Source organism: Spermophilus citellus (assembly GCF_964194105.1).
Source record: "Spermophilus citellus genome assembly, chromosome: 10".
In the NCBI taxonomy this organism is placed as follows: Eukaryota; Metazoa; Chordata; class Mammalia; order Rodentia; family Sciuridae; genus Spermophilus; species Spermophilus citellus.
The window spans coordinates 23,667,884-23,739,972 of NC_138197.1; the positions used below are offsets into that span (position 1 = coordinate 23,667,884).

General features: G+C 38.2%; 2 protein-coding genes and 1 pseudogene across 5 annotated transcripts in view; 1 reads left to right on the forward strand and 2 right to left on the reverse strand.

The window, feature by feature from the left end:
* Positions 1-17,307: 17,307 nt before the first annotated feature.
* USP18 (ubiquitin specific peptidase 18) lies at positions 17,308-46,456 on the reverse strand. Of its 3 annotated transcripts, none has more exons than XM_081311477.1 (11): positions 46,069-46,456; positions 37,252-37,508; positions 36,187-36,283; positions 35,185-35,330; positions 29,960-30,039; positions 29,534-29,680; positions 29,040-29,102; positions 28,335-28,502; positions 19,676-19,807; positions 19,087-19,136; positions 17,308-17,756 (listed from the first exon to the last, which is right to left on the reverse strand). In XM_081311477.1, exons 2-11 carry the CDS (start codon positions 37,400-37,402, stop codon positions 17,711-17,713), a joined length of 1,080 nt encoding a protein of 359 aa, XP_081167603.1. In that variant the 5' UTR covers positions 37,403-37,508; positions 46,069-46,456; the 3' UTR covers positions 17,308-17,710. The 3 variants fall into 3 exon arrangements, with proteins under 3 accessions (XP_081167603.1, XP_081167602.1, XP_081167601.1); XM_081311476.1 differs by having other exon boundaries at positions 29,040-29,129; positions 37,252-37,525; positions 46,069-46,446; XM_081311475.1 differs by having other exon boundaries at positions 29,040-29,129; positions 46,069-46,445.
* On the forward strand, positions 24,151-25,665 carry LOC308658661 (deubiquitinase OTUD6B-like; annotated as a pseudogene). The gene has a single exon. The product of its transcript is annotated as a deubiquitinase OTUD6B-like (transcript).
* Positions 46,457-58,341: 11,885 nt separating the features above from the next.
* The window catches only part of TUBA8 (tubulin alpha 8), a 17,733-nt gene continuing 3,985 nt past the window's right edge, over positions 58,342-72,089 (reverse strand). The window contains 4 exon segments of the mRNA XM_081310943.1: positions 58,342-58,653; positions 61,268-61,948; positions 63,786-63,934; positions 64,950-65,172. Coding sequence (XP_081167069.1) covers positions 58,360-58,653; positions 61,268-61,948; positions 63,786-63,934; positions 64,950-65,172 — 1,347 coding nt within the window. The 3' untranslated portion in view covers positions 58,342-58,359.

Below are 72,089 nucleotides of genomic sequence, written 5' to 3' on the forward strand. Positions count from 1 at the left end.
TTAACCAGCTGCTCCTTAGGTATTTCCAGCTACCTGCTATTTTGGAGGACACCTGTCCCTTATGTGAAGGCCTCACCAATGGCTGACGGAACTTCACCATCACAGATATGGAGCTACAAAATGGAAACACGACTGCAAGAACTTCACTAGCCTGTCACCCAGGGTTTCTAGGCCCATTTGCTTTTGTGTGCCTCCTCCCGGCTTCTGGTCTTGTCTCAGCCAGTTCCTCTCACTGGACCTCCCACCAGAAGCTAATGTGGTGTCTCCTCTCCCCTCTTCTTCTCCTTGCCTTTGGGTACCTTTGGTGTTCTTAGGTTCACCATGTGGCACACCTGGTTCATGGAGTTCATGGAGGCCCTCTGACAGGACACCTGGCTGACTCCCCCCATTTGCAGGGACAAGGATTGGATTGAGACTATGGCTTTGAGGAACTTTCATTGATTTCATCCCCAAGGAAATTCACATCTTTAGCACCCTGGTCTTTACAGCTATGCTTCTCTTGTCCCCACACCCTGACCATTCCTCCCTTCCTTCACTCTTCATCCCTCTCCAGCAGGAAGAAGCCATAGAGTTTTTTTGCCCTACGCTCAACACAAAAACAAAAAGGGAGGAATGTTGGGTGTGTGGGAGACTCCCCCTTCTGAGAGAACATCATGGAATCCCTTACGCCTCCCCCTCCTCTCCAAAGGGCACCAAGCTGAAGAAGAGAGCCAAATTCAAAGCTTTTCTCAACCAATCCCCACAGGACACGCAGGACACAGTGTCTGCTCACTGGTCCTGAGTCACCCTGCCAACCAGCACCAGCCATGTCCCCTATGCAACCCTTCTAAAGCCAAAACTTGTAAGCACATGCTCTCTCTCTGCCCTCCTCTTCTTCTCTTCTCTCCTCTCTCTGCTCTCTTCCTCTCTTTTTCTCTGCCCTCTTCTCTCTGCTCTCTGCCTCTCCTTCAGGCAGTCCCCCAATCAAATCTCTAGGTTGAATCTCTGTCTCAGGTGAGTCACTCACCTTTCACCCTGGACAGTAGAGCAACAACAGCAGCTGCAGATATTTGCTGAAACACTTGAAAAGAAGCTATTTTAAATCAGACCTATGTGACTGGGATCCATGTCTCTTCAATGAATAAAAAATTCCTAATGGATATTTTTATTTGACTAAAGCCTTAATGAATACCTTCTAGACACTGAGTACCTTACCCAGGATTGGGCAGAGGACTGGCTTCCTTAAACCTATAGTCTTAAACAAATCTCTAGACAACAGCCACTCTTCAGTATCATTCTCTTGGAACCCCTCCCTCTGCTTTCTTTCTATTACTATAATAAATCTGTTACTTTGCTCTCATCTAGTCCATTCAACCCCATGCTTCATGCTACAATTTCATAGGCCAGGTGTTATCTCTTTTTGACTTTATAAGGGAACATTTATAAGGTTATCAGTCAGCCAATAATAATTAAATAAATAAACCCCCAAATTATGACCAGGCAAAAATGTCTGTTATACCTCCATTTGTGGCTAGTAAATCTTTATTCCATTAGGCCAACATTAGAACTGTTCTGGATTTTGAGAGAGATATCCCACCACCCCTATTCTTTTTTCACTCTTTAGAGATCTTGCACGTGAGGGTTGCTTGGTACTTTGTTCTAGCCACCTCCACTTAACAGTAAGAGTAGCTTAAAGTAAACCCATCTTGCCATGCATTTCACTGCTCTTTGCTAACTACAACCTAACAGACTAAGACCTCTGAAACCATTAGCCTCAGACTAAAATCTTTTCTTCTCTACATTGTTCTTGTCAGATCTTTTGATAACTAAAATATACCCCAAATTCAAGAGTCCTACAAAAAATAATTTTTTAACCAAGTTTTAAAAATATTTCTCTCTTGAGCCAAAAGGAATTTATGGCAAAAGGGTACATGATGAACTTTAAAAGTACATTTTAAAGACAGAGCAAAAACAAAACAAACTGAAGTGCTCTGTCCCTTTTTTAAATGCAGAAAACAGGGAGAGGAAAGATGCACACACTGTGGTATCATACTGGCCAGAATTTATTTAGAAAATGTAATTAGCTTTTAAAATTTTTTGTTGTGTGACAGTTACAGTAAGTAAATGCAAAGAAAAAAATTGCAAGTCAGGCTGTATCAAAATCAAAAACAAAATGGAAAAAGAGAATTGAGCAGAGGCCAACTGTCACAAACCTGGTATGTCAGCATAAATCGACATGAGAAAGGGCATTGTATGACAGAAGCAAAAGGCTGATTTCTCTTAGATGCAAACATTGTGATACCAATGATCCAATGTTCACTCTCAGACTAAGAAAGCCAAACACCTTTGTTTGGGGGGGCAGTTAAGGATGATGTTTGTGCAAAAGATGCCTCCCATCACCCTCAAAAATGTGAGAGGCCTGCACTCACATCTACTAACCTATAACACCAGGCAGGTGACCTTGGAACAGTTGTGTTCCTAGCACTAACCACTCAACAAAGCCCTTTATGGACTGAAGCCTGTTGTTAAGACAAACTCTCCTGTGAACTTGGCATGATTGGACACAAAGAGTCATGTTTAATATCCTGCCTGCTTTAATAGCCTATCCTTGAGTTCCCAGCATTTGGCAGGCTACCTAACACAAACCAATAACTGGGCCTCCTGGATGGCAAAGGTCAGAGAGGATATCCTCCTTGATCAGAAGATCAAATCCTCAGGCCATAAAAGAACACTAGAGGGATTTTTTTTTTTTTTTTTTTTTTGTACTAGGGATTGAACTCAGGGGCACTCGGCCACTGAGTCACATCTCCAGCCCTATTTTGTATTTTATTTAGAGACAGGGTTGCTTAGTGCCTTACTTTTGCTGATGATGGCTTTGAACTTGTTATCCTCCTGCCTCAGCCTCTCAAGCTGCTGGGATTACAGATGTGCACCACAGCACCTGGTGATTAGAGACAATATTTATCTGGTGTTTGTTTGTTTGTTTTTCAAGACACATGGCAAAGTTTTGTGTAAATAGATACTAGTCTGGTGGGAACACACCAAGTCTTCAAGGCTGACTCAAACAACAGGCTTATAAGAACCTGTGCCATTTGTTCTTTCCCTATATTTCCACTCCTTATGAAACAACAGAAAGAAAAGACAAAGAAAATCAGACTAGCTTTAGATGCAAAACACCAAATACAAATATAGAGCACTCACAAAACACTAACAGTTACTTCTACCAAAAAAAAAAACTAGTTCACAAAATATCTTCTAGTGTCAATCTAAGTTTTTTTGAGAAAGAAAGAAACAAAAAGTCCTACCACTCTCACCATGACTAGTGTCCACAGCAGAGATTCCAGAGGCTGACTGGAAATAGATATTGCCCTTGTTGGTCTTTTGCCATAGGTCTAGCAGTGGCAGCAGCACCAGAACAAGATCTACTCTAGCCAGGGAAGGGAGGGCTCTGTGCTGGGTGCCAACTTCTGTAGGGGAGGAATAAATTCCACTAGCTACACTTTGTTCTTATGTAGGCTCTTTGGCTAAATCTAGGAACTAAATTTAACACTGTAATGCCAGATTTATGGGACCCCAATAGACCTCCAGGAGCCAAATCCAACGCAAGCACACAAGAGTCTTTATTGCAAGCTCAAGACTGGACTCACAACCATTTCTGATGCAGTGGTCCCAAGGAGTGAGTCCCGGTCCTTTGTTCAGTAAGATTTCATAGGTTTTTTGAGGATACTCTATATGTCACAACGACACAAGCAAATCATTTCACACCACAGGAAAATCAAATAACAACTCTTAACAATGATTAGCACTTTCACTGGCGGGAGCAAGTTGGGTAAGGGTGATTGGTTAGTACAAAAGGGGGATTCCTTTGAACTGATTGGTTTAAGCCACAAGGGGTGTACGTGCTAAACTACATGGTTTCCCAACATGTTATCTACCACCATAAACTACTGGGGGGTCACCTGGCATCCCAGGTATTTTCCCTGTCTCATGCTGATTGGTGGTTGCTAGGGTATTGCTATGGGTCCTCACTTAGCCTAACTGAGTCAGTGACACATGGCACCAGAGATTTCTCCTGTTATTTGCAGACAAACAACTCAGCAGGATGGGTATGTGCCTAGAAAGGCTCTGTGGGTTTTTCCAAGGACAAGGGTCACACCCCCTTCCTTGGACAGGCTTTACTCTGAGGTAGAGGCTGGTTTCTCAAAAATGGAGTCACATCAGTTTCTCAACACAAGGATGATTAACAAGAGAAAAGCATAGGAGTTTGTTTAATTTTACATGTACATGAGGATATTCACAAGAAATGACCAAAGCAAGATGATTTTGTACTTTTTAGAAAAAAATACAACAAATTTGTGTGAAGTAATGACAGCACAATGGATCTCTGGCTTGGGAAGTGTGAGGATGGCCTTAGGCCTGAGCCTAAGCAACTCCATTTTAAAAACTACAGTTTGAAACCTGCAGTCTCACCAGGCATGCCTAACAGAAGCCCTCCTGTATGGCCCTCAGGCACAAACAATTCACTTCTCCCCACCAGGATAAATTTAGAATGAAGTCTCTGGCAGGTTCTCCTCTCCTGATAAGAGGGAAATGCAAAAACATCAGGGTGGGGACCACCAGATCAGGTGTTTTAACCCCAGGGTAAATGACATCACTGAGAGACCTGTTGGCAGCTGATAAGGATTAAAAAGAGGTGGGGGCAAAAGCCCCAAAACTTGGTATAAATAATGTGATAGACCCAACCTGATCTTGTATTAAAATTGGGAGCCATCTTGCCACAAAGCCATGAAAAGCTAATTTCTGCTTTACTATAAATTACTGCAAATTCTGAACACGCTTGGAATGCCTGCCCGTGCCTTGAACTCACCCATGCCTGGCTCTCTGACCAGATAGCAGCCCTCTCTGAAACTTAGTGACACCTCATAAATATTGGCCTTCCCTGGCCAGACAACGACCCTCTCCATTAGGTCCTCATAAATTCTGATGTTGGGGGGCTGGGGATGTGGCTCAAGCGGTAGCGCGCTCCCCTGGCATGCGTGAGGCCCGGGTTCGATCCTCAGCACCACATACAAAGATGTTGTGTCCGCCAATAACTAAAAAATAAATATTAAAAATTCTCTCTCTCTCACTCTCTCTCCTCTCTCACTCTCTAAAAAAAAATAAAATAAAATAAAATAAATAAATTCTGATGTTGGGGCCAGCAAAAAAAAAATGTAAACTACCATTAGTGTGATGCTTGTCAGAGTTCTGTTATCTGTAACCCCCCTTTGTGTAACTTTTTGGGCTATAAAACTGGGCCACAAAGAAGCCTTGGGGCTGTCTTGTTCCCGCCGTTTTGGGAGGGAGAGGCAGCCCGGCTGGTCGAAATAATAAGCTTGCTTTAATTTAATTTTAATTGGAGTCAGTGGTCTTTTCTTGCGTCCTGGTCTAACATTTTGGAGTTCCCCAGCCAGATGACCCTGCCCGACCAGACCACAAGACCAGACTGCTGGAAATTCTGAAGCCGGCCTTCGCTCCAGGGCTCCGGGCTGGAGAGCCACTCTAGGGGGTGCGCAACTTGAGACGTTCCAAGGCCTCGGAGTGAGGGAGTGAGCCTTCGGTCCCCGGAGCACTGCAGTGAACTGCTGCACTAAAACTATCAGCAAGCACCTGGTGGAGGAGGCCTCCATAGGTAAGTGGCGCCTTTATAACACCTGGTATCCGGTTAAGGGAGATCTCTTCTGATGACAGAGAGGTGGCCTGGCGAGGCTCACATATACTCCTGTCCGGGACAGTAACGAGAAATCGTTCTGTCCTCTGTACTGTTCTGTAGGGAATTCCTCTGGAAGGGTAGAGAGGTGCCGACGGGCACGCACGCGCTCCTACCCCGGAGCTTTAGCAAGACGTTGCACTGCTCCTCTGTTTTTCTGTTTTGGCGCCGGGTTTCTGTTTTCTTGTGTTTTGTTCTGTGTTCTATATGTTTTTTGTTTGTTTGTTTTTGTGCGTTTTGTTGTGTGATTTCTGTGGTAAAACTTAAGGATATTGGACGTGAAAATGGGTAATAAAGCAAGTCAGCCTGACACCCCTTTGGACTGTGTTTTAAGGAACTGCGATGAACTTTACCCCCCTTTGTTAAGCAGGAGGAGAGAAGCCCCTGGCTGGCTGCTGGAGCACACCCACTGCAGAGGGCAATGCCTGCTGGGGATCTAAGAACCAAGTATCTCCCAGGTTAACAAGTGAGACTCCTTTAAAACCCCTTGCCCCTCCAGATCAAGAGAGTCCCCTGTGTTTCTCCTTTGTTAGCAAAGCAATAAACCTCCCCTTTTCTTTTTCTCAAAACCCTATCCTCATTATTAAATTGGCATTAATTGGCTTCAAAGTCAGGAACTGAACTTTCAGTTACAAATTTTGATACCACCCCCGCCCCCCAGAACTTTATGGGAACTGACTACTGAAATGTTAGGAGATGGAATGTGCCTGGGGTGGAACCAAACCAGAGCAGCTAATCCTGTAAGTAAAAGGAGGGACTGAGGGACTCCCAGCAGCTGCCGAAGCCCTGTTGCTTTGGGGAATTCCTTCCTTCCTTCCCTGCACTGTAAGGATTATGCCACCTCTGTCTTCTTAAAAAAAAAAAGAGAGAGAGAAAAAAAGAAAAAGGGGACACTAAATGCAGTAAAGTCACCATTGAGACCCTTGATTTTACATTTCAGGTTGCCCCTCTGTGAAAACATCTGGTCCCCTTGTGGGGACATCTACGGTACCACTGGTGTAGGAGATTTTTTCTCTTATCTGCTCTGTTTTAAAGGTTTCTGTCTGTCAGCCATAGTCTGGAGCTCCTTTCTGTCTGTCTGTCTTGTGTCTTTGTTTCTGGCCCTTTAAGACATGTGCAATAGTGTGTTGATATTATAAATTGTTTCTTGGGAATGATCTTGGCTAAATGTGTGTCTAAAAGATGATGTTTTATTGTAACAAACTGGTATCTGAATGGGTTTTTGAAGCATTGCACAATCTTGCAGTTAAAAGTTGGGTTTAGGTAATTGTTTAGTTTATGATTTCAGATAATTCATGCCAGAGAACTTAAATACTTAGGATGGAAAACTAAAGAACTCTACTTCCAAGTTGCCAAGTAACTTCCCAATCATTCAGTCTTTTTTCACCAATTTTGAATTGGGTAGCCTGGGAAAATGTCACTGTGTGTACCAGTGCATTAATTTGGACAAGGATAGTAAATCATAGTATGGTATTTGTTGACAAAACAAGATGTAAAGATATAAAATTTTGTGAATTGTATCTTAAACTTGTATCGTAATTTTCAACATTCGAACCTGAAAATTATGACTTATGGTTAAAATGCCTTAGGCCTGAGGTGTCTGCTCAGAATAGCAGTTCTTCCCTGCTCCTTCATACCTCAGCCAGGACTTATGTTAAAATGCAAATGAAAGAAGCCTGCAAGCTCAGTAGGAGACTGATCTGAGGCCTAAAAAAAAAAAAAAGAAAAAAAGTAAATTGTATGGTATTTACTAATTACTGGCCAGTCATTTTTTCTAGGACTCTTGTTTTTTCCTTAGATTCTGTATTTTTTTGAGCTTGTGATTTTGATCCTACAGACCTAGGTTAATGTTTTTCTGATCAGTTCTATCTTTGACCAACTGTGGAGTTTTTGAAACATTGCAATGGAGATTTCACCTGCGAAAAGCTACAAGGCCTTTACTATTGTTATGTGTGCACACTTGTGTTATGTGTTGTATGTCTATATATACATGTGTCCGTATATCATATATATGATATACAAATTAACATATATAAGGAGCGCTCATAAAAACAAATTTTAAAAAAATGGACCCAAAGATCTTTAATTCATGTGATTTAAATGGTTCAATTTAAATTGGATAAACAGATAAAAATAAATGTCTTTAAATTTAAGCTTACAAGTTTTCCTAGGTGTTAAAAAAACTCATAAAATATTAATGTTTATACAATGTCTAAAATGCCTTGGTTCTAGGACTTCAACAACAACAACAAAAAATGGCTAGCACTGTTCAATACACTTGTCTAATATTTTGATAAAATAAGTAAAGTAAATTTGATATGGGATTACTCATTCATGAGTACTTTTGTTAGAATCTGATTGATTTACTAAGGTCTGTATAAGTTTGTACTAAAGTCTGTATAAAATTGTAAAAATCAGTCATGTGTTAAAGAGACAAAAATTTCTTAAAACATAAGTTTACCCATAACATTGTGTTTATTAAGTTTTATTTCTTTCTAGAGCAAGCAACCATAAAAATTAAACAACTGGTTAAATAAGAACTGTTATTTTAGAGCACTGTACTGCCATTTCTTTAAAAGTTAAACTTGGTTAATGTAGAAACATCAATGTAATTGTGATGCTATTAATGTGCTCATATCTTCCAGGTGTACAAGTCTGTAAGGTAGAAACTTTGAAAGAGCATTATATCAAGCTGGTGTTCGGAAGTTGTATCGTAAAAAATATATTGGGGATTTATTTACCTGTTATCAACAAGATATGTAAAGTTTTAAGTTACTTTTTACATTGGGGAACAATTTAAATGTATTTTTAAGTTAATGAGAACCTAATCTATGTAAAGGTTAAAAACTTTCAGCCTTTCTTTAATTCATGTTTTAAATGTGATATCATATGGTGTTAGCTAATGTTCATGTGACCTCAAACAATTTATGTAAACTTTGTAAAATGATATTTAAAAGACAAAGATCAGCTTTAGAACTAGAACACTTAAGATTTATGAAGAGCCCTGCTTACCTGAGATGAGGCTCTATGTCCCATCTTACTACATGTGAGAATGACTATGAAAGCAGTAGGCCAGATTTTAGTTCATTTAAAGTTATGTTCAAAAGGTTTTTTTTTTCTGTCAAGATTACTAGGATCTTAAACAGGGGATATAATGTATAACTCAGCCAAAAATTCAGGGTAGCTATTACACGAATTAAGTGTTTTTACTCTTGTTAATTTTATTTTGTAATTTCCTTATAAGTGATCTAAAGATTCCCTGTTAGTGTTTTACAGAAGTGTTTCTTTAAGAACACAACATGGGTTAATTTAAGATAATAAGCCATCACCTACAAGACAGATAGGATAATACAGATCCCAATTAATAAAAAGATAAATAATTATAAAGTTATAGACATTAAAGCCAAGTACTCTTAATATAAGGCTGTTAAAATTTATTTGCTGTTTGTTTAAGATTAAGTTTTAAAATTAAAGTTAAATTAAAAGGGCCAGAAAAACCAATATTTGGCTCTTGCCCTCTGAGTCAGTCTGAATCCAGGGAACAGGGGACTTCTCTAAAGAGCTTTGCAACTCTGGGCCACATAACCTCCCGATCAGGGAGACTAATGAGACCACTGGAGAACAGAAAGCCAATCAGTGCATTTGCTATGAAGAGGAGAGTCATCAGAGAAGGGAGACATCCCTGGTGCTTCCGAGGGAAGCCACATGGTCAAGCAAGACCTAGACCCATCCTAGCGCAAATGGCACTAGCAGAACTGAGAAGTTTCCCCAGGAATGACTCCCATAAAAGCTCAGCTGACTGTTAACAATAGATAGAAACAAAAGTCAGTTTGACTGCTTCATCTTAAACACTTAGCAAAGACAGTTAAAACCAAAATACAGCCATTCCTGGGCATTTTAAATAATAATAATGATGATGATAATAATAATAATTATTATTATTTAAGGTATACACTTTATGTTAGCCTCCCAAAATAAGTAAGACTGGAGGCTACAAAGAAGGATTCTCAGACAGAAACGCCTGATAACTATAAAAAGAGACTATCAAGAGGAGCTGCCAGAGACAGAAGTTTTTAGTTTAAGGCCTACAGATATTCCTAACCTACACAGGTAGGCTTCGTGTTTGCTAGTATGATTATCCAGCCCTGAGTAACAGAATTAAAGGTTTCTCTATTAGACACAGAGCTCATACTAGTAAAAATTTTTGCAAGATCAGATGACATTAAATTATTAAACTGTATCTTATGGGGAAGGACATCTGTAACACTAAAAGTTAAATGATATGCTTACAGTCCTGATAACTGGAGATGTTAAAGCCTGGTGAGGGAACTTCTATACAGTGACACGTTCCAGCTGCTGCAACATTACTCAGTACTCAGTACTCATGTTTTTTGTTTCTCTCATAGAAGCACCCATCCCCAGATGACTTTACAACCTGTTCTTCCCCAACCAGACTTCAAACCGAACTGACTTCTAAAAGGCAACTCATGTCCCTCAACTGACTTCTAAAAGGCAACTCATGTCCCTCACGCCATGCCCCCTCATGTCACCCTCTCTCAGCTCAGTAGAAGCCAAAATGAGTGACGCCTCTCTTCTTACAACAATGGAGCCAAAAATAAAAAGACTATCAATATAAGTAATTAATTAAGTCAGGTAAAATCAGGGAGACTGGTTTTGGGTGAGTTCTAAAAATTTAGAGACTGTTACCTGAGGGATTAAAGTTCCCTCAGTGCTCTTCCCCTACCCTATCAAAGATTTGAAAGGGACACATAAGGAAAGGGGGAAATGATAGACCCAACCTGATCTTTTATTAAAATTGAGAGCCATCTTGCCACAAAGCCATGAAAAGCTAATTTCTGCTTTACTACAAATTACTGCAAATTCTGAACCTGCTTGGAATGCCTGCCCGTGCCTTGAACTCACCCATGCCTGGCTCTCTGACCAGATAGCAGCCCTCTCTGAAACTTAGTGACACCTCATAAATATTGGCCTTCCCTGGCCAGACAACGACCCTCTCTGAGGCTCTAATGGTCCTCATAAATTCTGATGTTGGGGCCAGCAAAAAAAAATGTAAACTACCATTAGTGTGATGCTTGTCAGAGTTCTGTTATCTGTAACCCCCCTTTGTGTAACTTTTTGGGCTATAAAACTGGGCCACAAAGAAGCCTCGGGGCTGTCTTGTTCCCGCCGTTTTGGGAGGGAGAGGCAGCCCGGCTGGTCAAAATAATAAGCTTGCTTTAATTTGATTTTAATTGGAGTCAGTGGTCTTTTCTTGCATCCTGGTCTAACAAATGGAGCAAATGAACAGACATTCAGCCAGCCAACAATGATACCCTTATGCTGAGAGCCTGATGAGGACCTGGACTGACATCCCAATACTTTTCATCATTTGCCTAATCCTCTGCATTTTCCTCATCACTCTCAGACTCTACAGCCACATCTTAACCCTGGTGAGAGCTACAACTTCTCCCAATGACCCTCTCCTCAACTGGCTGGCTGTCAGCTCCACCCCAGAAGAAGCCTGTCTTGGTTCCTGACCTGATCACCACAGTCTAAGTGTGCATCTGCTGGACTTAAAGCCTAAGGCTTGAGACTTTTGATCTGACACTTGAATTTAGCATGCAAAGGGAATGTCTTTCATGAGCCTATCATGATTAAGTGTGTTTGCAGTGCTTAGAATTAATCTAGAATTGTTTGCTGTGAATTGATTATGTCTATGGCAGTGCCTAACATTAAGGATTGTTGTTTTCTTGATTAAGAACCTATAAAGTTAAATTGTATTGAGTGATTTAAGTGAATAAAGCATTGACAAAGGCAAAAGTGCATGGACATTCTCACGTCAACTGCATAAGTCGCACCTTTTGCCCATCACAACAGGCAGTAAATTCTAATGATGTCACTAAGAGATTAGTGGGGGACTGTAAAGGATAGTGGAAGATAAAGTTTACTCCAATGAGTTTACTTGTTCAGGTTCAGTACATTTCTAATTACATTTCTCTGTTGATTCAGGATAATATCTTGCCTTGAGAGGATACCACTCCAAAAAGCATCTTTAGGGCTTGCTACACATGGGAATAAACAGGTTGAATGGCCCTTTCTGCAATTACAATTTCTCAGGTGATTTCATCATAAAATAATCAATATACCAATTCCTCATATTTTGAGATGGCACATCTAAACTTCTTCACCAGTCTGGAATCACCATCTAAACTAGTTGCTGACTTATGCTGGGTTCACAAATCTGATTATTGCAATAACTTAAGAAAACAGCAAAGAAAGCACGCAAACACAGAAAAGTACCTTTCAAAAGCCGGGGATGGTTCTGTGACCTTAGAGGTCCATGGAAAAGAGAGAGCCACTGGAATTCTTTATTCTCATATAGGGGACAAACAAGGGGAGATTCCACAGAACATTCTATCCCAAAAATGGCAAAGGGGTAGGATTACAATGGAACAGGTGAGTGCAACTCAACCCCACTGGGTGACACCTACTCCTGGAGCCATGCCTCATTATGCAAGCATAGGTAAAGTCCAAATTACTGGGGGGTGCAATAATTTTTTAGTATCTCTTGCTCAGGACTTAAGGGCATGAAATCCAGAGCAGCTCCCAACAGTTTGGGTTGCTTCACCATACAGTGTAAAAGAAACACACAAGGGGATGGGACTGTGGCTCAGCGGTAGAGCATTCCTCTAGCACAAGCGGGACCTGGGTTCGATTCTCAGCACCACATAAAAAAATAAATTAATAAAGGTATTGTGTTGTGTCCATCTACAAAAAAGATATTCTCTCTCTCTCTCTCTCTCTCTCTCTCTCTCTCTCTCTCTCTCTCTCTGTCTCTCTCAAAAAAAAAAGAAAAATACTTACATATCTTATATTTGTATATATGTATGTTTATACACAAACATATATACATATATACACACACATATATACACACACAAACACAAATAAAAAATGTATTTATAATGAAATATAAATGGCATATAAATATATATATATATAAATAAGCATAAAAATTCATAAATGTATAATACATATAAACATAACTAAGGGAACCACAATCTCACACATACTTGAACTTATATTTGTACCAGTTGCCAATGAGTCCTATCATCTACTAATGACAACAATGGAAACTGAAATCTCCAAGATGACCTTTGGCTAATAGCAAGCATCAGGGCTGTGGGGTGCAGGGGTCTTGTTTTTTGTTTTGTTTGTTTGTTTTTGGTATCAGGGATTGAACTCAGGAGCACTCACCCACTGAGCCACATCCCCAGCCCTATTTTATATTTTAGAGATACCATCTCACTGAATTGCTAAGTGCCTTGTTTTTGCTGAGGTTGGCTTTGAACTCTGGATCCTCCTGCCTCAACCTCCCAAGCAGCTGGGACTATAGGGATGCACCACTGCACCCAGCTAAGGGCTGTACTTTTTAACCAGGCCAAAACCAAGTGCCATACTATCAAGGGGGGACTTGGTCTCTTTTACCAAAATTGTCCATCAGGCCAAAAGCTCTTCTTTTTTATGTTTTGTTTTGTTTTTAATTCCTTGTAGTGCTGGGGATCAAACCCAGAGCCTCAGTAGGACTCTAATCAATGGAGAAATGCAAATTAAAACCATAAAATATCACCTCGACTAAGTTAGAATAGCTTTTATTTAAAAATATGAACAAAATCAAGTGTTGGCAAGGAGGTAGACAATGGAACTCTTGTATGTTGTTAATGAGGATGTAAAATACTATAGTTATGGCAGAAAATGGTATGGAGGATCCTCATATCATCCATCAATCCCACTACTCAGTATATAAAAGAAACTAAAACCATATGTCAAAGAGATATATGACCTAGGTATCCATCAAAGGATAAATGGTTAAAAAAAAATGGAGTGTATATACACATGGAAAACTATACAGCACTAAAATGGGGAGGAGGAAGACCTGTAATTTTTGACAACATGGATGATTCTGGAGAACATTATACTAAGGGAAATAAGCCAGGCACAAAAAGACAAATACCACCTTATCTCACATGATGAATATAAAGTTGAACTTAAAGAAGTAAAGCATATGGTGGTCACCAGGGACTGGGGAAGGGAATAGAGAAAGAGAAAATGGAGAGTTGTTTATTGCAGGGTACAAAACTTCCAATACATAAGAAGAATTGATTTTCAGGTCTATTCTGGGTAACTATAGTAAATATATTGTATATTTCAAAATAAAGGAGAAAATTTCAACTGTCTCACCATTAAAAATGAAAGGTAGGGGTTGTGGCTCAGTGGTAGAGTGCTTGCCTAGCATGTGTGAGGCCTTGGGTTCAACTCTCAGCCACACATGTAAATAAATAAAGGTCAATCAACAACTAAAACATATTTTTAAAAAAACTTTAAAAAACTGAAAGGTAATCAATGGGATAGTTAATTATGTTGATTTAATCATTCCACATTGTATGCATACACACACACACACACCATTATACCCCACAGATATACACAATTATGATTTGTCAATCAAAAACAGTAATAAAACCCATTACTATACATAACCACAAGGCTCTAATAAAAAAAATTAAAAAATAAAACAGTATTAACAATAAAAAGATTATAAAAGTTATTGGTGTTGATTGGGATTAGTTTAGCAGTAATAATCACAATTTATAGATATCCATGCCTTTTGGCCTAGTAATTTCACTTTTAGCACCTTCAGAAGGGTTTACAAGTGAAGGTCTGGGAACATAGCTGTGACAGAGCACTTTCCTAGCACAAACAAGGCCCTGGGTTTGTAAAAAAAAAAAAGTATTATTATTATTTATTAATGAATTAAAAAGGAATATTTATAAACATGCACAAAAATGTATCTACATTTTTAAGTATTAGAAAAAATGAAAACGCCCTACTTACCAACATGAAAATGGAAAAACAAATCACAGGTTATCTATCCATGGACTCAAATGCAACATTTTAAAAGGATACTCTCAATCTATATAAGGACTTAGAAAATTTTCTCCAAGACATTGTTAGGTGAAAAAAGCAATGAGTAGAATTACACAATATAATTTCTGTCTTTATTTTGTAATTTTTTGTTTTCGAGGATTGAATGCAGGGCTTCACACAAGCACTCTACCACTGAGCTACATCTCCTTTTTTGTTTGTTTCTTGAGGCAAGCTCTCACTGAGTTGCTGAGGCTAATCTTGAACTTGTGATCCTCCTGCCTCTGAAGTAACTGGGATTACAGCATGTGCTACCACACTCCACTTGCAAAAAACATTTATATCTGCTGAGCATGGTAGTAGCACCTGTAATTCCAGATACTCAAGGCTAAAGCAGGAGGATCACATGTTCAAGGCCAACCTGGGCAATTTAATAAGATCCTGTCTCAAAATAACAAACAAAAGATGTGGCTAGGGAAGAAACTCAGTAGTAAAGCACATCTGGGGTCAATTCCCAGTACCAAATATATACATATCATATATATATTCCATATGTATGTATACATATGTGTGCACACACATATACGCAAATGCATAGAGAAAGACAGATTACACACCTTGTACTAGAATAGTGTCCCCAAGAAATCCAGGCCCACTTGTAGCCTCAGAACGTGAACTTGTTTGGAAAGAGGGTCTATGCAGATGTAATTAAGTCAAAATGAGGCCCTAGTAGATTAGGTGGGTCCTCATTTCAATGACTGGCATCTTTATAAGAAAGCCATGTCAAGATGAAGGCAGCAACTGAAGTAAAACAGCTACAAACCAATAAATGGCAAGAATTACTGGCAACCACCAGAAACTATGGAGGAGGCATAGAACAGGTTCTCCTTCTAAGCCTCAAGGGGTCAATCTTGTGGACACCTTGATTTGAGATTCTAACCTCCTGAACTATGAGACAATAAATTTCCATTGTTTCAAGCAATTCAGTTTATGCTAATTTGCTAGGACCACCATAAGAAACTAATATACACCTGATTAATAATGGTTAGTTCTGAAGAGGGGATTCATTGAAGATTTTACAATGAATACTTATGCTTGCATGGCTAATCTTTTTAAGGAAAAAAAATAAAAATGATTTTAAAAGTTACCCATGTTTGGGCTAGGATTGTGGCTCAGTGGTAGAGCCTAGCATGTATAAGGCACTGCGTTTGATTCTCAACACTACATACAAATTAATAAATATATAAAATAAAGGTCCATCAACAACTAAAATATATATATTTTTTATAAATCACCCAGGGGGTGGGGATGTGGCTCAAGCGGTAAGCTCGCCTGGCATGCTTGCGGCCCGAGTTCGATCCTCAGCACCACATACAAACAAAGATGTTGTGTCCGCCGAAAACTAAAAAATAAACATTAAAAAATTCTCTCTCTCTCTCTAAAAAAAAAAATAAGTCTGTACTTTCTCAAATATTGTGATAAATACACATTAAGTATAGAAAACATTACTGAATATTTCTAGAGGGAATGTAAGAAAGAAACACCATGTTTTTAAAAAAATTAAAAAAATTAAAATCATCCATATTTTATGTTTAAGTTTCAAATCTGCCACTTATCATGTATGAAATCTTAAACAAGTCATTAGGCATGTGAACATCTCAATTGATTCATCATTAAAATCAGTATGTTAACACCCACCCTGCTCACCTTACTGGTTGGTATTGGACTCTCTGGATTTCTCCTATCACCCACATCCATTTTCCTCCAAAATGGCTCCAGGGACTCTGAATGTCTTTCCATTTCCACTATCATACCTTTATCTAATCCACATCACCAGCCACTCTAAAGATTAATTAACAGAACACAACTAATGATTATTCTTTTTTAGCCACCTCAATTCATTTCCTTTCAAATTTGAAACAAATTTCTTAGCTAGTTTGAGCCTCCCACATTCTGAGCTTCACCTCCCTTCCCATAACCACTTTTTCCTTTGTGTAGGGAATCCAGGTGTGGATTTTTTCAAACCTTTCAAGCCACTGAGTATGTTTTCCCTACAAATGGATTGTTCTTCAACCCAACCTCTTTCCAGTCTGAAGTCTTCTCTGAAGGCCTCACAATAGAAGTGATTAACTATCCTTTGAATTCCTAGAGCACAAACCTTCAGTATCCTATGGGTTTTAATTATCCCTGATTAAGCTGCAAACTCCTTTTGATGGAAAGAATGTTATTGTGTCTGGTACATTATCTGATGGAGAACAGGTGATCAATACATATTTTCCAATTAAATGAGTAACAAATTATAAATGGAACTGATATTCAGTCAGTACAAACAAGTATGGTCCCAATAGTTGTAAAATATTGAAATATTGACTCCCCTACCACTGTCCCTTGCTATCCAAATACCTTCCACTACCAGTGTTTTCTTCCATGGGAATTACTTGGACTCCCTCAACTAAATACAATCCTCCAACTAGAGGGTTAATGTCTTTCAAAGTAAGTAACACTGATAACCCTTATCTAGCCATGTGGCCAGGATCTACAGATAAAAGTACACATTTTGTTTCTGACCTGTGCAGTATCATTGTTAACTAGTATGATAATTGGGCTAGTATGTTTTCTGTTGCTATAATAAAATACATGAGGCTGAGTACTTTGTAAAGACATTTATTTGGCTCACATTCTGGTGACTGGAAGGTCTTATCAGCATGATGCCAACAAGCTGGCAATCAGAATATGGTTGAGAAGTGAAAGGAAATCATCATCATGAAGAAGGGGAAAAACAATGAACATACTTACCTCCCACCAGGCCCCACCCCCTTAAAAAGTTTCCACCACCTCAACACTGCCATGTTTGGCCAAGTCTCCAGCACATGAACCTTTGAAAGACAAACCAGATCCAAAACATAATCCCCACCTGATTATAAATAACATGTAACTATACAGTTGGAAAGTGATGCTTTTTTCCATTGTAAAATCTCATACAAGAGTCAATAGATCCAAGAATAGGAAAGGAAAATGATAGTCTGTCAATCTCTGAAGATATAGAATAAATATCCATTAGGACTCAGTCTTCATGTAAACCAGAAGATATGCTGTTTCCTGCCTAGAAAGATGAGAAAATTCATCAGCATAGCAAAATGAACCACTGATAGTGAAACAATATTATTATTTCATGATAGGACAAGCATTATCAAACTTCCAGGCTGTTGAATCAAATCTTCATCTATCCATCATCTACTCAGCCTCATCTACTCAGCCTCATGTATTTTGTTATAGCAACAGAAAACAACTCTTCAGAGAGAAACAAAATAGTAACTTGGTGGGAAATAACCACTAATATGCTACTAGTTAATATCTAAATCATATGTTGACAAATTATGGGACCATGAGCCTTAACTAACCCTGTTTTTTGCAAATAAATGTAAGTGGAGAATAGCCAATTAAATTAATTCCTTCATGTACTGCCTGTGTCCTCTTTTATGCTAAAATGACAGAGTTGGGTACTTGAAACAGAGACTGTGGTCTGTAAAACCTAAAATATTTTCTCTCTGGTCCTTTGCAGAGTTAAGTCTGACAATCCCTAATCTAAATCATGGATCAATCAATAACTACAACAAAGACTGGTCATGTAAGAAAGATAGCTTAGAAGAAATAGAAGAGAAATATGAAAAAGTAGAAGTCTGAGAAAGGCTTCAAACACAAATTACACCTAATTTGTTACTTTCAAATAATAAAACCTATCTCTGCAACTGAAAATCATCTTTAATATCATCTTTGGCATACACTGTCACTCCTAATCCAGAAACTCAGCCAGAAAAACTTACAGTCTCTCTATTTTAACTTATAAAGTTAAAGCTTTTTTCCCTGCCATAGTTACCAATTTAAAAAGTATTATTTGATATTTATTAAATGCAAGCCACTATACCAAAGAAATATGAAAAAAATGATCTTCCCCCCCCCAAAGAGTACAAAGGACTAATGTGAAAGAAAGGATGTATCAAAACAACTTAAAAACAGCGTGATTCCTGCTATGATGGAGTTATGCTCAAGATGCAATGAAAGCACACAAGAAGCCCCTATAAATATGATCAGGTCAATCAATAAGACTTTGAAGATCAGAGAAAGACATGAGTACTGAAATGTGAGGGGGATTTTGCACAAAAGTTAAATCAGGAGAGGGCAATGCAGAAACTCCTTATGTGTAGTTAGAAGGGGAAGATGGCAGACATGGTCACTTATACTTGAGGATTACTGGAGTCTAAATTGTTAGAACACCATGGTGTAGAGGGATGGGTGCTGACAAATGAGGCTGAATGGTTAGTCCCCGGAAAGCCAACAGAATATAAGCAGTGGCTATGTCCATGAGAGTTCCATACAGCTCCAAAAATCAGCTTAAATTCATCAGGTTTCCATCACCCAAATACTTCTCTTACCAGCGATAATTAGGATTTCCATAGGTACACTGGATGTCTTCCCAGGACACCTAGAAGTACATAAACAGAAGTTAGCACCTGGCTGACCATTTACTAAATATCCACAGAATATAGGATGCTGCAATTTGCCCTCTTTCACTCCTCTAGACAAACCCACCGTAGTAACTCCCAAGAGCTGGAGCATCTAATTATAGTATGTCACGCATAATAGTCTTTTTTAATAGCCTCATTCCTCCGCTTGAACTTGGTCATGCTTTCCCCAGAGTTATATACATATGTATGTATATATCTTACATATCTCTAACCCTTCTTGCTTTACAGAAGTTTCCCACAGAGCAAGGAGCCACAGAGCAAGGAGTCCACAGCACCAGAAACCTGGACATTGAGGTAATGGCCTCTTATAGAGATTTACAAAGCTATAAACCAGATAGGGACTTCATGCAGAATAGGGATTTGAAGTCATAACCCACCTCACACACAAAGAACAATACCATACTGTGTCTTGGTCTTGAGGATCCAGGTAGATCCTCAGAACTTATTACAGGTGGCTAATTCAGGGTAAGAGGCAATTTGGGGTGTTGTTTCTCACCCAAGAAACATGGGAGTCGTTGAAGCAAAACCATCTTCCATCCACAGAATTCCGGATATAGGCACAGTAATGACCCAAGTCAGCAATCCCCACATGGGCAATCACAGCAAAGAGTTCAAACTGTCTTTCAGACTGAAAGAAGACAAAGCATAAAATGATTCACCCCCTCTTTTTCTAAACTCAGACTTGAAAAAGGAAATATTAAGTCATCACACATTTATTCACTACCTGCTCTTTGTCAGGCACTGGTACTTCAAAGATAATAGGAAAAAGTCCTTGACCTCAAAAATCTCATGGCTAATGGAAGAACAAGTATATAAACCAAAACTATAATGGCATGTTTTATTTTTTAAAAAAGTATATTTACAGGTAATTTTGGAAGAATCAATTTTTGCCCCCAAAAAAGAAGAAGGAATGAACACCTAAGGAAGGGCTAAGGGGCTAGGGAAAGCTTACCAGTGCAGAACTGTTTTAACTGACCTTCAAGGATAGATAAGATCAGCAGGCAAGTTATAGGAAGGCAGTATTTTTAATGCAAACCCAGAAACTGCAAAGATTCAGCAGCTTAACAGAGCAAAGAATATTAAGAAAATGGATAATCTTCACAGACCACGTTGGGAATTAGAACTTTAGCCTCTCATCCCAGGTACTCAATCTCAAATTCAAGGCCACCCTGGAAAATTAGTGAGACCCTGTCTCAAAATTTAAAAAAGAAAAGAATTAGAACTTTATCCCATGAATGAGGGAAAACATTCAAACAATTTTAAGGAAAGAAACAACATCATCAGATTTATTTTTGAGAAAAACCACTGAAACAATGTACTTTTAAAAAATAAATGGAAAGTTCAAGTGTGATAGGAAGTCAATGAGATAAATTAAAATACTACAAGGAAGAAATGGTATAACCTGAATGATTACTATCAGTGTTGGTCATTAAAGTGATAATAATCATTATTATTAGCTAACTTTTGGCATTTAATATGCAGTTGGTTTTTATATAAATTATTTCATTTAATAAACAACACTCTGAGGTGGGTATTAGTAATGCTGTATCTAACAGAGGTACAATCTGAGCTCTAGAAAAAAAGATAATTTAACCAAGGCCAAAACAAATGAAAGAGGTAGGCTGAAACCCAGTTCATACTCTGAAGAACGTAAGAGTAAAGGTAGAAATGAAGGGACAGATTTGTACAAAATTAGGCAGAAATATTTAAAGGTGCTTTGTAACTGATTGAATTAGGTAGGGGCTTGGGGGGCATCACATGGATGAATCCCAGATTTCTGGCTTGGTAATTCGGTAGATGTTGATACTATAAAGTCAACATAAAACAGTACTGTTTGAAATTAAGGACAATGAATTTAGATGTGAGAATATTAAATTGGAAGGTAAAAACTCTGGTGTGGAGACCAAGAAAAAAACTCAACAGAAGATATGGACTCAGAAACCTTCAGTTTGAGACAATTATTGAATCCATTAGAATTTCTGAAAATTTCAAAAAATTGAGAGAAGAAGGAATAGAACTAAACCTAAGTTTCAGCTAAACTGATCTGCAGAAAATGATCTAGCAATGGAAAAAGAAACCCTATGCGAGAAACTTAGGGTAAATTGATGTTTTTAAGTATCAATAACATGGAATATCACAGAAATATTTAGGGGAAAAGCCCAAAAGCATTCATTAGACATTGCAGTAAATCATTCTACTCCCTCAAAATCTTAGAAAATCAAAAAAGAGATAATTCTCTTTGAAAAAGGAATACTGATAAGAGAGAGTTTTGATTGATTATAAGCAAGATCTCCACGTTAGTCAACGTGTCAACAATTCTTCTCTCTAAAAAAGTCAAACTCAACAGAAACAGAGAGCAGAATAGTAGTTACCAGGGGCTAGAGTAGAGGGGAATGGTAAGAGGTTGGCCAAGAAATACTAAGTTTCCATTATGGGGCAGAAGTTCTGGAAATCTCTGTACAGTACAGTAACTATAATAACTATAATTAACAGTAACATATTAGAAACAGCAATTTTACTTTAAAAAATAGATTTTAGGCTGGGTATGGTAGCACACACCTATAATCCCAGCTACTTGAGAGGCTAAGACAGGAAGATCACAGGTTCAAGGCCAGCCTGGGCAACTTATCAAGACCCTGACTGAAAAATAACATAAAAAGGCCTGGGGATGCAGCTCAGAAGTAGAATGCTTCTGGGTTAAATCCCCAGTACCACACAAAAATTTAAAAATAGATTATAAATATTTTTACTACAAAAAATATGTATACATATGGTAATGAAGATGCTAATTAGTTTAACCCAATCATTCATTCCACAATGTATACGTATATAAAAAGCATCATGTTGTACACCATAAGCATACATTTTTGTTGTTTTAGATCAATTAACCAATTCAAATATTTCTAAAATTTTACCAACAATGAGTGTAGTTGATGCACTTGTTCTATGTAATACTGAATTTATTTTATTAAAATTAAAATAGCATGTAAAAAGTAAAAATCAATTACTAATTTAGATTTTTTTAAAATAAATAAAATTGCATTTTCTGTAAAGTACTTTTTAAAAAAGGAACACTTCATTCTAGTTTCTCCACATTCATACAAACACCCCTAACCTGAGACTTTGGAAATGGAATGGAAGAAGGGGATAGGGTGTGAGGCAGAGCAAGTGAAGTTAATTCACTCAAAATGGAGGGCCCCACTTACTCTATACTTCTTTTACTTAAGGACTCTATATTGAACTTTTTTTGAAATGCAGAACAATACCTGGATTTGATGATCAGTTTATAAGAAATAGTAGAGTTTAGAGGAATATGTTAAATGACACCAACCAGCCAATTATGGAATATAAAAAATTCAACAAAATAAATTACAAGGAAAAAAATGGCAAGCAAAACCTAAAATAAATTTAGCAGGAAGGAAGGGAAGGAGGAGGGAAAGGGAAGCCAAATGCAAACATGGACCTCGTTTGGATCTAGATTCAAACAAACCACACAGATTAAAGAAGAAATCTGAACACTGGCTAGATATTTGAAAATGTTAAGGAATTATAAGTTACAGTTATAGCTATATTTAGAAAAAGAGTGTTTATTCTTTAGAGAGAAATAATGAAATATTCATAAAATTCAGCACATGATGTCTGGGATTTGCTTTAAAATATTGTTTAAAAAATAAGTGTGTCTTGAATCTAGTTAAGGGTGGGATAAAAGAAGAGTATGAAGGTGGAGATAGATCAAGATTGACCATTAGTTTCGGAAACTGTTAAGCTCTTTGATGGATACATGTGAATTCATTGTGCTTTGGTATGTATCTGAAATTTTTAATAACAAAGTCTTTTTTAAGCAGAAAAAATTTTAAATATAATTCATCAGGCAAGACTAGGTAGGGAGAAATAAGAAAAACTGGAAAGAGAGAAAAGAAGAATCCTATGAGGTCCTGATAAACTGAATATTGTTGTAACATATCATTAGTCCTTAATTTATTTTTCATTACTGGGAACTGAACCCAAGGGCCCTTTTGAGACAATATCTCAGTAAGTCGCCCAGTCTGGCCTCAAACTTGGGTTGCTCCTGCCTCAACCTTCTGAGTAGCTGAATTATGGGTATGGGCCACAGCACCTGACTTAAGGTTTTACTTAACTTTTTAAATAGCATGGTTCTGAGCATAAATAGACAAACAGAAAATGTAAAAGAAACAATGTTCTAAAAACTGACCCATATATATGGAAATGCAAAATTTGTTAAATGTAGTATTTCAAACCTATGAACAAAGGATATTTATGTCATTTTTTCCTCAGCATCTCCCAATAAATTAATATAATATCCATAAATGAATATAATGTCATATCATGACAACTAAATGAAACTTTCCTTTGATTAAATCTGGCCCAATCAACTTACTACTTTCTTATTACCTTCAAAGTAGGCCTTGGCTATTTTAATAATAAAGTTGCACTTATCCATTTATACCTATTCCATGTGTTATTTTTTTCAAAATAACATCATTTTTGCCAAATAATGCAAATTTTATAAGAGAATATGACAAATAAAAACTAGAAAGCAAGCACCATTCAAGCATACACAAATGTCTACAGAGCCATAAATGAAATCAAGTTTTTTTAAAAGTATGAAATCTGACCATTTGTGATGCAGGGGTCAGGATAGAACTGTGTGGCTCATCAATGCACGTTTTTTAAAATTAAAAGTGAAGAACTGAATTATGAGTTCCTTCCCTCAATCCTTCAAGCCCTTTAAGTACAGACCCAATGTTTAGAAATAAGAAAGTTTTTTGAATCTTAAGAGAAAATTAAAGTCATAATCAACAGCAAAGTCTGGTAGTAAGAGTGAGATGATAACATCTGCCATTGTTCCATAAGACCACATTTAAATATTGTTTAAAAAATAAGTGTGTCTGGTTGAGGGGTGGAAGGTGTCTGCTAGGCTCCTGCTGCAGGTTGTCTCCAACGCGTGTGCCCGGCGACCCAGTCGTCATGGAATCAGACTTGACCCAAGACCTTGATGAGTAGGAGCAGCTGATGAGAAGGCATCAAAAAGAGAAGAAGGAGTTGCAAGCCAAAATTCAGGGCATGAAGAATGCTGTTCCCAAGAATGACAAAAAAAGGAGGAAGCAACTCACTGAAGATGTTGCTAAGTTGGAAAAAGAAATGGAACAGAAACATAAAGAGGAACTGGAGCAATTGAGACTGACTTGCAAGGAGAATAAGATAGATTCTGTTGCTGTTAATATTTCAAACTTGGCACTCGGATATCGAAAGCACAGAAGAGACGGGAAAAGAAAGCTGCATTGGAAAAGGAGCGGGAGGAAAGGATAGCTGAAGCTGAAATTGAGAACTTATCTGGAGCTAGACATGTAGAAAGTGAAAAACTTGCTCAGATATTGGCAGCCAGAGAGTTGGAAATTAAACAGATTCCATCTGATGGCCACTGTATGTATAGAGCCATTGAGGATCAACTGAAAGAACAGGACGGTGCTGTGACTGTGGCTGCCTTAAGAAGTCAAACTGTTGAATATATGCAAAGCCATGTGGAGGACTTTTTGCCATTTTTAACGAATCCTAATTCAGGAAATATGTATACTCCAGAAGAATTTGAAAAGTACTGTGATGATATTGTAAACACAGCTGCATGGGGAGGCCAACTTGAGCTAAGAGCTCTGTCTCACATTTTACAAACACCAATAGAGATAATACAAGCAGATTCTCCTGCTATTGTAGTTGGTGAAGAATATTCCAAACAACCATTAATACTTGTATATATGAGACATGCATATGGATTAGGAGAACATTATAATTCTGTTGCACGGGTGGTGAACACAGCTACTGAAAATTGCAGCTAGTTTACAAAACGTTACACAGTTATGTTTTAGTACAGTGTGCCGATCTGAGTATTGCTACCAAGTGCTAAATTGTTCTAAATGCTACTGAAAACACAACTACCTTAAATCAATTTTAAAAATAAGCTTACTACCAGGCTTTTTAGAAATATGTCAGAGATAAACTTTAACCAGTATCCTCTTAGTGGTATTTTGAAACTTAAAAATTGATGTGGAGAATATCACTTATAGACCAAGGTCATACCCTGTTTACTGATACATTTTTATCATTTTTATTTATATAGCATCCTGGATATTTTGTTCTGTTTAAGGATACATTTTTAAATGTTTAAAAATTTCATCCCACTACTAAAATTTTCCAAAGAAAATTTCAGTGTAATTTTTCTAGAAATGAAATGACTCATTCTCTGTCATTATAATAAAGTGGTATTGTGATGGCAAATTTAATCAATGCTTATAAAATGAACTTGACTTCAGTAACCTTACTGTTGATGGGATTAGTGGGGTGAAGTTTTTATGTAGCCTGTCAGTGCAGCTAGGAAGCTTGCTTTAATAATTAAGAATTTCTAAATATTTATTCAGTTATTAAGTTTAAAGAAATGAGACAAAGTCAAAGGTAAATAGATATTCACTGTCAAATTCAAACCTCTAAAGATTAGAGATTTGCCTTTTATTTGTGTATAACTTTAACAAGACATGACAGAGCATTGTCTAATTCATTTATTATTCTTTGCTGTTCTTGAACTTCAGACTGGAGTTAGTGTCATCTCTTGATTCTCTTCTTAACTGCCTATTTTTATATTTTCTAGTGTGGTTTCTGTTCACTACTCAGCTGTTTTGCTTTCCCTGCATCCTTTTCCACTAACTGACATTTTGTGGCCTCTCATTCTTTTCCTTCTGTAAGTTGAGGATTTTGCAGTGCAAAAGGTGCCAAGGCCACATTTACTTCACGTTCTTTCTCTTTTCCAGTTTGTCTTACAAGATCTGTCCCCTTCTGCTCATTCTCTGGGATTAGATAAAAGCCCTTGACACTATTTTGTTATTAATGCCACTTTCTTCAACTCAATTATTTTGAGAATTCTTATGTTGTATAAAGGGTTGAGTTGAAAGCCACTGTTTGGGCACCAAGAATTTCATAGTAAAATAAGTTTGCAGTAGTTTTCTGTGTGAATTATTAATTTTAAATTTCAGATCAGTCACAATAGTGTTCTTTCTAAGAGATAATACCCACATATACAAATGTATCTGATAATTTATTATGTAAGGAAATATTATGAAAACGAGATCTATTTGGTTTGATCTGTTTTTCCCAAGTTAGAAATATAAGATATAAGGGGGTAAGATTTAGCATCAAGTTTATAACATTTGAATTTTTTTTCATGCACAAAGTATTTATTGATTGTTTATCATGTGCCAGGTAAATGACAGTGTATGAGAAAATCAAACAAGTATCTGGGAACTTATAATGTTATTATAACATTGGAATTTTTGCTCCATTATAATTTTTATGAGGAAATATTGTGTTTATAATATTAAAAATGGCTTCAGACTGGGCTTGGTGGCACATGCCTGTAATCCCAGCAGCTTGGGAGGCAGAGGCAGGGGGATTGCATGTTCAAGGCCAGCCACAGCAACTTAGTGAGACCCTGTCTCAAAATTAAAAAAAAATAAAAAGAGAACTGGGGATGTGGCTCAGTGGTTAAGTGCCCCTGGGTTCAATCTCCAATATCAAACAAAAAAAGGCTTCAGTCACACCTGGCCAGCAGTTAACACTGTAGGAAGCTGGTCAGGACTGTGGTCAACTAGAGCAAGTAAGTACATTTTGCCTCCAAGCAATATATTCTGAAGGCTACCTGTTTTGTTACCTTTAATCTGAATTTTTTGGGGCATCTGAAATTTATAAAAGAAGGAAACCAAGAATATTAAATGCTTTTGGTGTATTTTGAAGTAAATCTGTTACTTTAAAATATCAGCATTAAGAAATAATAAAATTTTATGAAACCTAGTTATTATAAATTCCACCATCATCAAAAGTATTCTAAAAATAACTCATTGGTGTTTTTCTTTTTTAAACAAGAAGAGTTAAAATATTCTTAATTATATGGTTTTCTTTCTTTCTTTCTTTCTTTCTTTCTTTTTAAGGTACTAGGGCCTAGAGTTGCTAAAGCAAGTGTTCTACTATTGAGCTGCATCCCCAGTTTATCTTATTTTCTGCTAACCTTTTTAATTTTTAAAAAAAATTTAAAGGGTCAGTACAGTTATGAACAAGATTTGTATGGTTAGCTGTTTTTTATAAAACTACAGATAAATATTTGTATAACTGAAAAAAAAAGCTCTTCCCCACCCCCACCCCCAAATGGCAGATATTAGTTTAAAAACAGCATATGATACTGGGATATGGCTCAGTGGTGGAGGGCTTGCTCAGCATGTGCAGGGCTCTGGGTTCAATCCTTAGCACTACAGAGGGGGGAAAAAAGCAGCATATATTAATTTGGTTTGCTGTATGATGATGGTCTAATGGAAATTACATAAGCTTTCTTTTGTCCTAATTTGGAAAATTATATGTCATTTCTGGAATATGTCTTTAGCCAAGAATTTTATCCACTTAAATATGTTTACAGCTTGTATAAAGCAAAAAAAAAGTATGTGTGTAACTATTGTGAGCAATGTAGTTTTGCTCATATTATCTGATGTTTACCAAAAGAATAAAAGATGAATGAATTAAATCAAAAAAAAGTGTGTCTTGAATCTATGAATGCTTCCATGAATCACACCAAGCTATGATTGGGTTTTCCTCCCTTTGAACATCCCAACATGGCAGCAGAGGACAAGATTTCTCAGATAGGGGATGGGGATGTGGCTCAAGCGGTAACGCGCTCGCCTGGCATGCACGGAGCACTGGGTTCAATCCTCAGCACCAGATAAAATAAAGATGTGTGTCCACCGAAAACTGAAAAATAAAATATTTTTTAAAATCTCTCTCTTTCTCTCTCTCTCTCTCTCTCTCTCTTCTCTCTCTTTAAAAAAAAAGATTTCTCAGATAAAAGAATGACACAGAGGAAGCAGACCTTACTAACTGAGCTGCTCCCATTCACCTTGCCAGTGTTTGCCCAGCATGATGCTGCTTGACTCCACCATCACAGTCTGGAACCTGACATCACTCTACCACACAGACTGCATCACTGATGTGGACTATAGAACTTCTGAGCAGGCGACTTCTAGCAGCTGAGGGGTCCAGGAAGGCAGAATCTTAAGGCTGTGGTGCCTGATAAGATTGATATATAATGGGAAAGAACATCTCACCTGTTCCTTGGCATCACCGAGGACTTGCTCATTTGAAAGAACCTGATTGAAATCTAAGCTCTGGGGGAAATACAGTGAGTGGCAGATCTTTTCTGTCCGTGAATTCTTGATGGAGAATCGCATGAGGTGGATGGTCAAGGTCTGGGGCAAATTGGTCAGCTTCAAGTCCTGAAAAAGCAAAATCACTTTGGAGTGAAGTCCTAAAGCACTTGAAATGGAAAGACAGAAAAATATCAGAGCTAGTAGAATGTTCTTCTCCAAAAGAGGAATTCAGCATGATCTAACATAGAGTTAAGGGCTCCATTTCCCTGAATCTGTTGGGTTCCTGCAAGAGTCATGTGACACTTGACGACCACACCATTGCACATCTTCCACAGAAGGCACCAGCAGCCCCAGGGTTCTGCAGAGGCTCCTGAAACTAGAGTAACCATGGAGTCTGCTCTAGAAAGCTAGTCTATCTCATAGGGGAAAACCTAAACACTTCTTTCGAATCTTCTCTATTCTTTAAAAGGCTCTGTTTCTCTCAGTGAGAGAGAAGCCACATCCACAGCTATGAAAATCAGAAGCCCTAAAACACCAGATACTAGCCTAATCCAAATTCCCTCCTCAACCAGCTTGAGGTACCCTTAGGGGTCTGGAAAGATGATATCAGGAAGTCCACTAGGGGCAAACCCAGACTAGTGAAGTAGCTGAATTAATAAGTACCTGTTTGCTATGTGTCCTCTTCCCACAGTTCTCACAGAAGCACTCGCTGGACAACACCCTGGGCTGGAAGAAACAGTGTAGGGCATCCTGCTGTCTCATCCAGAACAAGAAAAATGCAGTGTTGGTATTTACCATCTAGAGAACAATCCCCTATACCCCTATGGTAGGGATGCAAGGTTTATGTCCAGTTTTCTCCAAGCTCCCCTAAATGTCTGGCCCAGTGCAGTACATTAAGTAGAATCTCAAAAAGAATAAAGATTCCACTATTTGGAGAAATAAAATGGGAGGAGCACATTTAAGGAAACATTTTGAGTAAAGTGAAAGTAGAAGAGAAGTTTTTATTAATTAATTTTAATTAATTAATTGATTGATTTTGCCAAAGGAGAACTTGAACAAAGCCACAGAAATGAAATACAAAGCCAAAGGTGGATAAAAGAAGCAACGAGGGATTGGCAACATTGGTTTGTTCAAATCCACCAAGAAAAGTTTCTCACCAGTGTTTGCAGGGGCTTTGAGTCCATATCAAAAAGACAAAGAGGGAGAGTGAGCATGCTACTGTTTCTGCTACTCTCCTTGGCACAGTCTAGACAAATCAAGGACTCCTTCATCCGGATCATGTACAAGGCCTGCAACCTATCTACCTGCAAGAGGAAGGAGGAAAGAGGTAAGTCAGGGAAAAAGCCCTAAACCATCTCAGGCCTATTACCAGAAGTTGGATCAAGAAGACAAAAGCTCCAGAAATGGTAGCCACTAAAGTTCATTGTCTTACATATAAAGGTGCAAAAGAGTAATTATATTATGGAACTGTAATAAGCATTGTATATGAATTAATTCTTTTGTTCCATCTTACATAAACATTTTTGAATGAGTTATATGAGTAGCATCCTAAACCTCTGAGTTCTCTTGTTCCAGGATCTTACCAAGTCCATATCAGTGATTTGGTCCTTAATTAGGTTCCAGACTGTGAGGTAAAGCTGAGCAGCATCATGCTGGACAAACACTGGCCAAAAAGAAGTAACATCACAATTAGCGAGATCCCTGGAGACTACTCATGCCCTTGTGCCCTAGCTAACAAGATGCCCATGAACATTCACCACTTCATCTTTTCCTAGCCTTCTCCCACTCCCAAAACAGCTAAGTTTGCACTACATTCTAGGTGCTCAAAAAATGAGAAGTAATTTATATATTGATTTTTGACAGATCCTCTAAAAACTTAAGCCATAGTCCAACCATTACATGACCCAAATTTCACTGTCCATCTCTACTGTCACCAGGGGACCCACCTAGATAGATCCAGTAATTCACTCCTGTGTCTACCCAAAGCCAATGCTCTCACTGTACTCCTAAAGTCTTTCATTTCTCTGTCCCTTGGTGTGTTTTCTTATTCAGTGCCCTAAAAACTGAGCACTATCCCCAATTCCTGTATCTGACCTAGGTTTTCCCATACGTTCCTTGGAGGACAAGGAGGGAAAGGACCATCTTACAGTCAGATGATGATAGATAAGAGGAAGCAGGAATTAAGCAGTGAAGTCTATATCTGTTTTATAAGTAAAAGTAAGGCAGATATAACCAAATTTAATAGTATTGTTAGAAAGAAAACTAGAAAGTTAAAGACGATGAAAAACACACTGAGGGCTATTTTTGAAAAGGACAGAAAGTGCAAAAATGCAAAGATATTGCAAGAAAAGGTAGTTATTGTAAATTAGCAAAAATCTTACACCCAAACAACATTTTCTTTCCTTCATAATACTTATCACAACTTGTACTTAACATTTTTTAGTTTGTATTGGTTTTGGTTTGGGTTTGGGTCTGTCTTGACTCTAAACTGTGAGTTTCATGGAGGCAAAGACTCTTTCAGCCTTATTTCCTTATGCATAGAAACCTGGCACTATAGTATCTAGCACTCAATCAGTGAACATTACATATAAGTTGAATAGATTGATTCCAATGCAGTGAATTCCAAACTCAAAAGAGAAACAATCTATTAGTAGGGTTAAATTGGTGCTTTCCAGGGAATAGTGTACAGAAGAATTATGTCCTACCACAGAGCTGACACTGGATGTAAAGGAAATTGGATCATGTTACCATTTAAAGACAATTTGCCATCATCTGGCCATCCCAGAACCAAGAATTCCCATTCATCTAAGAAATAGTCATTTGCCTGTCCCACAACATACTTAACATCGGCTAGGACAAGACAGATGCCATAAAAATTGCCATGAAAAAAACATACCAAAGAAAATTTCTGTCACCAAGAAACCTCTATTCTAATGGAGAACAGGTATCCAAATAATCATAATTCAAAGAAAAATTCCCTAAAAATTCTTTCCTTCCTGTATCCATGAAAGGCTAAAAGAAGGAAAAAATACATCTGAAATGATAAAGTGAGGGCCTCCATAAATCTGTTCCACTGTAAAAGCAATGAAAATTCTGGCAAAAAAAGAGAAAGCAAACTCAGGGCTGGGGTTGTAGTCCAGTGGTAGAGCGCTTGCTAGCATGTGTGAGGCACTGGGTTCCATTCTCAGCACCACATATAAATAAATTAATAAATAAAACAGAAGTCTATCAACAACTCAAAGATATTATACTTAAGGGGAGAAGTTGAGTTTTCCCTCTAAATCTGAAACACAAATACTCACTTTTTTTAATAGAGAAAACTGACCCACTAGATGCATAAATTCCAACATATGAAAAAGAAAAGCGTGAAAAAACAAGGTAATATAATATCTACAAAGGAACCTAATAACTCTCTAGCAACAAACCCTGAAGAAAAGAAAGTCATCAAATTACCTGACAAAGAATTCAAAAGAATGACTTTTAAGGAAACTTATTGAGATTCAAGAGAATACAGACAGACAAGTCAATGAAAAATACAAAGAGAATTCATGACATAAATAAGAAATTTAGCAAAGATAAAATAAAAAAGAACCATTCAGAAATTGTGGTGCTAAAAACTGAACAATATATATTTGAGATCCTTAACAGAAGAACTATTCAGGCAGAAGAAACAATGTCCAAGCTTGAACACAGGTCTTTGGGGGGAAGAAAAGAAATGAAATGAAAAAGAGCTAATTTTAAAGAACTACAAAAGCCATTAAGGTCCACATGACACAATTAAATAAGCAAATATTCATACAGTGGGTGCTACAAGAGATGAGAAGGAGGGCTTGGGCTATGGCTCAGTGTCAGAGTGCTTACCTGGCACATTTGAGGCACTGGGTTCAATCCTCAGTACCACGTACAAAAAAAAAAAGCAAATAAATAAAGTCATGCTGTCCATCTATAACTACAAAAAAAATTTTTTTAATTGAGAGATGAGAAGGAGCCAGGCATGGTGGAGCACACCTGTAATCCCAGTGACTTGGGAGGCTGAGGCAGGAGGATCACAAGTTCGAGGCTAACATCAGCAACTTAGTGAGACCCTAAGCTACTTAGTGAAACCCTTTCTCAAAATAAACAAACACAAAGGGCTAGCCTAGCATGCATGAAGCACTGGGTTTGATCCTCAGCACCACATAAAAATAAAAATAAAGATATTATGTCCATCTAAAACTAAAAAATATTTTTTAAAAGGGCTGGGGATGTGACTCAGTGGTTAAGCACCCTGGGTTCAATCCCTAGTAACCCCTCAAAAGAAAAGATGAGAAGGAAAAAGGCATAATAAATCTATTCAGTGAAATCATCAATGAAAACATTCTAAATCTTGGGGACAGATACAGATATTCAGGTCCAGGAAGCTTAAAAGAGTCCCAATAGATCTGATCTAAAAGATCCTCCATTGAGCAGGAAAGAAATTTTGAACTAACAAAAAAATTGCCAGTCTACATACTATCCCCAGCAGATATATCCTTCAGAAATGAAGAAGAAATAAAGAGTCTCCAGGACAAAAACTAAGGGAATTCATCACCAGGCTGACAAGAAACGCTTAAGGGAGTCCGGCAGAAGAGAAAGAATGATGACCACCATCACAAAACTGCACAAAAGTACAAAACTCAATGGTCAAGCAGGAACAAAAAGAAAAAGAGAAGAGAATCACACCCTACCAATATAGAAAAACCACCCATCAATAAGAATGGACAAGAAAAGAAGAAAGGAGCAAGAAATACACAAAACAACTAAAAAAATTAACAAAGTCACAGAAATAGGTCTCAACTTATCAATAATATCCTTGAATGTAAATGGGTTAAATCTCTTAATTAAGACACGGACTGGATGAATGAATTTTAAAAAGTAAGGCTTAAAAATATACCTTTACGAGAAAATCACTTAACAAGTAAAGATACACACAGATTAAAAATTAAGGGACAGGAAAATATATAACATACAAACAGAAACTAAAACCAAGCAGAAGTAGCTAGCTTACATCAGAAAAAAAAATAGACAATAAGGAAAACATTATAAAAAAGACAAGAAAATAACTACAGAATGATAAAGAGATAACAAGAAGCTATAACAACTATAAATATATATTCACCCAGCACAGTAGCACACAGTGTATAAAACAAACATTCTTAGACTGAAAGGAGAGATGTACTCTAATAAAATAATACTTAGGAACTTCAATACTCCACTTTCATCAGTGAACAAATCATCCAGACACAAAACCAACAAAGAAACAACAGAGTTAAATTATAGTATAGAGCAAATGGACTTAACACTATAATGAATATTATGAACCACTGATGAAAGAAATTGAAGAGGACACAAAGTATCTACAGATTCCATGAAATTCATATCAAAATACCAATGACATTCTTCACAGAACTAGAAAAAAAAATCTATAGGGGACCACAAAAGACCTTGAAGAGCTGAAGCAAACCTGAGCCAAAAGAACAAAAAGGGAAACATTACAACACCTGACTTCAAAACATACTATAAAGCAATAACCAAAAGAGCATGGTACTGGCATAAATACACACAGTTGGGTAAAGAGACATCTGACTCTCACATTTATTGCAGCACTCTTCACAATATCCAAGAAATAATAACAAACTAAATGTTCACCAATGGATCGATGAATGAGTGAAAAAATGTGGGAATCTATCCACAGTGGAATATCAATCAGCCATTAAAAAGAATGAAATTTTGTCATTTGCAAAAATATGGATGGAATTGGAGGACATTATGTTAAGTGAAATAAATCAAACACATAAAGACACATTCCACACATCCTCATTTATATGTGGAAACCAAACAGTTGATTTCAAAGAAGGAGAAAGTCACAGGGTAGCCATTAGAAATTAGGAAGGGTAGAGAGAAGGGTGGATGGGAAGATGTTGAATAGCAGGTACCAAATTAGAGTTAGATAGTAGCAGTAAGTTCTAATGTTCTAGAGCACAGTAGAGTGACTACTGACAACTATTTATTATGTACTTTATAAGCAATTAGGAGAGAGGAGTTCAAAGCTTCGAAACACAAAGAAATGGAAAGTGCTTAAGGAAAGGGAAATGCTAATGACCTTGATTTGACTGTTACACACGTATAAAAAATGTATCAGATTACCACAATATATCCCATAAACGTATGGTTATGCCAATGTAAAAAGAAAACCATTGGAAAAAATAGTAAACTGGTAATAATCACAAAAAAATATATATTAAAATAAACAAAAGTTTTTAAAATTTTCAGATATTCACCAATACCTTAAAAATAAGGGGTTGGGGCTGGGGTTGGGGCTCAGAGGTAGAATGCTCACCTAGCATGCGTGAAGCACTGGGTTCGATCCTCAGCATCACATAAAAAATAAAATAAAGATATCGTGTCTACCTATAACTAGAAAATAAATTTTAAAAATAAGGGGCTTAGGGTCACCTCACTTCCTTCTTGATGATTGTGTGGTATGTATGTGTGTGTGTGTGTGTGTGTGTGTATGTGTGTGTTTCTAGGGATTGAACCCCAGGGGTGTTGTACCACTGAGCTATATCCCCAATTTTTTATTTTGAAACAAGGTTTCACTAAGTTGCCAGGCCAACTGGAACTTGGGATCCTCCTATCTCAGGTTCACAAACTGCCACAACCACAGATGTGCACCAAGTACGGAGCCCTGATTCGTTCACTGCCCTTTTCCTCACTCTCTGGGAGCCTCCCAGGCTCCCAGCCTCTTTAGATCAGTAGGCAGCAGCCAGAACTGAAAGGACTGTCTTACGTGGCACATTGTACTTCTGGAGGCAGTAGGCAAACTCCATGGGTCGCACTGCTTTCTGCCTACTGTCTTGCATCTTCTCCAGCAGCAAAAGAAGCTGGAAGGGAACACTTCTTCTCTGTTCTCCTGCTTCCCTTGGCACTTTTATCCTGTCGAATAAGAACAGCCAGGAACCTCCTTTCACCCACAGTCGTCCATGTGAGGTACCTACTGGAATTACTTAGGAAACTTTTAAAAAATCTCCATGTCCAGTGCACTCCCCATATAAACTAAATCAGAAATCTGGGGGTGGGACCTAGATGATTTAAATGGGTAACCAAGGTAAAGAACCACCATGTTAGTGAATTGGCTAAACAGAATACCCTTGAGAAGGGGACCAACACAACTGCTGCCTCAGCAACTCCACCCCAACCAATAATCATGCTAGAATAAAGGGCAGATGCACCAGATTCTGGGTTCACATAAGAGGCAAGCAGTGAAATGTCCAGTCTGAAGCACTTCAAATAGAAAAGGCAAATGCTAAGTTAAGTCCTGGGTAGAAAGTGCAACATGAAGGGATGGCATGTATTTAGGCAATGATTCCTTAAATTATAGGCATCTCTCAATTTTCCTGTCAATGAAGAAAAAAAAGAAGAGTGCACAGGGCAAAAAGAATGAGTATGCTAACTCTGCACACACTTGGCTCCACTGACAGTTTCTCTGACATTGGTCTAATTCAATGACTGCCAATCCTGGCCGCATTTAAAAATCACCTACAGAAGGAGTCATTTAAAAAGTACCAATGTCTGGGCCCCAACCCAGACCAACTGAAATCAAGTAAATGGAGGTGGGATATGGTATTTATGTATTTTTAAAACTTCTTAAGCAATTCTAATGCAGAAAAGCAGAAAAAAATATATTTTCTTTGACAACTTTTGAAAGAAGACTTCTAAAGTCCAAGTCACTGTAACTGAATAAAAAACATAAAATAATATACATATCAATTAACCTGAATAATAGTCTTACCTTTTCAATATCTTGGTGAAGTCCACATTCATTATGAATACCTGAATTAGGGAGTTAAGACAACAGGTCTGTCCGATGTTGTGTAAACCAACCAGGCCTATAAAAGGAAAAGAAAAAAAAATACTGAAAGTAAAGCACAGTTAAAGGATTTAACAAAAATCAAGTGTTTTTCTAGCATCTATTGAGGACATGAAACCCTGTGAAATATCTCAGATGTACAAAGAATTCACTAGGGAACTTGTAAACAAATTTGAGAGGAGATATGCTTGAACCTTTGAGAAATTAAATAACAAGACAAGTTTCAATAGTCCACCAGAAAGGAGATGTCACCCAAAAAGTGTATCATGCATTGACAAATGAATGATACAAGCAGTTCTGCACAAACAATTGCTGGAAGAGCAAAGGGAAAAAAATTTCTGAAAGCATAACTGGGGTGCCATGGGTTCCTCCCAAACTGGTCTCTACAGCTGTGTCAGAATGGCTGTCGAACTTTGGGGAAGATCCACCTACCCTAAATTTACCCCAAGAGACTAAAATCCAGAAGAAACTTTCAAACTATGAGAAAACCCAAAGATAAAACAATTCTCTGTTCCACTAGCAACCAACCTTTCTTTTCCCACCACAGACTCACCAGACCCCACAGGTGAGCAATTTAAAAGGGAAGCAGTACCACTAAATCTCAGAATTCCTGGGGAATGGGCATTGGTGTATAAGAGACAGGGCAGTAAAAATATCAAAACATGTAATCGCAGATTTCTGCTCCCAAATCAGTAAGAGCATTTTGATTCTACACAGACTTGTAAAAGGTAACAGAGAAGACAGAAACTAATGCTGCATGCTCCGTGGCAAGCATTGGTTTAAAGCCGTTTCCCCAGATTATCTCATTTAATCCCTGGAACAACCCTCTGTGCTCAGTACTATTATTATCTCCATTCCACAGACAGAGAAACTGAGACACAAGTGATGTGGACCCATTAACCAAAAAGCTCTAGTGCAACCGAGTGTAGTAAGTAAATGAAGCATTTCTATGAAGTCAAAAAGAGAAAAATAAGAGGTCCTAATGACCATGAGGGTTGTCCCAGGCTTTGAAATGTTCTCTCTCCCTCTTCATGTTGTTGTTCTCTTCCTTCTTCGAGGTGGATTCTCCCGGGTACTGCTGAGACTCAGCCAGGATTAACTGGCAAGTTTCTCTCAGGAACCCGAACACTTGGTCCATTAATGATGACTCCAAAATCCCCAGGCCAAGGCTGCCTGGCAGGTGTTCAGGACTCCACCACTTAACTTCCAGGAGGAGCTCACATGGGCCAGGTGCAGCAGAGCCTCTGTGAAAACACACAATCTAATAAGGATAAGACAGGAGAAAAGCATATTAATTCAATAAGTTCTGATTTCTAAGCTCCAAGTCTTAAGAAGAGATCACTGATTAGGGATATTGACTAATAAAGCTCAAGGGCTGTAAATAACAACTAAGCTAGATACACCTGACCCTCGTTTCCATTTGTTCTTCTCCAGAGTAGACTGTCATACCCTAACCCTGAACTCTTCTCCCCACCTCCAGATTCTCTTTTTGATAAATGATGTAACTAACATTCACCAAGGGGACCAGATGAGAAGCCCAGTGTCTCTTTGCTCTTCACTCCCATTCCCAAGTGTCACTTCCACAGCTTAAAGGCTTCTCACAGCAAATTCCTTGCTATCCACACCTCTAACTTACTGGGATACTCCTACAGACATCCAAGTTCCAACAAAATGTTCTGTCTTCTGGGAAGCTTGTGCTGGGTCCTTAGGAAGGCCTGGATGTTGTCTATGCTCCTGTGAACTTTATGCACAGAGCTATTCAAATAATTAATTAATTGTATGCTAATGTGAGGAATAGCTGTCTCTCCACCTGTGGATGTGGTGGTTCACAGACACACATTCCCCAGGCCCAGAGAAGCATTGATTCTTGACAGAATACAACTGAGCACTTCTCCATGCAAACCAAAGGTCCAGGTACATGACAAAATCATAGCTATGGATGAGGACATAAAAACTACAGTACTTAAATTATTCTACTTCTTGACTTCCTCTTGACAACACAGACCTGACACCTGTAAATTCTCCCCAGCATGCAATTCCAGGAGGGATCTCTCATGTGTTTTACAACAAATTCATAACCATGGATACCAAGACACTACGCACTTCCCTCAGATCTCCACTAGGTAGCAGCCACGTCACTGCCACACAGCAGTCAACATACCCTCACATCCCCACATGGGGGCTTGATGTGAAAGTGGGAAACACACCCAGCTCTTCTCACTGTCTAGTGCCTTTTGATTTAATCATATTCCTTCTGAAAGGGCTTTAACGTGTGTATTCAGCTTCTCTCTCCTCCAGTATTCTTACTCCTAACCACAGGTCTAAGCTGGAGAGTACAACCATATTGTATTCTCTAGGCCCCTGGCTCTCCACCCAAGGGCATATATACAAGATTTCCTCAATGATTCTCCTTTCCCTATGTAAATAAATCTGCAGCCCTATAGCCCACCTGGCCATTAGGCACTAAATCGTTTTTTATTTATCTAGAACTTTTTTGCTACCTTTGGGAGGGATTCTTAGAAATAAATACCAGGTTAAAATGTACAAGGTTCTACCAGGCATGGTGGTACACACCTGTTAATCCCAGCAACTCAGAATGCTGAAGCAGGAAGACTGAAGAAAGTTCAAGGCCAGCTTCAGTAATTTAGCAAGACCCTATCTCAAGATAAAAAAATAAAAAGGGCTGGGGATCTGACTCAGTGGTTAAGAGGCCCTGAGTTCAATACCCCAAGGCCTAAATTCTTTTTTTTAATCTCTCTTTAATATCTGACTTTACGATTCTTAATACATGTGGCAGCATGTACTAGCTTATAGTCATTGCCCATGGAGAGTGAGAGGCTGGTCAGGACTCAGAGGCTAAATGACATAGAATGTAAGTTTATTGACATTTTCAAGGGCAAGTTTCATGAAAGAGGTGAGTCTGGAACTGAGTTTATTAAAGATGAGAGGCAACAGTTTGAAACAAGGGATATCTTGAAGCACAGTAGGTTGTACACAAAAGATCAGAGTTTGGAAAAAAAATCAAGAGTTTGGGGAAAGAGGATGTGAGTGTGTGCAAAGGACTATAAGCAGCTTTGCATAAACAAATCCAAACTTGACATGGAAGAATTATAAAAGTGTTCCAGAATTTTAATTTTATAAAAAAATAACTGCTTAACTAATAGACATGCAAACTCAAATCCAGACCATAATGAGATAGCAATTTACACTATTCAACTGGTAACAATTAGGAATTCTAATAGAATTTGATCATTATGCATTATAAACACGTACTGAAATGTAATATTGTAATCTATAAATATGTATAATCTTATGTGTCAATTAAAAATATGCACAGAAAAAAATTCTGATCCCGGGGACCTGGATAAATAGAATTTTTATCTACTACAAGGATAGGGGCATAAAATGGTATAATCACTTTGGGAAAAAAATTGGCATTATCTTTTAAAGTTAAACATCCACTCAACCTCAACCCCAAAATTCCAAGTGTTCTGGGGTTTTGGTTGTTTGTTTTGTTTTAGTTTATTCTACTGGTGGAGATCAAACCAAGGGCCCTGACATAATAAGCAATACTCTGCCACTGAACAACACACCCAGACTGCAAGGGAAATTTTTACATGTGTCCCCAGAGACATCTATACCAATACTCATAGCAGCACAGCTTGTATAGCAGAATACAAGGATATCACTCACTTATTCATCAATGAATAACCATAATGTACGTCACAAGATACTGAATCTTAGAAACATAATGTTAATTGGGGGTTCATGACCCACTTCAATCTAATGTATGAAGTATGATATGTCAAGAGCTTTGTAATGTTGTGAACAACCAATAAAAAAAAAAGAAACATAATGTTAACTCGAAAAAACGATTCCCAGAAGATAACATATATAATGTGAATTCTTTAGATTTAAACTCAAGCTCAATGGAACATTACATTGCTTATGCATCAATATAATCATGTACGATAAAACTTTTTAATTTTTTTATTCATTTATTTATTAAACTTTTTAAATAGATAATGAAAATCACATGCCAATTACTCTGAGGGGAATGCAGGAGAACAAGACAGTGGAGAGCCATTGCTTATAATATTTTAGCTGAGTGTGGAAGGAGTTTCGTAAGTATTTATTATTAAGTAATTAATCAGAATGTGGAGTTAAGGCTAATAGTCTAAGGAAAACACATGGTCTGACACAGGCCTAAGGGAATCAAATCATCTTTCTCGTATACAGAGCACACAGCACAGCGCCAACAGGCAATGCAGAACTGACACAGTGGATGACAAATCTCAGTTACAAATTCCTTCCTGCCTTTGCCCCAACAACCCTTAGTTTTGACTGGCTGAGATGGGAGTTTTCAGTAAAAGGCAGAAGGGACTTCACAAAGTCCTGTCTTCTAACACAGAAAAGCAGAAGTCAAACCAAGTTTGGGGATGGAGAAACTGCTTCCTAGTGAGATATATGAGGAATATCCAGGTAGAAATGAATTGAAAGATGCCAAGCAATGCACCAAATAAATTAAGACTAGCACACATTAAAGGACAAATAATAAAAGATATAATCTGAAAATCATAAGTTGTAATGGATAGATTGGTCATTACTACCCATTACCAGGGCACATATTGAAAGTGGCAGTGGGTACTTTATAACTTTTGCCAGATAGAACTGGAGACTACTGTGCTAAGTAAAATAAACCAATCCCCCCAAACCGAAGGCTAAATGTTCTGATATGCGGATGCTAACACACAATAATGGGGGGAGGGAGGAATAGAAGTTCAGAAGTGAAAGGAAAAGAAGGAAGGATGGGAATAGAAAAAAGACAGTAGAATAAATCAGACTTAACTGTTCCACAATCCCCTTCAAGGGCACACTCCCCAGAAAAGAGTTCTTAATAGGCCCCACCTTTAAAGGGTCCACCATTTCCTAACAGCACTACCCTAAAGATCAAGCCTTTTAAGCCTTTAAGGTGGGCCTCTGGGAAACATTCAAGATCCAAACTAAAGAAGGAGGATCATCAAAACTAAAAATAGATCTACTAGATGATCCAGTCATTCTACTATTGTGCATATTTCCAAAGGAAATTAGAATATGGAAGAGACATCTGTATGCCACTGTTGATGGCAGCATTATTCACAACAGCAAAGATTTACAGCCTAAGTGTCCATCAACAAATGAATGGATAAAGAAAATATGGTACATACACACAACAAAACATTATTCAATGATAAAATGAATTCCTACTATTTGTGACAAATGGATGAACCTAGAGAATATTCTGTCAGGTGACTTATTGTCAGGCACAGAAAGACAAATACTGCATGTCTCACTTGAAGTGAAAACTAAAAAAGTTGATCTCATAGAAGTTCAAAGCAGAATAGTGGTTACAAGAAGCCGGGAAGAGAATAGGAGGAAGGAGAATAGAGAGGAGATAGTTAAGCATTCAGTTAGACAGAAGGAATAGCACAGTAGGGTAACTATGACGGAAATAAATTGATTGTACATTTCAAAATAGCTAGCTTGAATGTTACCAGTATAATGAAATAATGTTTGAGGTGGTAGATATTCCAATTACCCTGATCTGATCATTACACATTACATACAAGTATTGAAATGCCACACTGTACTCCATAAGTATGTACAAAGAACATGTCAATTTTTTTTTTTTTTTTTTGCAGTACTGGGAATTGAACCAGTAGAACTCTACCACTAAGCTACATCCCCAATCCCCAGCCCCTCCCACCCTTCCTCCCTTTCTTTCTTTCCTTCTTTTTTTTTTTTTTTTTTTAATAATTTGTACTGGAGATTGAATCCAAGAACTCTTAATCACTGAGAACCACATCCTTAGTTCTTTTTATTTTTAATTTTGAAACAGGGTCTTACTAAGTTGCTTAGGGCCTTGCTAAATTGCTCAAATTTAGGATCCTCCTGGCTCAGCCTCCCAAGTTGCTGGGATTACAGGAGTTTGCCACCATGCCTGGTTTATACGACCTTATCTTAAAATCAAAAAAAAAAATGAAAAGGAACCAGATGAGGTGGTGCATACCTGTAATCCCTATGACTTGGGACACTGAGGCAGGAGGATCAAAAGTTCAAGGCCAGCCTCAGCAACTTAGCAAGACCCTGTCTAAAAATTATTTTTTAAAAAATGATTGGGGATGTGGTTCAGTGGTAAAGCACCCCTAGGTTAAATCCCCAGTACCAAAAAAGAAAAAAAGATCGGGTTTTACTAAGAATCAGAGGCTGGACTCAAATTTGTTATCCTATTGTCTCAGCCTTGAGAATCACTTAAGAGTACAGGCATGCACCACCACACCTTGCTAACTATTTTAAAAGATAGTTATAAAGAGTTGTCCCTTATGAAGCTTGTAGGCCAAGTAGCTTGTAGCGGAGTCAAGCTGAAAAGAAATGGTGACAGCAGACAATTTCTTTTTTTTTTTTTTTATTGGTTGTTCACAACTTTACAAAGCTCTTGACATATCATACTTCATACATTAGATTGAAGTGGGTTATGAACCCCCAATTTTACCCCAAATGCAGATTGCAGAATCACGTCGGTTACACATCCATAATTTTACTTACTGCCCTATTAGTAATTGTTGTATTCTGCTACCTTTCCTATCCCCTACTATCCCCCCTCCCCTCCCCTCCCTTCTTCTCTCTCTACCCCATCTACTGTAATTCATTTCTCTCCTTGTTTATTTTCCCATTCCCCTCCCAACCTCTTATATGTAATTTTGTATAGCAATGAGGGTCTCCCTTCATTTCCATGCAATTTTCCTCATCTCTCCCTTTCCCTCCCATCTCATGTCACTGATTAATGTTACTCTTTTCTTCCTACTCTTCCTCCCTGCTCTGTTCATATTTGCTCTCATTATATCAAAGAAGACATTTGGCATTTGTTTTTTAGGGATTGGCTAGCTTCACTGAGCATAATCTGCTCTAGTGCCGTCCATTTCCCTGCAAATTCTATGATTTTGTCATTTTTTATTGCTGCATAGTACTCCATTGTGTATAGATGCCACATTTTTTTTATCCATTCATCTACTGAGGGGCATCTGTGTTGGTTCCACAGTCTAGCAATTGTGAATTGTGCTGAACAGCAGACAATTTCATCAACTAAAAATAAATACTTGAGATCATCATTGACAGACATCTAATAAAACTGACTAGAAAAGGTCCTGCAATGGAATATATCATTTGGACAGGCAGACAGGTCAGGTCCCAAAGGGGAAACACAAAACTGCAGCAACATTTTAAGATTGATCACAGGGTAGGTAGGGCAACAAAAGGGAAGAAAGTGAAACTTAAAGATCTGAGGAAAATGGGGAAAGGCAAAGTTGGCAGAGAGGGTGTTCACATAAACTATGCAGGTGCAATAAACATCCACCAGAGAAAAGAGAATGAATATATTTCAAGGAAGATGAATCTCCAAACTTAACCCCTTACAAAAAAAAAAGTGGGGGGAGCTCCAAAGTACTGAACCAATTTAGCTCTACCCTTCCTGAATAAGAGTGATGGAAATAACTCTTATTATATAGAATATACACTGTATATATTATATACTGCCGCAGTCCGGCTGCAGCAAACTAACCGGGGGTGACGAACAACTTGTGTACGTTGATACAGCAGGAGTGGAAGCCATTTATTGTAGGACAACAGAGGTATTTATACATTTTGCACAGCTTATCTTAATTAGCATAAACTAGATACATCAATCAACCAATAAGGAATCTCCACACCTAATGGCTCGATTTTGTTACTTCTCAAACCACTCCCTCTGGCATTTTGCCAGGCACCATCCAGACTTGTTTAGGAACTCTAACATTCCCCTGGCAAAATGCCAGGTGTTATTTTGACTTGTTTACAGACTCTAACATTATACATATATAATATATATATTATGTATGTATAGACCCACCACCATAGTAGCCAGAGAACAGAGATATAGCAAAAGCGCCAAAGACATGGTAGGAGGAACCTGGTTTTGCCTGGATCTCTAACTTCATGCACTACTAAACCAATGAGAGGTTGTGGGAAATTGTACAAAACTGCCTCCAACTTTAAATGCTATAAGAGGAACAAAATTAATATGTTGGCGACAATATATAAGCAACTTCCCTGTCTTTCAAATCCAATGACAACATATTGCGACTTTTTTTTAAAAAAAAAAACAGGTTCTCACTATTTGCTGCCCAGGCTGGTCCCAAACTCCTAGACGCAAGCAATTTTCCTGCCTTAGCCTCCAAAGCTGGGACAATAGGCAGATGCCACCCCAACCAGTTTAGAACCCATTCTTAATGATTTGTTCACCTGTTTTCATTTCATGGGTAATGGCAATATGCTGGACACAAACTAGAGCATTCCAGACAAAATCCAAAGTAATTGGGAACATTGGAGCTATTCTCCCCCAAAGAATGAGCCCACATGAAATGATTAGGACTTACCTTCTTTTTGGTTCTCTTCATGTTAAACATTTTCCCCTTTGTGAGCCAACACTGCATAAAAGTGTCAAATTCACAGCACAATTTCAATGATTTAAAAAGGAAAAACAAAAGAAATCCCCTCTTTTTTTTTTTTTTTGTTCTTTGCTAAATGCATCATAAATCAAGATGGAGCTGTATAACTGTGTTCTTTCTTCTCTATTTTGTTCCTGTGAACTCATAGGATAACCTGGATGTCTACATTAAACTCTCCACTTCGCTTTGCACGGTATAACACCCAAAAGAAAACATCACATGAAATATTTTAAAATATTTGCTTTGTTTTTTGGAAAGATTTCAAAGTATAACTAGGTTGTTAAGTATGAAAATAAAGCCTGTGCTTTAATTTCCCAACACTTTGGATTCAGATTTTCAGGGATATTTGGAATGGAGTTTTATGTTTAAAGGTCTAAATTTAGCTTTCCTCCAGGAAAATGGGAGGAGATGGGCTGGGGATGTGGCTCAAGCGGTAGCGCACTTGCCTGGCATGCGTTCGGCCCAGGTTCGATCCTCAGCACCACATACCAACAAAGATGTTGTGTCCGCCAAAAATTAAAAAATAAATATTAAAAATTCTCTCTGTCTCTCTCTTTAAAAAAAAAAAGAAAATGGGAGGAGAGTGATTAAGACTAAAAGACTCTGATTTGTACAGTTTGACAAAATTAATCATTCTATATATATATATATATATATATATATATATATATATATATATATATATATATCCACTGACCCAGCAATTCTACTTCTAGGAATTTCTCACAAATATATTCATATATTTGCAAGAATGTGCACATGAAATTATATTCAGTGCTGGCTCATCTAAACCAGTAAAAACTGGAAACAACCTAAATGTCCATGCGTTGTTTAAATAAGGTACTTCCCATACAGTACCTATAAAAAATGTATGCCATTGACATATCTATATGTCTTGACATGAAAAGATGTCCATGATATACTAAGTTGAACTTAGAAAAGAATTTTAAAGACTGATAAAGTAAACACAAAATGTTTAAAATGTTCAATATTAGTGAACCTGGTTTCTACTTTACACATTTGTCTGCGTTACTTGCATATTTTTTTGCAAAGCTTTTGTCATTTCTTTTTTTAATTAAACACAAAGACATGGTAAAAGTTCAAATAAATATATTAGTTTGGGGGGGGGGATTATTGACCCCATATATTCACTCAATGAAAACAAGCATTATTATCACTTGCAGAGCCCAAATAAATTTCTTGATTATTTGGAGACTATAAGCAGAGTTCCGTTGGATATCTTTCCTAGAAAGAAAACTTCCAATATTAGCCTCAAACTTGCCTCAAGTGCCTAGCAGCGTCGAGCTTCCACTGCTGAATTCCCGTCCGGTCTCGATGAGCTCCTCACCAACTCAGCAGGGTAAGCAGAGCTCCCCGCGGCAACCTGCGCTGCGCGCTGCCACTGCCTGCCATCTGGCCCGCGCTTGGCTGAGCGCCCCCTTTCCTTGCAGCCGCCACTCCTCCCCGCTCCGCCCAGCTCCGCCCCAGCCCCTAGGCTTTCGTTTTCCACTAAACTGAAAGTGAAACTCAGCGAGTTGCTGGGTGCGGATGGGGGCGGATCCGGGCTATAGGGAAATTTAGCAACCTGGTCCACAGATTCCAGGAGGAGTACCGTTACCAGCGACGCGACAGTGTAGCGTATTTCTCCATCTCTGCCATTTGTCCTTGAGTCCACGAATACACGCTGCTTTTTGACATTTCAAAATCTCTGCAGTAGGGAACAAATCACAACCATTTAGCATCTTACAGTATATGTATAATATCGGGGTTTTTCCCCCTTTCTGGTATGCTATAATTTATTAAATTGAGTGTTTTGACATTGATGGCTTGTAGATTAGATGAAAATCGATACCCTATTGTTGTATAGCTCTTCGGAGCCAGCAGCATGGGTGTCAGAACCATGGGTGTCCGTCCACACATGGAACAGGTGCAGCAGGTGCAGCCTGGGCATCAGAACCCAGGTAATTTGAGAGTAGTTTCTATGTGGTGGGTGGCAAGATCAAAAGTATAGTCTGTGTAGGGAGGATACTGGTAGAGATGAGAGATTGGTTATATGCAGGGGGGTGATCTAATAAGTAAACATGTATTAAGTATAACAAGCTCCAGATTTGAAATTGTCAGAAAAGAATGTTGCAAATAAAGAATGTAAAAGTGAAAACTTTAGCATTAACCTGGAACTGAGTTGTCAGTTTGGATCCATGATTTTATACACAAATGATAAGGAAATAAAGAGCTAAAAGTGTGTATGCATGCATATATTACTTAAGTTGGTCCACTGAGAGTGCCCAGGATTACTGACACCCCAGAAGTACATCTAGCACCCAGAATTTGACTTCTAATTACCATTCTCTAATAAAGGAACCAGAGTTGCTTAGACAAATGGCTGTTTCCAAGGTTAGGACAGAGAAAGCACAAAATAAGCCTATGACATCTTTTTCTGACAGAAGGTAAGGAAATGTGCAAAGGATGTTGGGGATGTGTCAAAAAGCACAGAAACCATCCTGAAGATACTCCCACTGGCCAACTCTAAAATAACTTGAGCATCAAATTAAAATGATGGTGATAATATTGTGACCCATTAAATAACATAGGAAACCATAATCCATATCAAAGTTAATGATTGAATAAACTGAAAGTTTGCTAAGGAATAGGATAGTCTCATGGTTTGATACTTCCCACAAAATGCATATTATGAATTACTAATAATATTGCATATGTAATATTACATCACAATTACAAATGCTATAATTGATGTAAATACTAATTATACCGGGGAAAGAAGTACCTTCCCAGCAGCAGTGGCCAGCAGTGGCCAGCAGCAGTGATGGGACAATTGCAATTGTATGCCATCTAATAGGATGAAATTAAAGGAACACAGCATCTCTTCTGTGATGTTGCTGTCACAGATTCTAACCTGAACCCATTCATAAGGAAACTCTTGAGTGTTCAAAATTGATAGATATTCTGCAAAACAGCCAGCCCATTAGGTTCAAAAGTGTCAAGGAAATAAAAATCAAAGAAAAGTTTGAAGAACTGTTCTAGACTGGCAGATCAAATAAATCATTATAAGTAACAGGAGATTCTGAACTGGATCCTTTTGCTATAAAGGACAATATTGGGACAACTAGTGAAAACTGAATGGGGTCTGAGAATTACGAAGTAGTAATTTCCCACTAAGGTACAGCGGGGAATGAAACATCACATGAAAAACTTACCCTCAAGTGATTTAAGAAAAAAAAGTTCTTTGTACTATATTTGCATCTTTTCTGTAAGCTTAATACTATTTCAAAAATTTTTGCCAGGCACGGTGGTACATGCCTGTGATCCCAGCAGCTCGGGAGGCTGAGACAGGATCATTGTGAGTTCAAAGCCAGCCTCAGCAACCTAGCGAGGCCCTAAGCAACTCAGCAAGACCCTGTCTCTAAATCAAATACATAAAGGGCTGGGGTGTGGCTCAGTAATTAAGTGCCCCTAGTTCAATCACCCGTACCCTCCCCCCAAAAAAGTTGTTTAATATGAAAAATATTATGGGGTGTTAGGGGGTTTTGTGTGTGTCTTGTTTTGATTGTTTTCTGAAAACCACATGATTGTATTTTTTGGAAGCACTGGTTAAAAAAATTTCTCAATACCAGGCAGGAAACTGATATAATACTTGTCTCAAAAGAAAGCTTGGACCCTGAGATGCATTTACTGGAGTTTGCATTGTATTTCTGCCTATTTGGGATATTTCCAGGGACATTGAAATTATTATCAGCTAAATTTCTTACTTCCTATTTTTTTAATTTGAATTCAGAGATTAAAGACCATACATAACCAGTTCAACTTGAAAATTCTGCCTAAAGTTTTGGTCAGAAAAGAAGATACTGGCTGACATAATGGAATAATCTAGTTCTCCTTCACAGTGAAAAGCTACTTTAGAAAAAAACTATTTGCCTGAGGGGAAGAATACTATTGAAAATGGCCAGGTTTGTTGCATGGGGCAAGAGCAATTGACGTTTTTTTAATAAAAAAGAATCAGTAACTAATAAAGTTTTGATACTTTTCTATAAAACTCATTTCTCTACAAATACAAATGGCTTCGTGTGACTTATGTGCTCATTCTCTCTATAAACCTCTTTTTCCTATTTTCCTCTCTGCATTTTGTCAAGTTTTGGGAGGCTTTTTTGTTGATGTTTTTTTTTGTTTGTTTGTTTTGTTTTAATTTTTTATTATAGATGGACACAATAGATTTATTTTATTTATTATGTGGTGCTGAGTATTAAACCCAGTGCCTCACATGTGCTAGGCAAGTGCACTACCACTGAGCCGCATACCCAGCCCATTTTTGTTTTGTTTTGTTTGTTTTTATATTTTACCATATTTTGCATGCTTCCAAGAATAAATAATAGGTTTGTTTTTTGAGGGATGTAAACTGATTCTCCTTCACAGTATTCACTTCAGTAAATACATTCCTAAAAGAAATAGAGGATTCTGCTAAGTTAAAGCAGTCAAACTAAACTCTAAGTTTCACTTTCCTGGCATAGATTTCAGGGGCCAACTAAAACAGACTATGACAGCATTGTCACCTTCTCCAGTAATTCTTTCTTCTGTTACTTTGTTGCCTTAATGGAGGACATTTTAAAATTATTTTACAGTTCTTTATTTTGAAAAGTCAACTTTGCACATAGGGAAAACTATGAAAAATATTACGATGACTTCATAAACCTTTCACTCATTATTAACATTTTGACACAATTGGTTTTTGTTTTTCTCTCTTCTTCACACACATATACCTGCACATCTGTATAGTACTTTTTTCTTTTTTTGCAAGAGTACTTGAGAGTAAATTACAGAAATCAAGATTCTTCAACCCTAAATAAATCAATGTATATCTCTTAGAATCAAAGTTTCTTTTGTTTGGGGTTTTGTTTTATTCATTAACCCTGATGCAATTATCATCAAATTCAGGAAATCTGATGCTGGTACAATACAATTTTCAAAAATATTCAGTTAATATTTAAATTTTGCAAATTTTCCCAGTACTATTCTTTACAGCAACTTCTTTTTTCCAATACAAGATCCAGTCCATAATCTCATTCATTTAGATTTTTTATTTTTATTTTGAGATCATTGTAGATTTTTATGTAGCTATAAAAATTAATTCTTTGCCTTGTTTTCCCAATAATAACATCATATAAAATCAAAGTACATATCAAAACCAGGATATTGACATTATCACAGTCAAAATATAAAACATTCCTTTCAAGAAGAAAATCCTTCATGGTGCCCTTTACAGCCATACCTATGTCCTTCCTTCTTCTTTCTTTAACCCCCAACTGTGAACGTCTAGTGCGTTCGGGTCCCTGGGTAAGGGTCGCGAAATCACCGGGACACAGGGGATGCAGAGCCAAGGCAGCAATTGCAACTGCATGCTGAGGTTTATTTGTAAGTTCCTTTTATATTCTTCTTCTAACAAAGCAAGCAATTCTTCAGTAACACTTTACCCGCATTGCCCAAAAATCATGCCTCAGCAGGTACACAGAGCTAAATTCAGATTGCTCCTGTTCATTTGATAAGTACCCTCCCAAAGTTCTTTGTAGACATTATCTAATCCCCGAATGTACTGTTCCCAGGTCTAGTATGCAGGAAGCTTCTTCCTCTAGGCCAAACCATGCAGAGCTTGTGAATTGCGATATGGGGAAGAGAACTTTTCCTCCTCCTAGCTGAGGTCTGCCTCAGCTGACCTAAATCACAGCCACAGCTCTTTGCAAAGTGTCAGGCTGAGGGAGCTAAACTCTGCACACTTAAACCCCAACACCCAACAACCACTCTTCTGATCTCCATTTCTTAATTTTGTCATTTCAAACATATTATCTAAATGAAGTCTCACAGTATGCAATCTTTGAGAATTAGCTTTTTTTCACTTAACATAAATCCTCTGGAAATTTATCAAGATTTATCAACAGTTTATTCCTTTTTATTATTGAGTAGTATTCCATAGGATGAATGTACCATTGTTTGTTAACATTCTTCTGTTGAAGAAGGTTTGAATTATTTCTGAGTTTTGTCCATTATCAATAAAACCACTCTTAAAATTTTTGTCATTTTTCTACTGAAAATTTTTTTCTTTCATTCTGGGATAGATGACTACCTGCAGTTGCTGGGGGTTATATAGTTGTATATTTAATTTTTTAAGTGCCAAATTATTTTCCAGGATGACTATACCACTTTTCATTCCCCAGCAATGTATATGTGACCCAGTTGCCCACTTCCTTCCCAGCGTTTGGTGGTATCATTATTATTTATTTTAGTCATTCTGGAAGATGATATATGATATCATTGTGGTTATTCATTTCATTTTTTTAGTTGTATATAGACACAATACCTTTATTTTATTTATTTATTTTTTTGATGTGGTCCTAAAAATTGAAACCAGTGCCTCACACATGCTAGGCAAGCACTCTGCCACTGAGCCACAACCCCAACCCTTCATTTCATTTTAATGTTGCTTTTGTCTCCTTCCATCTGGAACAAATCCTTGATCTTATTTTTTTTCACATGACATTGACATTTGTAAAGAATGTAGCCATGGCATTTCCTAAAATGACCCCTAATTTGGGTTTGGCTTTTTTCCTCATGATTTGATTCAGGTTACACATTTCTAACAATAACACTCTCTATATGATGTTATGTCTTTCTCTGTGCATCACTTCAGGAGCCACCTAATTTCAATTTGTCTTACAATTGGTGATGATTAACGTTTTTGTACATATGAATTTATTTATTCTTTATTATAAAATTCAACCATGTTAATTGTACAAATTAATGGGTTCCACTGTGACATGTCCATACGTGACTATATCATGCTTTGATTGTATTCACCCTCCCTACTACTCTGTCTTACTCTCCCTCTCACTCCCCACCAGTCCCCAGGACCCTTCTATTTTCCTGTAATATTTTTTTTAATTTCCACGTTTGAGAGAAAACATACAATATTTATCTTTCTGTTTCTGGCTAATTTTACTTAACATAATAATATCCATTTTCCTGCAAATGACATTATTTCATTCTTCTTTATGGTTGAATAAAACTCCATTGTGCATATATACAATACTTTTTTCTATCTAGTTTTATTCATCTGTTGATGGGTCTTGGCTATTGTGACTAATACCATAACAAACATAGGTATGCAGGTATTTCTTTTGTATATTTACTTATTTTCCTTCAGGTATATACCCAGGAGTGATATAGCTAGATTGTGTAGTAGATCTATTTGTAATTTTTTGAGGAAACTCCATTGTTTTTCAAGTGTATGTACTAATGGACATTCACACCAACAGTGTATGAGTGTTCATTTTTATCCACATCCTCTCTAGTATTATTTCATTTATTTGTTTGTTTGTTTGATACTGACTGGGTGAAGATGACATCTCAGCGAAATTTTGATTTGTATTTCCCTGTTGAATAAAGACGTTAAGCAGTTTTCATATTTTTACTGGCCATTTGGACTTCTTGGAGGAGTATTTGTTTAGATAATTTGGCCATTTATTGATTGGATTGCTAGTTCTTTTGAGTTCTTTATATATTGTGGATGTTAATCCTCTGTCAGATGAATAGCTGGCATAGATTTTCTCTCATCCTGTAGATTGTCTCTTCACTTTAAAGTGTTTCCCCTATATTTCTCTCTAGCCATTTCAAAGTTTCATGTATTTTTACTTGATTATTGTACAGGATGAGAGATAGTGATCTACTTTCAATCTTCTACATGTGGATTTCCAGTTTTTCCAGCACCATTTTTTGAAGAGACTGTCTTTTCCCTAATGAATGTTTTGAATACCTTTGTAGAAAATCAGATGACTGTAGATGCATGGGTTTATTTCTGGGTCTTCCATACTATTCCATTGGTCTATGTGTCTGTTTTTATGTCAGTATCATTCTGTATTATTTATTATGGCTCTGTAGTATCTTTTGAAATTAGGTATTGTGATGCTTCCCTTGCTACTCTTTTTGAGTAATTGCTCAGAATTACCTTAGCTAGTTGTGATCTTTTGTGCTTCCATATTAATCTTAGGATTGTTTTTTCTACTTCTGTGAAGAATGTCATTGGTATATTGATGGGGATTACATTGAATCTGGACATTGAACAATATTAATTCTCCCAATCCACGAAAATGGGTGATCTTTCTATTTCCTACTGTCTTCTTCAATTTCTTTCTTCAGTGTTTTGTAATTTTCATTTTGGGAGGCCTTCCTCCTCTTGAGTTAAATTTATTCCTAGATATTTGGGGGCAGGGATGTATGAATGCGATTGTTTTTGGATTTCTTTCTCTGTGGGTTTATTATTGGTGTATAGAAAAATCTACTGGTTTTCATGTATTGATTTTGTATCCTGCTACTTTAATCAGTTCTAAGGAGGTTTTTTTTTTTAAGAGAGGGAGAGAGAGAGAGAGAGAGAGAGAGAGAGAGAGAGAGAGAGAGAGAGAGAGAATTTTTAATATTTATTTTTTAGTTCTCGGCGGACACAACATCTTTGTTGGTATGTGGTGCTGAGGCTCGAACCCGGGCCGCACACATGCCAGGCGAGCGCGCTGCCGCTTGAGCCACATCCCCAGCCCTCTAAGGAGGTTTTTTGTGAAGTCTTTAGGGTTTCCTAAGTATTATTCAATCAGGGATAATGTGACTTTCTTCTTTTTTATTTGCATCCTTTTCTATTTCCTGATGGCACTGGCTAAAATTTCAAGTACTATGTTTTATAAGAGTGATGAGAGTGGATGCCCTTGCCCCATTCCTGATATCAAAGAAATACTTTTAGTTTTTCCCCAGTCAGTATGATATTGGGTAGAGTTTGTCATATACAGCCTTTATTAGATTGACATAAGATTTTTCTATATTTAGTTTTTTCAGGGTTTTTGTCATGAAGGATGTTGTGTTGAACTTCATCAAAGTATTTTTCTGCTTCTATTGAGATAATTACGTGATTTTTACCCTTGATTCTATATATGTGCTCCATTTTGTTTATTGATTTGAATATATGGAACCATCCTTCTATTCCTGGAATGAAACCAACTTGACCATGGTGTATTATCTCTTAAACGTGCTATCTAATTTGATTTGCAAATATTTATTGTAGATGTGTGTGTGTGTGTGTGTGTGTGTGTGTGTTGCTGGGGATTGAAGCCAGGGCCTTGTGCACATAAAGCAAATGCTCTACCAACTGAGCTATATTCCCAGCCCTTTATTGAGGATTTTTGCATGTATGTCATCAAGGATATCAGTCTATACTTTTCTTTTTACTGTTATTGTCTGCGTCCTTAACTGGTTTTGGTATCAGGGTAATGCCAGCTTGGTAGAATGAGTTTCGAAAGGGTTCTTTCCCTTTCTGTTTCATGAAATAGTTTAAGGAGCATTGGTATTAGTTCTTTTAAAAGCTGATAAACTTCAGTGGTAGAGGTGGTCTAGTATGAGTAATTTTTTTTCTTTCTTTCTTATCCTGATTGATGCAGTGGTTATACAAATCTACACATGTAATAAAATGTTGTAGAGATACACACACATTATATCACTGTTGTTTTCTTGGTTTCAATGTTACATAAAATGGAATCACTGGAGGAAATGGGTTAAGGATTCTCCCAATCTCGCTATTTTTGCAACATCTTATGGATCTATAATTATTTCACAACAAAAGAATTTTTCTTTTTTTTAAAAAAGTTGTGGGTGCTGCTGGGCATGGTGGTGCATGCCTATAATCCCAGTGGCTCAGGAAGCTAGACAGGAGGATTGTGAGTTCAAAGCCAACCTCAGCAATAGCGAGATGCTAAGCAACTCAGTAAGACCCTGTCTCTAAATAAAATATAAAATAGGGCTGGGGATGTGGCTCAGTGGTTGAGTACCCCTGAGTTCAATCCCTGGTACCCCCATACTAAAAAGAAAGCTATGGGTACTTTTATTGGGTTGTGTTAAATGTATTAAGTAACTCAGAATAACATGTATGCTTCATTGAGTCATACTATCTAAAAATAAATATCTTTAAATGTACTTCTCTACTTTTGTGTCTGAGTTTTTCTCCTAAGGTCTTCTAATATTTCCTAAGTTGTTATTTCTAAGTATTTAACTTTTTTTCCTATTGTTAATGCTTTGGGGCTCATTAAATTTCTGAGGCTAGCTTTGAACTTGTGATCCTCCTGCCTCAGCCTCCTGAGTTGCTGGGATTACAGGCATGGACCTCTACATCCAGCTTCTACTATTCTCTTCTACTAACTGGTTATTGTCTTTACAAAATCACTAAATTTTGTCTGAGTCTTATCATTGATTCCATAGAATTTTCCAGATAGTGTGTCACATCACCTACAAAGAGAGAAGACAGAGATTTTCATCTTCATTTTTAATTATTCTTCTTCTGCTGGCTTTTCCTTATTTAATTGCACTACCTAATACTATAAGTACAATTTAAATGATAGTTGAGATTCAAGACCATCCATAATTCCTGATCTTACTGCAATGTCCCTAATGTTTTCCTGACTGGCATAATGACTTTTAGGTGGAATTTCTAATATTGAACCATGGTTGAATTCCTGTAATAAATCTCTCTTGATCAGACTGTCATTTTTCAATGTGGTATGGATTCTACTAACTAATATTTTACTAATTATTTTTGCACTGACATTTATAAGTAAGACTATTTTATGTATTTTTATTCCCCCTCCCCACTGAAAGATAATGGAACCTGCTTAGAGAGAATATATTCTGACCATAAGCCTAAAAAGCAGTCTTACAGTTTAGACTTTAGTTCCTAATTTCCAAGCATCGTGTATATAAGTTTCCATAAGGGATATGTACTGCATATTCATGAAAAAAATGGGTAAGTGAGGTCTCACCTTTACCCTTGAAAAATCTGTTGCATAAGAAAAGAAGAATAGTTGAAACACTATAAAATTTAATTAGTTCATATTAATATCCTCACTCACCCTCTCACTCTCATCATTTTTAAAATAACCAACGAAAATTTGCCAAAAGAGCTTTTAAAGCTAGCTATGACACTATCCCCCCCACACACACACACCAATGTGGAGAGTTTGGGCTTACAAAATAGAAAAGGAGAACATTTCAATCCCTTTGGTAGATATGTATTATAGTAGGAAAGGTAATTCCACTGGCATCAATTCAGATTTGCTGATAGAACCAGCAAATTTAGAGAAAATAAACGTATTGTCTTTCCCCTTAGTAGATTAACATTGGAACCTAAGCTGATTTCTGTCAAAAACAAAAACAAATCTGGAGGTTTGTCCCTATTGTTGAGATTTAGGAATGCAAATACTAGAGTGATAAAAAATATATGAATGCCCATACTCCCAAACTAGAGATAAACAAGAAATATATCTGATAAATTAAAGTGGGAAGTGAAAGAGGATTTCACTGGAGTATTGTGTTAACTATGAATTCCAGGAATAAAATATAAAAATGTTTTTTAAAATCTTGGTAAATATGACTTTAGGGCATCCCTAAGAGAGCTAGCACTGGGTTTTAAGAGTTTGAATTATCTAATTGGTTAGCTCAGTGAGCTAAACAAGCAGCCTACCAAGGGTGTTGCACAATTCTTTATCATTTATCTAGTGTCTGCCAACCCTGCTTTGCTGTTTAAGAAGCCTCAAGCCAATCCCATAGGGAAAGACAGATACAGCTGCCAATTTGGGGAATGGCAGAGAGTCACCCACCTCCTTGCCCACTTTCTTACTAGGCACCCTTATGTCCCATTCTTAAACTCAGTGCATTGATATTTCTATCTTCTAAACAGGGCCTAAAAGCTAAGCAGTGCTATAGGCACTCAAAAAGTGTTTGGTAGGTTTTAAGGCAGGAATATATATACATAATATCTAACCACCCCTCCACACCCTGCAAGAATCTCAAAATGATTGAGGGCTGAGTAGGCCTAGAGGCTGGACAGGGACTCAACAAAAGGAGGAAAATGGAAGAAGAGATATGGTGGCAAGGGACATACATCTAAATTCCTTACATATAATCCCCCAAACTTTCTTGCAGCCCCACCCAATTGCACATACCTTTAGCATTAATTTTGTGACTTTATCATTCATTTTTATTTAAACATAATTCACATAAATCTATAAGGAATATAAGTGATTTGCCCCTGCATTAAACCCTGGCCTAGGGGGTCATACTCACACATTCAGAAGTTCTTTGAGACTTATCCAAATCCATGAATAGGACTCTTACCTTCAAGAGAAAATATGCCCCTTCCTGAGATGGGGCTGACAGCTCCTGACCCAAATTCTCTACCAGACACCTATCAGACACCAGAGGAACTTGCTGGCCAAGGGTGGGGGTAGGGAGGTGTCCTCTGACTCCTTATGTCATCTGGGTCTTTTCTGACCTCCTTATCCACCGAGGCACTCCTTCAACACTCTCTCATCACTGTTTTCACTTAATATCATTTAATACCATCTGATATAATCTCATTAATTTATAGGTATTTAGGAAGACAGGCATGTGTGTCTTATCACTAACTCTCTAGCTCTTGGGACAGTGTCTAAAACAGAAAATGTACAATAAGCCCCTTTATCCATAGTTTTGCTTTCTGTAGTTTAAGTTTCCCATGGAAAAGGGTAAGTACAATTACACTAAGATATTTTGAAAGAGAGATCACATTCACATAACTCTGTGTATTTTGCTGCAGCATGAACCCAGAGTTCCACACATGCTAAGTGCACATTCCATCTCTTATATCTCCAGCCCCCATATAATTTTGATTACAGTATTTTGTTGCATTAGTAGTTAGTATTAATCTTTTATTGTGAAATTGTTCTGTTGCATTAGTAGTTAGTATTAATCTTTTACTGTGACTAATTTATAAATTAAAACCTTATTATAGGTATGTATGCACAGGAAAAAGCATACTAACTATTCAGTTTGGTACTCTCCATAGTTTCAGGTATCTAGTAGGTATCTTGGAATGGGCCCCAAGATAAGAGAGAAGACTGTACTCAAATATTTAATGAATGAATTAATGTGTGATAAGTCCAGATGATGCCAAGGCCATGCTACAGATCCATTAATGTGAATTTCTGTTCACTCTCTCCCTGGAATCTTTCAGGAGAGATCTTTCCTTTCTTCAGTCTTTGTCCAGCAGGATTCCAAGGGGTCCCTTGTGCACCTTTGTCTTAGCTGTCCTAAGAGAGAGTTAGTAATAAACAGACCCATATTTCCTGCCTTCATAAGTACCTATGAATGAATGAGATCAGGTCAGACAGTGTTAAGTGGGGTGGACCCAGCCTAATCTAGAATTAAAATAACTGATTAGGCCTCTTCACATGTGTAACTTGGCCTCACCTTCACCCAGAAACAATAACCTTCGTTTTCTTTAGTGACAAATCTACTCTTGGCTCAAACAAGGGTCTGAAATAATTCAGCATCTATTTTTGGCCAGTCACATCACCCATGGGTACTAGAGTCAGGTGCCCTCCTCCTGTGTAAGACAGGAATCAGGCTGGGGTTGGGAGAATGATCTGTTACTCTTGACTAGTTAAATGTGTATAGTGGAGCAGCATAAATAAAAAGACACAGCCAAGAGGAAGATGTATATTTAAAATTCCTCCCCTTCATTTTCTTCTTCAAATGAATCGGTCCCCACTTCTTCATAATCCTTCTCCAGGGCAGCCAGATCCTCCCTGGCCTCAGAAAATTCTCCTTCTTCCATTCCTTCTCCAACATACCAATGCACAAAGGCCCGTTTGGCGTACATTAGGTCAAACTTATGGTCAAGGCGGGCCCATGCCTCCGCAATTGCTGTGGTGTTGCTCAGCATGCAGACAGCCCGCTGGACTTTGGCCAGATCCCCTCCTGGCACCACGGTGGGTGGCTGGTAATTGATGCCCACCTGGGGAACAAATGAGGAAGAGCAACAGCAGAATATGCAAGTCAGCCAAAAGATAACTCATAGGGCATGTCTTGTAACAAGGTATGTTAGTGAGTCAGGGTCCTGTGTGTGGAGAGCAGACTGCAGGGTGGAATGTGAGAGGAAGGAACCCAGAAGTTGGGAGAGTGAGCAGGTAGAAAGAAGTGGGCACTAGAGAGAAAAGTAAATGGTATTGGTACAAGCAAATTCCAAAGCAAGGGCTGGAGGATTTAAAGTCTGGAAAAGAAAAAGAGAGGGCTGGTACCAGGAAGAAATGTGAGTGGAAAATAACAAAAAAGACAAAGGAAAGCAATGAATAAAGTTATTATTTCATGGGAGGTAGACTATATGATTTGCCTCTAAAAGGGAAGGAAATACCTTCAATTTCAATCACTGGAATTGAAATTGTTGTGAAGTTATTCTTTTTTACTTTTATATTTATATATTTAGTTAGTTGTAGATGGACACAATACCTTTATTTTATTTATTTATTTTTATGTGGTGTTGAGGATTGAACCCAGTGCCTCAAACATGCCAGGCAAGTGCTCTACCACTGAGCCACAACCCCAGCCCATGAAGGTTATTCTTCCCAGATGATGTCTGAAGTTCTTCTTAGTTGTGTGCAAATAAATTTGGGTAAGTTTCTCTGCCAAGGGTGAAGAGATGTGTAAGAAGTCATAGGGATATTCCAGAACAATAAATTTAAAAATCCAAAGGTCCTTGGGGATTACATTAATATAAGCCAGGCCTTGTTATGTCTGGAAAACAGGAATTCTCAGAAGAAAAGTAAGACCTCCAAAGATAATTAAAGGTCTTGCCTGAGAGTAAGCTAACTTCCCAAGTTCTGGTGGCATGTCAGGGTCCTCCCAGCTAACCCCAGCCCAATCTTATGGTGGGCTATCATTTTAGAAATCTCTCTCCTTCCCACACAGATATTCCAAACCAAAGCCAACACCAAGAATTGTAAGAAACTGGAAAAAGGTGACAAATGGCAAAATATGAGGGACACTGAGAACCAAGAACTATCCAAACCTACTGTGCTCCTGCTCAGGCCACCATGTGTAAATTGACAATTAAATTCATTGCTTTAAAATATATATCTTCTTGATTGTAGGGGGTGGAAGTGGCAACTGGAAGTAGTAAATATTGGTAGCCCCTCAATTGAATTCACAATGTTTTATCATTCTTCTTAAATGCAGTGGCATCTTTGTGATAGAGGGCAAACTAAGATAAGACAAAGGACCAAAAATGAGTAGGAGAAAGATAATGAATATAAACCCTGCCACATCAAATATTTTGCCACATCTGGTCCTGACCAGCATAAGACTTGTGCCTGGAGCCAACTCTTCCCTTTTCTGAACAGTACCAGCCCTTGATGGGAGTCAGGTGTGGACAAATACCCTCAGAAAGAATGTCAGAGGATGAAGTTTAGCAACATTCACTCCCCTGGCAGTGCTAATGTCACCTTATTTATCTTTCTGGACATGAACTCAGAACAGATGTTCTATCTGTTTAAAATAAATGAGAGAGAATGGGAGGACATCTCCTTCTGTCCTCATTTCCCCCACCATCCCAACATCTCTGTATATTTTTCTATCCCCTCTTTATTCTCCTACTAACTTGTATTGTTTATTTCCATTTGAAAAGAAAAAGAAAAAGAATACCATTTTTTAAGACCTTGACTACTTTTGCAAGAATGACCAGAACAGCCACATAAAAACAGGCATAGTCTTGGGGAAGGAAGATGAAAAATGTAGCCAGGAGTAGAACAATGAGAAGGAATGCTACACTCCCTTGCTCTAACAGAGAACAGTTACATCTTGGTTGTCAAGAATGGAAAATGTCAGGGCTTTATGACATAAGTGACTCATGTAATAAACAAAATATGCCCCACTATTTCTCCAAATTAATTAAGTCTTACAGAATAGGTATTTAATTTCTCAAAATAAACTGGGGGAACACATTTTTTGTTAGAAGAAAAAATTATTCCTCTCTAACAACAAGAATAACTTAGTCAATTCTAAAATTAAAATACACCTGGGAGTGGAAAATGTCTATTAAAACTAATTTAACATAAATTGAACTGAATCATGATCTCCAAAAGCATTGTGATTCAGGTCCATTCCAAAATCATTACTTGCTCCTCAGCTTTAAAACAAAATCAAAGATAATAAACCAATTTAAAATATTCTCAAATTCATGTTTTCTAAATTTTTTTTATAAGGGATTGAACCCAAGGACACTTAACCACTGAACTATGTCCCCAATCCCTTTTAAAATTTTATTTTGAGACAAGTCTCATTAAATTGTCCATGCTGGCCTCAAATGTATGATCTTCTTGCTTCACCACCCAAATCATTGGGATTACAGGCATAGACCACCATGCCTGGCTCTAAAATGACTTAAGCAGACAAAATTTCAACAGCATTTGTGTCTCAACCAAAGATGAATGAAATTAATTTTACATGTGGTTTCAGTTCCTCTCCCCATATCAACACATAAAACCTGAGGCTCCCAAGATTTCATTCTACCATTTTTTGTCTTCTGTTTCTGCTTTTCTGGTTATGTAGCCCCTTTGTAATTTATCAGCTCTCACCTTGAAGCCTGTGGGACACCAGTCGACAAACTGGATAGTCCTCTTGGTCTTGATGGCAGCAATAGCAACATTCACATCCTTGGGCACCACATCTCCCCGGTACAGCATGCAGCAGGCCATGTACTTTCCATGCCTTGGGTCACACTTCACCATCTGGCTGTTGGGCTCAAAGCAGGAGCTGGTTATCTCAGCAACAGAGAGCTGTTCATGGTAGGCTTTCTCAGCAGAGATGATGGGAGCATAGGTGACTAGGGGGAAGTGAATGCGGGGATAGGGCACCAGGTTGGTCTGGAACTCAGTGAGGTCCACGTTGAGGGCCCCATCAAAGCGGAGAGAGGCTGTGATTGAGGACACAATCTGGCTGATGAGGCGGTTGAGGTTGGTATAGGTGGGGCGCTCGATGTCTAGGTTCCTGCGGCAGATGTCATAGATGGCTTCATTATCTACCATGAAAGCACAATCTGAGTGTTCCAGTGTGGTGTGGGTTGTCAGGATGGAGTTGTAGGGCTCAACAACTGCAGTGGAGACCTGGGGTGCTGGGTAGATAGCAAACTCTAGCTTGGACTTCTTGCCATAATCAAGGGAGAGGCGTTCCATCAGCAGAGAAGTGAAGCCAGAGCCAGTGCCTCCACCAAAACTGTGGAAGATCAGGAAGCCCTGCAAGCCAGAGCAAGCATCTGTCTGGGGAAAGCAGGAAATGAGAAGAAATCATGAAGACAAGTTCCGAGAATTCTCCCAGGTAACAAATCCTTCCCTCTGCCCCATCCCATCCGACAACATTTTTATATGAGTGAAATCATGAAAGCCTTGAAGAAATAAGGAAACACAAAGGCAGTTGTTTTGATCTTGGGAGGAGTAGCTGAATTATGGGATAGCAAGCTACACATGCCTTTAGGAACATGAAAGTTTCGTCCCAGCAGCTTAGTTAAAACAGGAATGAAAATTTCAGAGCCACAGTGATCAGTGACTTTGCATTTTGAGAGCCCCAAATTGCCCACCACCCTGGCCCTATGATTCTGTAGGAACTGTTTACCTATACCTCTCAACCCAACCTTGAAAGGGAAGTCAGAGTACCAACTTAAGAAAAGGAGTTAGGGAACCTGAGGTTTCCTTTTTTATTTTATTCTATATTGAAAATTTATAGCTGTGCATATTTATGGGGTACAAAGTGATATTACAGTTTTTACATACACTGTGGAATGACCAAGTCAAACCAACCAACCCATCCATGTGCTTCCCAGTTGTAAAAACTTGAACAAGTTATTGAACCTCTCCAAACTTTTGTTTGTTCTTGATTAAAGTGGAGACAAGAAAAATATCCTCATCTTGAGACAATTAGAGAAGAGAAAAGGGGAGAGGGAAGGAGTGAGAAAAGGGAGGGTAAGAGTAGAATGGAGGGTAGATATGATCAAAGCATGATAGAGGTAAGTATGGAAATACATAGTGAAACCTATTATTTTCTACAATTAATGTGTTAATAATTATAATTTTTTAAAAGACTATGATTTCCTGTAAAAAAAAATCCTTATCTTACAAGGTTATTGTGATAATTAAATGAGATAGCATAATGTTTTGAGTAAAAATCTGATGCTTATTAAGCATTCAATGTTAGCCTATCAGAACAAAGAGAATTCAGAGTCATAGAATTTTTCCATTGAATATGATGTATTATTTAATCCAGTGCTTCAAAACTTAGTAACACTACAAATGGCTTTGAGACTGATGACCTCTATGAGAATCCTCTAAACAAAAAAAGTAAACATATACAAAAATGTAACATCCTAAGCACCCAGGTTAAAAAAGAAAAAAACTTCACTACATCCAACATTTTCCATCATACAAATTAGGAAATAGGAGCTTAAACAAAGTGACTTTGCCCACAACTCAGAGCTTTCTAGTCAAATCAACCTGGTTCAAATCCTAACTCTGCCAACTTTCTATCTGTGTAAACCAAGCTAAATTATTTAACCACCCTGGCCCTCAATTTCTTTACCTCTAAAGTACAGGGAAGAGACCTCCTTTGTATGACTATTAAGAAAAAAAAAATGAAGGAATGTTCTTGATATGTATAATATTTGCAAGTCCTCAAATGTGTAACAATTTCTTCCTCTCCTCTTCTAACTTAATGATTTGTAAACCATTATTCCAATAAGCAAGGCCTTAGCCTTCCTTATAGTTGGAATCTTCCCCAGATACCACCATACAGTATTGATAGGTACCTTCAGGAATCAACCTGTAGGATAGTGCATGATATCTAGGTAGGGGAAAGGCATCATCCTTGGGAATGCCCTTTACAAAATATAAAACCAGGGTATAGCTCCATGGTAGAGTGTGTGCTTAGCATCCATGAGGCCCTGAATTTAATCACCAGCACTGGAAAAAATTCCCAAACCTTAAGTGCTCTATCCTGTAGCCAGAAGTCATATATAGCTCCATCTACCCAGCCTTATCCAAGAGATATAGATCCAAGCCTGTTCACTCTAGCCTAACTCACCAATCTTCTGTCCCAGATGCTTACCAGCTTCCGTATGCGGTCCAATACTAAATCGATGCTCTCCTTGCCCACTGTGTAGTGACCCCGGGCATAGTTATTAGCTGCATCTTCCTTTCCTGTGATCAGCTGCTCTGGATGGAAGAGCTGGCGGTAGGTTCCTGCCCGAACCTCATCTACCAAGAGAGGGGGACCATTAGGTCTTACCACCTGGTTTCCAGAGGAGAAGCCTTCCTCCCCATTAGACTATCATATGACACCCTTCTGGCTTTGGTGTTGGAGATTAAGCCCAGTGCCTCATGCGTTCTGCCTGCCACTGAGCCACACACCCAGTCCAAGACATATTTTTTAATGCTTTTAAGCAAAATTGTACTCCAGGTCGTGGAAGAGCAGAAGCCTTTAAGAGGCCTTCAAGGGGGCTCTGCTTACCTCCAAGGATTCACACAGGTTAGGCACAAGGCAGATGAAGATTCATCCGCCTCACCTCATCATCTCTTTGGGATTCCTCTACTCCCCCTTCAGAGAAATCATTCAAGTGTGCAGTCACCTGGGAAGGTGACCCCCATATTTTGCATTTGTACAAAACATCCAAAGGGTAGAGTACCTGTCATTCGTTGCCTCTAGAAACCACTGTTCAGGTGTTATAAGCATTTGTCCAGATATCTCTGTGCAACCTGTCTACCCCTTGCTTGATGAACCAGCCTTAAAGCTTAGGAAATTCTGCTGTGTAACTAACTGAATGAGATTTATTCTAAAACAACTGCAACACCTGGCTGTGAATATGCTTGCTGTTTTATCATTTTATATGTAAGGTACTTCAAGGTTAGACCAGACCTGTGAGAATAGACTGCAATTATTATAAAATCAGAAACCTACACTGTGGGAAATTGACTAATTAGGGGCTTATTATAATTTCCAAAATTATTTAGGTTTTTTAAATTATTAGCATTTAGTGACAGTCTTGTTCATTTCAGACTGTCTCAGCAGGCTTAAGGGGCACTTTACATTGTAAAGATTAACAGGGATCCTCAATCCCTATTGCAAGATTCCCTAAAGAATTGACAGAAGTCACAAGGGCTGGTGGATTCTAGTTGAGCCACCCCCACTTTTTAGCTTCCTTATCTTTCATTAAGCCAAAGCCTCTGAGGTTTTGTATTGTTTTCTGTGGAGGGAATCTTAACCCATACTCACCTACTACAGTAGGTTCCAGGTCCACCATGACAGCCCGGGGCACGTGTTTCCCATTGCCAGTCTCACTGAAAAATGTGGTGAAGGAGTCATCGTCGTTGATCTTGCTGGCCTGAGCACCAAAGGTGCCATCTGCCTGGATGCCATGCTCCAGGCAGAAGAGCTCCCAACAAGCATTGCCAATCTGAACTCCAGCTTGACCCACGTGGACAGATATGCATTCCCGCTGTGGGGAGAGGACAATATCAGGGTCAGAGAGCCCTGGCCACAAATTGAGGCTCCACATCTGCGGACCTGTCTCTTCCTGTATTCAATCTTCAGGACACCCATCCCTCTATCCATGCCACCCTGTAATCAGGTGGTATCTGAGGTTGCAAGTGCCTGGGAACAACTGCAAATGGACCAAAACTTGGGCTCCAAAGAAGACATTTTTTTTCCTATGGTTTTCTCTAAAGTTTGCTGTCCATAGTTAATTCTTTGTACCAGGAAGAAAAAAAAAGCTACTGCAGAGGTGAAACAAGGAGCTAATTCTAAACCATCAGACTCTGATACCAAAGAAACCCATGAGAATAGCAGAAAATATTCCTAAGTTTACTACCACACCCAGCGGCAGCATTCACATTCATTAATACTAATCCTTGACTTGACATCACACACACACACACACACACACACACACACACACACTCAGACTAACAGATCAGATGAATACTTATGGAAGGAATATGGTTTGGAGCAGTATTATTAGTGTCATTGGTGTTATGGTGACAAATGTAGAAATAAGAAGAGATCAGTACACCATCAAGGGAAGGTTGAGGGGCATAAATTAGGCTCTTACCAAATTCTGACAAAGTGGAAAATTCTTTTTGGAGCCACCATTATCTACCCCCTTGGCCTATGTCTGGCCAAGTGTTAAATAAAGCTAACCTTTAGAGTATTCTTATCTTTGTGCTACTCTAATATGAAGCCACAATTACCTGATTGATCTTAGTACTTAATGCCTTAAGATGGGGAGGTGTGTGCTTAACTAGAAACACACCATGAAGTTTCACTAGGAAGATGAACTCATTTTCCCTACCCATATCCTGCCTGTGGAGAAGCAGTGGCCAATATAACAGCTCTGTGTATGTGACACTCGCCAGAACCCAACCTGGAAGCATGTGCTTGGTCTGTGGGTTTCTATTCTTATCCATGACCTGACTTGTCATTTTCCAGCTCTAAGTAATTCAAGCCAGGAACAGAGCCTCCAGAGAACACAGCTGGGCATGAAAACAAGTAGAGTCCACATCCAGGACTCCTGGGAAGTTGGAAGAGTCTCCAAGCATAGCAACATTCAAAGGGTCAACGGTGTCAGGACCCATTTCTCCCTTATTCAGTTTTACAGCTGAGTCCCTACTCTACACCTATCTGTGCTAGAGCTGACTGAGAGTTGCCACTTGCCCTGGGTAAGAAAAGAGCATGGGCATTCACAGCAGCCAGTATGGAACACAACCCTGTACAGAATACCCAACCCAGCTGTATTCCCCAGTGTCCAGGGAAAAGGCTTCATTCACAAGGTCGCCCACATTCCAAGGTTGAAATCTTGCCTTCTCAATTTACTTGCTGTGCTGTGCAATCTTAACTGAGTTACTTACTCTCTCCTCATCTGAAAATAAATTAGCCATAATTGCTATTATTGTTCTTGTCTTTACCATTATTATTTTCAGCTATACTCTCTTATAGCTCTTTTCTCCACCTATAGGAAGCAAGAAGCACCTATAGGAAGTCGGAGAGCTCGGGTTTCCATTCTTCACTCCTTTATTTTGAGGTCTGTTCTCAACCTCCATCTTAAGACTCTATTCAGGACTTAGAAAAGCACATTTTGTATACATCAACCAGCCCAAAACCAGCGTGTTATTGACCCAGACCACATCTCACATTCAGCAAGCAACCATGGCTTCCTAGAGAAATATTCAAAACTTAGGGGACATTAGAGAGGCTTGAAAGGAGCCTCATCCTATATCTTCTCCTAAGTGACAATATCCTTCATGGCCCTGACCCTTAGCTTTTTGAGCCTTGTTCACTACCATACCCCAACCACCCTCTAAACCTATCTCAGGGACTGCCTGGTCCCTGGGCTGACCTCTCTTCTGGAATATTCTGGGTCTTTCCACAGAAGATAAGGAAAAGCAAAGATCACAGGATAAAGAGTAAAGAATCTGGCGGACCTGAAACTACTAACATGTGACATTTACATCAAACTCTGTTTGATGCCCTCTTTAATCTCATACAGTTAATATGCATTTTCACAGATAAAATCCCCTCCATCTCTGTCACACACAAACACACCCTTAAGAAAAGAACTGTTTTATTTAGTAAGACCCTGTCTCAAAATAAAAATTTAAAAAGGGGATAGGGATGTAGCTCAGTGGTAGAGCATTTCAGTGTGAAACCCTGGATTTAATTCTCACTACCACAAAAAAAGAGAAAGGGGGAAAGAGGAAGGTCTCTTAATATTATTCCTTACTAACAGAACCAGTGAACCTTAAAGCAATAGAGAGTTCTGGGTCTGAACTGAGGAATGTACCAGATAAGTCTGAAGTATTTTATAGAGCCTGAAAGCGCAGAAGCTAACAAAGACTGGGATGTCAAGCCAACTTGAAGAGGCTCCCACTGCCAAAGACAAGCACCAAAAAGAATAATGAAGGAGTGGGTATGTAACTCAATGGTAGAGTACTTGACTAACATATGCAAGGCAAAGCCCTAAATTCCATCTCTAATAGTGTGGGGACATGGGGGAAGGAGAAGGACAGGCATGGTGGAACACACCTGTAATCCTAACAACTTGAGAGACTGAAGCAGAAGAATTGCAAAGTTTGAGGACAGCTTTAGCAACTTGGCAAAGCCCTATCTCAAAATAGATGTTTTTTAAAAAATGATGTTGCAAGTATAACTCCGTGGTAGAGCACCCTTGGGTAAAATCCCTAGTACCACCAAAAAAATTACTTCTTTTGAATATTTTATACACTCTATTTCAATCAAGTAATGCCATTATTTTTTATTGAGACAAGATATATAAAAAAAGATCCAAAAGATGTTCTCCTCCACCTGCTCCCACCCTGGTGCTGAGGACTGAACCAAGGGCCTGGCACATACAAGGTAAGCACACCACTGAGCTACATCCCTAAACCTATTTTAAAATACTTTTAACACAGAAGATAAGTAAATATGGAAAAAAAATAATTCTTAATATTATATCTAAATGATAAATATATAGGTGGCATTATACTCATCTACTTTCTGGATGTTTGATATTTTTTAAAGTAAAAAGCTAAATAAAACAAGAGTAGGAGTAAGGACTCCATTCACCTTTTGAGGGTCCAGGTTCTTCTTGCCCCACTTCACACCATCATTTATTGAACTAACATTTATTAAGACCTTAATCTGTGAGGTCAAACAGTAATTTCAAAGTTGCATGAAGAAATCACAAGTGAAATCACAAGTTGTCTGAGGCTTTATGGAACTCTGAGGTCCGTACTCATGCTCAACCTTCCTCTGGGCCTTCGCACCTGCTTCTGGTCAGGTGCTATAGATTGAATCTGGAATGTTCCCTAAAGGCCCAGCCTTTTCTAAAGGACTGGCACTATTTGGAGGTATTGGAGTCATTCAGAGGTAGGACCTCATGGGAGGACTTTAGGTCACTGGGAATTTGCCCTCAGAAAGAATTGTGGAACCCCAGTCTTTTGCTCTTCCTCTCTTCCCCTGTGTAGCCATGAGGGTTGTGATTTTGTTCCCACCATGACATGCTGCCTCGTCATAGGCCCAAAAGCAACAGAGTCAACCAATCATGGACTGAAACCTACAAAACTATGAGTCAAAGTAAACCCTTTCACTTTATAAGAAAATTATCTCAGGTTTTTATTATACTGACAGAAAACTTACTAACACCTAGGGGAACAATGAACGTTTCAAAGCTCCGCCACAGAACTCCTCTAACTCAGGCGCTGACCTAGCCTCCTCCAACCACTCTGATCACTTATGCATCTTTCTGCCTGGAAGTTCTGCATAAACACAGAACAGACCCAGTGCAAATGTCCTTGGGAGACCAATCCTCATTGCCCAAGAAAAGGCATCCACCTTTCATAACCAAGGATGTGATGTTAGCTTCAAAATATTTAGGATTCTAGTGCTGGATTGGCTTTATGTTCACCTAATATGATTCCCCCTCCGTTATTTTGCAGACAAAAAAAAAAAAGCTGGGGTTCATAAAGGTATGTAACAAATTCACGAGTTCACAGCTCTGCAGCAAAAAATCCTGGACCAGAATCTACGACTTCAGACCCCATCCTGAATTCTTTCCTTTGTACTGAACAACCTTCTGCCTCACTTTCACTCTGAATTTCCAGGGCCTTGAGATGTGCACACATTCACATCAGTGCCAGCCTGATGGTGGACACCAAGATCAAGCTTGTAGAGCAAAACTACAAACAGGAAAAATTCTAATGCAGAGAGAAACTGAGAATGGATCAGGGTAGTAACCTAGTTGAAATGGATCATTTTGACAGAACCAAGGAGACTGTTTCTCCAAACCAGTGTGCACAGCCATTGGCAGGGGGAGGAGGTACTAGGGCAAGGGCAAGCTGACCCAGCAGAAGATATTTAAGTCATATGTTTGCTTCAAACTCATATTTCAGGTTTCCTTCTTTAGCCAATTGGAGTGTTTTCTCTTCTCTTCTTTCTCTCTCTCTCTCTCTCTCTCTCTCTCTCTCTCTCTCTCTCTCTCTCTCAAGTTTTATTTTGAATCTGGGCTTACAGAGCCTCAGACAAGCTCTGCTCTCCTGGGGTCCCAGTGAGGAGCCCCCTCTGTGCTGCTGAAGCTAACAATCCAGAAGGTGAAGAAGATAAGGAAGTGGATAGACCTGGGAGTCCCTTTCCTCAAGGAAAGTATGACATCCTCTCACACAGACTTAGCTCTGAGAAACCTACCAAAGTCACCTACTCTGTTCATTCCTACCACAAATGTTTTTTGTGCTGTTACATGCAAGAAGGCATTGAAAGGTAGTAGGCAAGTCCCTGATGTGAATTGCTACAATCCCCTTTACCTCCCCATCATTGCATTTTTCACACCATATTATATAGTTGCTTTTTCAATTTTCTGGCTTTTCTAGTACAGAGATTAAGCCCTATGGGGATAAGGAACACAATCCCCAGCACAAAGCACAGTGCTTGAATGTTAACAGGTACTCAATGAATTTAGAGATGATTAGAATAAGAAACCCTCATTGGAAATGCCATTTAATAAGGAGAGTAGCCAGTGCCCAAGAAGTACATAGATCAAGCTCAAAAGAGTTCAAACGAGAAAAAGACAACTGCTGGCCTGATTTCCTCAAGAAGGAATAGTCATAGGGACATGGGACATGCCAAATGCCAAGATGACCTATGGGCATTTAAGAGAGTTTAAGAGCAGTGTGACAAGAGACAGAAAAATTTAGGGCAGGGACCATGGCCACAACTGCCCAATTTGTCTGAGGTATAGGTCCCTGAAAGGCAGAGGAGATGAAACATCTGTGCCCCCTATGACCAAGCTGCATGGAGAGGAGAGCAGACATTTTGCAGAACATTGAAAAAAGAAAAGAAAATTCTAGAACTTTGCAGGACTTTTCGAATTTCACTGCAAGAAACCTTTCCCTATGCCAATTCTATTTAATATTTGGCTTTCCATTTTAACATGCCATTTCTCTTTGCTCTGTTCTCAGAAGATTAAGACAAACTAATCACTATCCTCAGTAGAAGGCTTTGAAGCTTTAAAAATCATTTCAAAGAGCCTGGGGTTATTGATCAGTGGTAGAGTGCTCACCTAGCATGTGCAAGGCCCTGGGTTCGATCCTCAGCACCACATAAATATAAACAAATAAAATAAAGGTATTGTGTCCAACTACAATGAAAAAAAAAAAAAAAAAATATATATATATATATATATATATATATATACTTTAAAAAATCACTTCAAAGTATCATGAAACAGTAAAATTGGCATATTATATGGGAAAAGAACTGATACAGCCAACAGTGTTTGCATGTGAAAACCTGAAACCACTCCACAGTCCCCTGACTACTTGTGTGCTCAAATACCTCAGTTGCTTTTAAGAAGCCTATTATTACACCAAATTATTTCTAGTTGTCAGGCTAGAATAATACATCAATATATTTTAGGACCTAGGTCAGAGACAGCAAGAGAAAAGTAGATCCCCAGTGTTCCAGTAGGATAATTAAAGTAAGAACAAATATGATTCATGAAATTGTCTCTGCTCAGGAGCCTTCAATTAGAATTATCTGGAACCATTAAGAACAAAGAATAGATAGCAAGCAAGAAACAGCAAGAATAAAGAGATGGCTCAGGAGAAGGGCTCAGATTATAGGCTCCGAAGTTAAGGCAACAGGACTGACCTAAGACCTACTTTAGGATGACAGGGGTGTTTGGTAAGTAGACTCCCAGCACAAAAGACCCTACGATGTCAAAAGGGTTTTAACTGACCTTGGGGCAAGCATAGGAGTCACAGGAGAAATAAGCACTGCCCACTGCAAGTTCCAATTCTCTTCTACAGCTCATTAACTGGGGAACATCCTAACATGGAGATACTAACCGAGGAAATGCTAACCACAAAGCCATAGTGTTGTCAGTCCCTTGACAGCCCCAGGGAAAGGGAGCAGTTGATCCACTTCCTCCCATTAAGCCACTGCATCCTCCCAACCTCCCCCATCACTGGCCTTGTATTCACCAGCTAGTTCCTCCTCAGAAATTATTTTTAACTTTTTACTTTCTTTTCAAGGTCACTCAGGGGCACCTCACATTCACACTCCAGCTCTGCATGGGCCTTACCTGAGCCTGGAGGTTTCCCATCAAAACCTACAAATGGGATTATACCTTATTAGAATATCATCTAAATAATATAATAATAGGCTTACTGGAATACAGGGCTGCAAATATTTGAAAATTCTGTAAAAAAAAGCCAATTAGTATTGTATATTACTTTTCTCAGGTTTATGAAATTGGAAAAATTGAATTTGTGTTTGGGGTTTGACATTATAAGTTTTTCTACATGCTCGAATTAAGTTTTATATGAATTAACTATGGATATTCATACATCAGGAATTAAAAGCTTG

Excerpts from the sequence above, each read along its gene's own strand:
- USP18 (XM_081311476.1), bottom strand. The coding sequence starts at position 37,402 with ATGGACCAAGTGTTCGGGTTCCTGAGAGAAACTTGCCAGTTAATCCTG. Across the intron at positions 35,331-36,186 it reads TTCACCAAGATATTGAAAAG|GATAAAAGTGCCAAGGGAAG; the intron begins GTAAGACTATTA and ends CTTATTCGACAG. Across the intron at positions 29,681-29,959 it reads AAATCACTGATATGGACTTG|GTAGATAGGTTGCAGGCCTT; the intron begins GTAAGATCCTGG and ends TTCCTCTTGCAG.